The 67,378-nt window shown below is 35.1% G+C and overlaps 5 protein-coding genes across 9 annotated transcripts; 2 read left to right on the top strand and 3 right to left on the bottom strand.

Annotated features, from left to right (window-relative positions):
- The first annotated feature begins 7,842 nt into the window (after positions 1–7,842).
- Positions 7,843–16,246, top strand: LOC141643648 (pentatricopeptide repeat-containing protein At1g30610, chloroplastic). Of its 2 annotated transcripts, none has more exons than XM_074452889.1 (11): positions 7,843–8,199; positions 8,369–8,418; positions 9,081–9,889; positions 10,009–10,200; positions 11,763–11,844; positions 11,955–12,143; positions 12,373–12,486; positions 13,889–13,979; positions 14,071–14,228; positions 14,525–14,947; positions 15,822–16,246. In XM_074452889.1, exons 2-11 carry the CDS (start codon positions 8,380–8,382, stop codon positions 16,203–16,205), a joined length of 2,481 nt encoding a protein of 826 aa, XP_074308990.1. In that variant the 5' UTR covers positions 7,843–8,199; positions 8,369–8,379; the 3' UTR covers positions 16,206–16,246. The 2 variants fall into 2 exon arrangements, with proteins under 2 accessions (XP_074308990.1, XP_074308991.1); XM_074452890.1 differs by having other exon boundaries at positions 7,966–8,199; positions 8,366–8,418.
- A 313-nt stretch (positions 16,247–16,559) lies between these two features.
- Positions 16,560–19,982, bottom strand: LOC141643649 (jasmonate-induced oxygenase 1). The gene is made up of 3 exons (XM_074452891.1): positions 19,374–19,982; positions 17,422–17,743; positions 16,560–16,949 (listed from the first exon to the last, which is right to left on the bottom strand). Exons 1-3 carry the CDS (start codon positions 19,883–19,885, stop codon positions 16,710–16,712), a joined length of 1,074 nt encoding a protein of 357 aa, XP_074308992.1. The 5' UTR covers positions 19,886–19,982; the 3' UTR covers positions 16,560–16,709.
- A 9,680-nt stretch (positions 19,983–29,662) lies between these two features.
- On the bottom strand, positions 29,663–30,505 carry LOC141641759 (uncharacterized). The gene has a single exon (XM_074450408.1). The coding sequence runs from the start codon at positions 30,503–30,505 to the stop codon at positions 29,663–29,665; it is 843 nt and encodes a 280-aa protein (XP_074306509.1).
- A 4,246-nt stretch (positions 30,506–34,751) lies between these two features.
- Positions 34,752–42,380, top strand: LOC141643647 (uncharacterized). Of its 4 annotated transcripts, none has more exons than XM_074452886.1 (9): positions 34,752–34,953; positions 35,179–35,295; positions 35,841–35,927; positions 36,054–36,203; positions 37,328–37,401; positions 38,522–38,671; positions 38,956–39,241; positions 40,153–40,386; positions 41,634–42,380. In XM_074452886.1, exons 4-9 carry the CDS (start codon positions 36,057–36,059, stop codon positions 41,994–41,996), a joined length of 1,254 nt encoding a protein of 417 aa, XP_074308987.1. In that variant the 5' UTR covers positions 34,752–34,953; positions 35,179–35,295; positions 35,841–35,927; positions 36,054–36,056; the 3' UTR covers positions 41,997–42,380. The 4 variants fall into 4 exon arrangements, with proteins under 4 accessions (XP_074308987.1, XP_074308986.1, XP_074308988.1 ...); XM_074452885.1 differs by having other exon boundaries at positions 35,179–35,310; XM_074452887.1 differs by having other exon boundaries at positions 34,758–34,953; positions 35,841–35,913.
- Positions 42,381–52,674: 10,294 nt separating this feature from the next.
- LOC141641758 (UDP-glucose 4-epimerase GEPI48-like) lies at positions 52,675–55,425 on the bottom strand. Its single transcript, XM_074450407.1, has 2 exons — positions 55,301–55,425; positions 52,675–53,050 (listed from the first exon to the last, which is right to left on the bottom strand). Exons 1-2 carry the CDS (start codon positions 55,423–55,425, stop codon positions 52,675–52,677), a joined length of 501 nt encoding a protein of 166 aa, XP_074306508.1.
- Positions 55,426–67,378: the final 11,953 nt, after the last annotated feature.

Genomic DNA, 67,378 nt, shown 5'->3' with positions numbered 1-67,378 from the left:
TGTGAGGTCATGGTAGTAAATCGATGTTTGAGATTTTATCAAATACTAACTGACAATTTGACATGGCCTAATCTTTGTCGTTGCAAGAATAATTACGGTTGATAATGATTCAAAAAGCTGCCTCAATAATCTTCAAAACTTTTATAACTCAGTTTATATTGCAGTATTGAGGTCAATATCTTGAATCATGTATGGGATCACTCAATTTAAGTAAGTGGGACTCATCGTGGAGGACATGGCAAATAGCTTGTCTACGTCCACAAGCATCATTCTAGCTCTCGGCTTTCTGCAGGCTATAGGATTACAGCCTGATCCCACACATGCTAAAAAAAATGCTATTGTATTAAAGAAGATGTGGGACAACTAAAAGCAGTAGTACCTCAGGTTTAGTAGACCCAGTCATCCCAAAAGTTTCCATGAATTTAACAGTTTTATCCGCCGAACCTGGAGAAAGGTCCATATAATCAGGAGACAGATGGCTGAAAGTCATCAAAATAAAAGAAACAATGCAAAATCACTGCATCTTAAACCATACAGAGTAGATAAAGAATACCGGTCGAGGATAATCTTTGTACTACTAATAATATTTTCGAAAGAGACTTCTAAGAACTTGCCAAGTATCAAAAAGAGTAAAGACTATGGAGTTTGGAGTATGGACTCAAACTTAACGTAAGTTTCCACTTATCCAGCCGTTAGTATATTATACATATTAGTATATTGCAAATTTCTCTTGACTAATACTTGAGATACAACAATTTTAAACAGACTGTTTCTGAACATGAATGTACGTTCAAAACACCAAGTAAAAAAGAATGAATTTGTGTTGCAGGTAGTGCATATAATTTTCTAACATGTATGGATTAACATTTACTATATACTCGAATTACGAAGAGTCCAAGACTATAACACACAAAATGAATCGATCTCACTTTCATAGAACAGCCACTGGTTATCTTTTTTTCTTTATTTTCTAGAAAAAAAAATGATGAAATTTTGAAGAAAAAATTGGTTTTTTACGATGGGTTAAGGTTAGATCTTTGTGAGAAAATTAGATGGAAATTAATGAAAGATTGAATCTTTTTGAGGAATCTAGATGAGCAGCGCCAATGAGCCGTAATTAGATGCACTAAAGACAAACTTGAAATTTTCACAAATTTAGGAAAGTAAGCATGTATATATGGATATTCTTTATATCTTTTATCATCAATATTTGACATTTGATATGCAAACAATTTACTAATTTAGGCATTACTATCACATATAAAGAATGTAGATCAGTGAAAGGGGCTGTAATTGGAAGCACCAAAGACGAACTTGCAACTTCATAAATTTAGAAAATTATGACTTACAATCCACATAGAATTCTTTAAATCTTTATCATCAACATCTGAAGAAGAATGCAAGCTAGAAAAGGGCATGGCAGGAGTGGCAGGCACGCTTACGTTATCAGCAGATTGTTTTCCGTCTACTTCAAGCTTCAATTCTGGAGTGCTACAATCTTGAGGTGAGCGAGAAATGTCGGTCCCATACGGGGCAACACGCTATAACCAATAACTAAGTAAAATTTATTTGCTTGCTTACCTGCATGTTTTTGTGTGAGGTACCAAAAGCAGCAAAAGTAAATTCACATCGAGACATCAGCAACCCAAACTTCAATAGAAATACGGTTGTAAGAGCAACCAATTAGTTTCCCGTCATTAATTCAGAGACCACCCAATTGTCGACCATTACATATTGATTGCATCATGGCATATGACAGGCTCCCATGAATACACCTGAGAGAATGATATAAGGGTGTAAAGTGAGTGATCTACGATGAGTCTTGTATGAGGATTTCACATGTGAAACCAACCCAATTATTTTGTATGCGTCATTTTGTTATATAGTTAATGGGTTGGCCTCATATGTAAATCCGTCTTGACACAAGTTTTTTGTGAGCAATCCTTTACTTAAGAAGTCCCTTATAAAACTTCTTTTGAGCAATATTGAGACCTTCAGGTTATTGTCATATCCAGAGAAGAGGGTCCTCCCATCAGGATGAAAGGTCAATGCCCGCCTCCTATAGCCTACAAGACAGGTACTCCATTGCAGCAATGACAGAAAATCATCAAAGCAATATAAGCATGGAACATAGAAAATGGATGCAGGAAACCGCGAAAGGAGAATGTACTACTTCATTAGTTCATTGTCACAAATCCTCTTTTTCTTTTCATAACCCGCAGCATAGAGAATCTCAGGAAGTGGCGTATGAGATCATGGTAGTAAATCTCAGTTCGAGGCGATCAAATAGTTAATAGCCGTGGCCTAATATCTCTAGTTGAAAAATAAATAAGGTTGATAATGACTCAAAAAAACGGCCTCAATAACCTCCAGAATCTTTATAATTCAGTTGTGATGCAGTATCAAGGCCAATATCTCAAATTAATAAAGAAAATAAAGTATGACTCAATCCCCGGGACCTTGCTAATAGCTTATCATGCTTCCAGGAGAATCGTTCTAGCACTTGGTTTTCCGCAGGCTAAAGGATGACAGCCTAAATCCACACATGCTCGGAAAAAATGCTATTAAAGAAGATGTGGGTCAACTAAAAGCAGTAGTACCTCAGGTTTCGTAGACCAGGTCATCTTAAAAATTTCCAAATCCCAAAATTTGCTAGTTTTATCTGCTGGACCTGGAAAGAGGTTTGTATAATCATGAGATAAATAATTGAAAATAACGAAAAATATAAGTAAAAAGCAAAACAACAGCATCTTAAATCACAGATAAGAATACCGACGTAATCTTTGCATGGCTTATGAACGAAACTTCTAAGAACTTGCCAAATATTAATGACCATAAACTCAAAGTTAACAAGTTTTCACCTATCCGTCAAGTTATTATACATATTACAATACTCTTTGTACTAATAATTGAGATACACAAACATCAGCATGCCCTTTTGGACATATATGTATGGTTTCAATACACAACGTTAAAAATAATGAATCTGTCTTTCCGGTAGTGTATACAGTTTTCTATCTTGCAACATGTATGATATACTCGAACAACCAAGAGTCCAAGACTATGACACACAAAAAGAAATGATTGCAGACTTTCATAGAACAGTCGGTGGTCATCATTGAAAAAATGTATGAGAGACTATTTGAGACTCTTATTTCCACTGTATGGTTCTTCATTCTACCCGTAGCCATAAGACACTAAAGAGGGTGGAAATTGATGGATTAGATATGACCGTTGTGCAACTTGAGAACATACAACAACTTTACAGCTATCAAATCCCACATCTACGCAGAAACATGGGCACTTTTAGTTATCAAATCATAAGACTCTCCAAGCCACCTGAGCCAATTAGGAGTAAAGAACGGACACCTAGAAGCAATCATACCTTTGCAACATTATCAAATCCACCCGAAACATCATAACTTTACAGCTACTATGATCACAGTATCACACAAATTTGTTTCATATTGGTCATTCCATAGCGTCTCAATCTGCAAAGAATTAGGGTTAGAAACAACACCTCGACAACCGAGTTCATTACAACCAATCGAAACCCTAAATCAGACGTGAAAATAATACCAACAATTAATCCAACAACAGTGAACACCTTTTCCGCCACCAACAACATTAGAAGGAATGGTCATAATAAGAGCAAATTAAATTGAATAATGAACAGAGATTTGATGGAGTGGAGGAGTCATTTGAGAGGAGGGTATACATAATAACCCATCAACAATGCATGAATCGTCAACTAAGAACGCAAACAAATTAACAAAGAGCCTAAAAAACGAATTATAGATAGGAGATGATAGGTCTGAGGAAATAAAATTTGGTAAGGTCAATTGTGAAATAGGTGTGGCGAGTGCAAGAGAGAACAGGGATGAAACCAATTAAGATAGGAAGGGAAATTTTTGAATCACTTGAAATATCCAACAAAACAATGTGGCAAAACATTGAATAAATCAAAAGTATGAAATAAGCACCTGGAGAAACACGCAAACAAATCCAGAATCATCTCTTCGCAGCCAGCCTGCCCCCACTCCTGCAATTCAGGGTACAATTAGAGTTAAGACAATCTAATATCGAAAACAAACGCATGCAGTAATCTGAAAACAAACTTAAAGCTTAAGGGACAAGTCCAACTAAGATGGTCAACCAACAGCTTGAAGACAACATCAGGTAAGCCAACGTTTAGCCTCAAGATTCTACAAGTAAGCTCCTACTCATAAACAAATGAAGACAAACGCTGAGTAGGAGGGAAAACCTTAAAGTGCTGCCTAGATCAAAGTAACGCCCCTCCCTGGCTGCACCGATTCTCCACTATTTAGCACCTCCAAATTTAGGCTGATTAGTCGAAAATATCTACCTGTAAATAAAAAAGAGCTTAGGATATTGGCACATAATTCACACACCTAGACCCCTCGCCAACGGCAACCCCGTAATCTACAACCAGAAATACTTATAATACCGCCCCAGGAAAGGAAAATGTCAATTGAAATGTCACAGCCTGTCATCTCCCACTAAACTATCCAGTGTCAATTAGGCTAGTGAGCGAGACCAATACCTGTGCTTTGGCGCCGCGCCGCCAATCCGGCTGACATACATAAAGCACCGCAGGTAACAGCATAATGATCCTTTCTGCCACGGCAAAAATGCAATGCTTAGCATGTTAAAGATCGAACAGAGAAACTGAGTCCAAAACAGAATATAAAAGGGACGTCGAGGAGTGCAACACAGATTAACCAGAAACCAGCACCTAAATATGCTTTAGCAAAACCCTAAATAAGCAAGCTAAAACAGATGAACACCCTAAATAAGTCTGACAAATTAAGAACCAATAAAAGCACATGCTTAAAGACTAAACATAACACCATCACCAACTTTTAACAGTGTGAACTAACACCAAGATCACGAAAATTGATCATCGGCTAGACACCGAACGGTACCCCCTGAGATTCTAGATGCCAAAAAAAATGCAAGAGCTAAATTCCAGCCCCAAGGACTTCACCAATGGCACAGGAATATCTACAAGTAACCTAAGACCACCAACAGAAAGCAGTGATATAGGCAAATTAGAACAAACAAATTATGCTAAACTAATACAGATATTCAAACATTCATCGCATTATGTTCGGTGTTCTTATACAGATATACAAACATACAACTTTGCTTTTCCGGATTGTGGTAGGCCACCATTAGGTTCGGTGTTCTTATGTCTGGAATACTTGACAATACTTTAATTAAACACAAAACCCCATTTAATTCAAGAAAAAGAAAAGCTCAAACTATCAGTCAACAGAAGATTGCAAATCGCCAGACTTAAGATGCTACCCTAAAAATATCCAAGGATCACGTCAATCACAATAATCGTAATACACAATAAGCATCGTTAAAATATCAATTGAGCCGTTGCTTGAACTGCTGTTAACCTTTAAAAAGAGGTCAAATTAACTGGAACCTTAGTCTATGATCAAAAGCCCAATCTCAGGTAGTAGCAGCCTAAGAACTCAAAGCGCATAGAAAGAAATAATTAGAAAATGATTTCCGACCACGTAAACAAATTACCAAATGTACAAATCAACATGGGCAGTGAATTGAAACGAACAAATAAAGACACGATTCAGCAGGCAAAGCAGTATAATTAGAAGCTATACCTTCAAGGACAAGACTGCTCGTGAGCCTCCAACGAAAACAATCAAACGTAAGGCACCTCCAAGGAGAGGCGGCATGAGAACCACTAAACCAAAGCCGCGAGTCTGAAAGTAATCAACAATTACAACAATCACATAATTCAGAATTCACAATAAGCATCGTAAAAACATCAACAAAGCCGTAGTTGTCACCAATAATAAGCTCTCGGAGAAAGCCAACCCAACTGGGGCCGTAGGCTATGATCCAAATCCCAATCCCAGGAAGCAGCAGCCTCGGAACTATAAGTACATACCAAAATATAATTAGAAAATGATATCTGAATATCCGATCACGTAAACAGATAACCAAATGAACAAATCAACACGGGCAATGAATTGAAATGAACAAATAACGATGTAACTCAGTAGGCAAAGCAGTTCACAACATATTAGAAGACACAACTTCAAAGACAAGGCTGCTCGTAAGCCTTAAGCGAAAACAATCAAGCAGAAGGTACCCCCAAGGAGAAGCAGCATGAGAACCGCCAAACCCAGAACGTGAGCCTGAAAATATCCAACAATTACAACAGAGACATAATTCAGAATTCAAAGTAAGCATGGTAAACATATCAAAAAAGCCGTTATTGTCACTGCTAAGAACCTTTCGGAGAAAGACAAAACAACTGGAGTCTTGGGTTATGATCCAAATTCCAATTCCAGGTAGCAGCAGTCGGCGTTACTCTAAGCACATAAAAAAAAGTAACAAAATGATGCCCGACCACGTAATCAAGTAACCAAATGAACAACTCTACACGAGCAGTGGGATAAAATGGACAAATAAATACGCACCTCATAGTTCAAAGCAAACCAGAACATAATCAGTAGACAAACCTTCAGAGTCGAGGCTTTTCGTAAACCCTAAACGAAAACAATGAAATCGCCGAATTAGATTACGCCCAAAACTACAAGACCAAATCGTACACAGTACCAAAATAAACCATTTTCCAACAATAGCACTATTAACCTGCTAGGAGTATCAAAAGCAACTCCAGCCCAGGTCTACAGATACAACTCCAACCCCAGGAAGTAGGAAATCACAATGCTAGTAACCTTCGCCAGTCTTTTAGGGGAATTTGTATCTAGCTCTAACTGCGGGACCACGGCCATAATCCCTGCTTCAGGAAATAACAGCCACAGGAATGAGAAACCTGGACAAAAATAAACATTAATTGGTCAGAAAGCAGTTACGCTAAAACAATAAATCGGGAGGGCAATCGCAAAGCACCTTCAAGGAGAGGCAGCTTGAAAATCGGCCCACTAAAGTCGGGACCCCGAAAATTTCCAACGATTACAACAATTACATAAATTCGAAATCACATTAAGCATCATAAAAATATCAACAAAGCCGTAGCTGTAACCGCTAATAACCTTTCGGAGGAAGCCAAATCAACTGAAGCCGTGGTCTATGATCCAAATTCCAATCCTAGGTAGTTGCATCCTCAGAACTCCAAGCACATAAAAAGAACTAATTATAAAAAAAAATGTACAAATCAACACGGACAATGAAATGAAATGGACAAATAAACACCTAAATCATCGTTCAAAGCAAATCAAAACATAATTAGAAGACATACCTTCAAAGATAAGGCTGTTCGTATGCCTCAAACGAAAACAATGAAATCGGCAAATTAGGTAACCCCAAAAAATACGAAACCAAATCGCATACAGGACCAAAATAAACTATTTGCCAACAATCAAAACATTATGATACCCTAACAATGACGACAACAAATCGAAACAACAACAAAAAAGCAGCGCACATCTCATAATAAGAATAAGATTAGAAGAAGCAAATAACTTTGGGGAGATCATCGATGGGGGAGATCTCCTTGCTAGAGTTGTTACCATCAAGGGTTAGAGGCATCGATGAGTTATTGAGGAGTGAGTTTAGAGGCATCGATGAGTTATTGAGGAGTGAGTTTAGAGGCATCGATGAGTTATTGAGGAGTGAGGAGCAGTGAGCTGGGAAGGAATGGATGAGAGTGGTAGGTTGTAAAGGAGTGGTTAAGAAGTAAAAGAGGAATGAAGGGCTGTGATCAAAAGGGGCAAATCAACGGCTAAGGAGGGTGCTTGGTTGTCCCTATTCATCGCTACAGTGTTGCAAGTTCTCTCTTTTATAAGGGTTAGGGATTAAATCAGTCATAGCAAATCAAAATCAATAGATTTGAATAGCATACAAAGATTCAACCATCAACCCGACCCGTTCCAAATCCACTGAAACCCTAACAAACTCATTCATGAACCCGAAGTGACCTCATACGTATTCAACTAATCCGCATTTGATCACCTCTAGTCCTACTCTAGTGAGTAGTGACTAGTCCGTATGACCGTATCTATATCGTCACTAATTGTCTCATTTCGTCCAGCTTTTAAAGCTGTTATCTTCTTCACTCTCCATAACCAATTAACCAGTGTGTTCCCTCTTCAATTCCAAAAAAACCATTTAATTTGACTGTAATTTACACATAATATGTTACTACCCCCAAGATTTCTGCACCCATTTCATTTGGTAAGATTTCCCAATTTCTCATTATTATTATTTCATGAATTAATTTCTGCTATTACAATTATATTCACTGTTTGAATTTCTATGACATGGGTTGTAATTATTCTGACTTATTTTAATCTGGGTTTAATTTAATTATTGTTTTGTTCGTTTTGGTGTGACTATAAAGCAGGTGTAAATTCAATGGATTGCCTCTTTTTGCCAAAGTGTGTATTACTGCAGGTAATTTACCTTTTTCTGTTCAACTTCAATCCATTATTAGTTTATCTTGTTTCGGAAATTTGTGAAATCAGCGTCTTTGTGTTGCTAATGCAAGGGTAAGACTGCGTATAGTCGACACCCCCCGGGGTAATGTTGTTAGTTTTATAATGCTTCATGTAAGAAGTAGTGATTTAGTTATCCAATAGTTTCTCTACTATGTGGGAATTATCGGCACATTGAAGGCACTAATGAAGTAATGATACAAATAACCGGAAGGGATCTCGAGCCTGCAGCCTAATGTGTCATATGCCATCAAACAATTGGTGTTTGTTTATGTTGATAGTTGTGAAATTTGACATCTTTAATTGTGTACATTTAGCATAGTATATCAAATTCCATGTATATTTTCTTTCCTGGATCAAGTTTTGGTATAATCATCCTAGGGTAAGTTAAAGTAAGTCTTGGTGAGGATCAATATGTTCGAGGTTAGCTTTTAAAGGTCAAAGCTGAAAACTTTCCCAGATACCTTAAACAGCGCATCCTCACCGGGCCTTACCATAGTTTAAGGTAGAATGGTCTTACTGAAAACTTGCTTCTGTTTCTCTAATTTAGCTGTAAGCCTGTAATAATTTAGCTGTAATTATGTTAATTCAATGATTTTACTTTTCTGATTTGAATCCCAGTCGCCGGGTTTTGGAGTTGTTCTGAATGTGAGGAAAAAGAAGCAGCAGGCATGTATTTTAGAATCAAGAAGATCCGGTTACGTAATAAGTTCACTCTCAGTAACCCAGACAGGTAGCGACATACTTGTAAAGGAGAAAACGGAATTTAAGTCATCATTTGATGAGTATTTGAAGGCAATGGAGTCCATAAGGGCTGATAGGGATAAGACGAAAGATCAAAAAGAGGGTGGTGGAGACAGAAAGAAGCTTAAAGATGTTGCATTTACCAAAAATGCTCCAAAGAATCCGAGACAAGAGGAATCCAGAACGTGGAAGAGGTCTAAAGGTTCAGAATTTGACAAGAAAGATGAAATGTATGAACGGTCTAGTGCAGTTGCTGCCAAGCCACGACCCAGTGGTGTCTTTCACAAAAGAGTTGCTGTGAGTTCCCAAAAAGAGATTAACCATAAAAAATCAAAAGATTATTCAAGCGAAAATGTATCCATGGATATGACTGCTGTTAAAAGCAGTAAGCATATTTGGAAGAAAAGCATGCCAATGGATGAAATGTCTAATGACAATGAGTTAAAGATGAACCATAAAAGATCAAAGGATTACTCAAGCGAAAATGTACGCATGGGTATGACTGCGGTTAAAAGCAGTAAGCGTGTTTGGAAGAAAAGCATGCCAATTGATGAAATGTCTAATGACGATGACCTAGAGATGGAAAAATTTATCTTCGAGCCGTCAGAGTTAAATGGTGATGGTCTGGGCGGTCGACGAATTTCGCAAATGGAAATGGAGGAAAGGATACAGAAGCTTGCAATATGGTTGGTACTTGGCCTTTGCTTACCAGACGTACATTTGTGCTTTTGCACAGCAATTTGCAATTTGATTGTTCTTGATTTGCTCTTGCATGCAATATGAGCTTTTTTTTTTTCTCTCACAGTTTGAATGAAGCTAATGTTAAAATGCCGGAGTGGATGTTTTCTAAGACGATGAGAAGTGCGAGAGTCAAATTCTCTGACCATTCCATAATGAGAATTATTCAGATATTGGGTAAAATGGGCAACTGGAGAATGGTGCTGCAACTTGTCGAGTGGCTTCAAATGCAAGAGCGCTACATGTCTCGCAAAATAGGGTCAGTATTTCACTTTATTTCCACTCATTGAGGCATGTAATTTAAATCGAGCATTCAATCAATCAATCAATCAACATCAGAGCCTTAATCCCAAAATGATTTGGGGTCGGCTAAATCGAGCATTGACATGCAAAATTTATTTGCTATCAGATTCATTTCCTTTATCACCCAACTCTCACCCTTGTATTTTGTTGCCATGGTTCTGAGTTTTTTGAAGTTTGAAATCACCTCTGGCTAAAATAATGTAATCTATTTTCCAACATCAGGTTATCATTGGGATGCCTCTTTATTTGGTTATGTTGTTTGAGCCTTGCAGCCTAGGATGACTAATTGGCTAAAATTAGGACGTTACTCGATTCCTCCTCGTTGTAGTAAACAAGTGGCTGGTTTTGGTGATGATTTAGAGAGTGGGAGGGAGGAGACTGGAAGAGGTCAATACTTGACCCTAGGCCTTCTACACAACATATTGCCGCACATAACAACCAGCCAAAGTTATCTTCTATTAGAACAGAAGCAAACAATATACCCCCAACCATAGGAACCTATGACACCTAGTGGACACTGTGTCACTACAGTGCTACTGCAATCTGATTTCTTCTTCTTTCACTTGATTCTGGATGATTAATAGGCAGTAATACATTTATTGCAACGGAATTCGCAAGTTTTGATCTTATGTTCGCTTCCTGTCAGGATTAGGCTGCTTATTTGGTAATGTATCTGCTCTTATCGTGTTATCTTCACTTTGTCTGCTATATTTATTTTCCCTTTCTTGTGTTATTTAGTTTTTTACAAGGATAGTATATTTCGCGAGCAAATGTCCACATTCCCATCCGACAACAGCTCTGCAAATACATTGACAGCACTTTTAGTTAACACTTCTCTGTGGGGTGTGTACAAAAGCCTGTTGAGATAAAATGGGAGGGGGGGCTTCTTTATTTGGGCTGATAGAGGCTATTCTCTCAATGTGAGGGGGAAGAGGAATGGGCATAGGATCCTTCGCTTACTTTTGAGTTGCACTAGGCATCTTTTTTTTTTTTTTTTTTGCCACTGCTTGAATAGACAAATAATAAAAGGCAACAAACCAAGATAGTGTAATGAAAGAATTAAGTTCCAAGAGTGATTTTGCACACAGAAGTGAGGATCCGGAAAAGAAGGTTGAGCCTAAGTTAATTATAGAATCCTGAACTCCTGGTGCCTCGCTGCTACTTTAAAGGGGAAGATTATTTTGCCTGCAAAAGAAAATTAAACGCCAGTAACATTAACATTGACCCCGGCCCTGACTATTTGGACTCCCCTGCCGTTCCGGGAACGATGATTACAACTAACATTACTTGCTAATTTTGGGATTGGAGCGGTTGTCAGAAGTCAAAACAGATTAACGGAGTAAGCACAATATTTCATTTGGCTACAAAATCTTGTCTCTTTGTTCTAGTGCGATTCCACCTGCATCATATGCAGTAAACCATAAAACTACATCGTTAAAACTCGATCCATTGTTTGTCACATACTTATGATACTTGACAGTTCATTTTTTCTACTTCTAAATCATATTTTTAATCTAGATATGTCTACACAGCTGCACTTGGAGTGCTTGGAAAGGCAAGACGTCCCGTTGAAGCACTTAATTTGTTCTCTTCTATGCAGGTAATGCTTTGTTATATTTACTTGGTGTTTACTTTTCGGCTGCAAATTATGCCCATTCATTTCGCAATAAGTTCATATTTAATATGACTGACATTTACGTCCAACTCCAGCGACACAGGAGCTCCTATCCTGACATTGTCGCTTATCACTCGATTTCTGTTACTCTTGGACAAGCTGGCCATATGAAGGAACTATTTGATGTAATTGACAGCATGAGGTCAATTCCAGCGAACTTTAAGATCGAAGATTCAGAAGATTGGGATCCGCGACTTGAACCAGACCTTGTCATTTATAATGCTGTAAGACTTTTTCTCATCATTGTTTCACTGGAAGAACCTCGACAAATTAGAATTTTAGCGTACGTATATGAATCTAGGCCAAGATACTGAAAGATGTTTGCCTTTTGTTTTCTGAAAACTGGTGCGGATGGCCATATGGGTGGGAAGGGGAAGGTAAAAGCCTAAACTTGGAACGAAAAAACTTTTGAGGTAAAATTTTTACAATATTTTGTTTAAATTTGCTGTTCAGGTCTTAAATGCTTGTGTTACGAGGAAAGAATGGGAAGGGGCATTCTGGGTTTTGCAGAAATTGGCCGAAATTGATCAACAGCCATCAAACACAACATATGGACTTCTTATGGAGGTAAAGGCTTTTTAGTCTATGCCTTTTGAGTCTCTGATCACTTGTATGCATTTGAGTTCCTTAATGCGGAACAACCATTATGTTATTGTTGCAGTGCCTATTTATTGGGCATTCATGCTTTTACAGTTTCATCCTCTTAGTAGTGTCTTATTGATTAAGGTGGATTATAGGGTTGGACCTTAGATTATGTTTTATTTGATTCTATTTACTTTAGTTTTGTTTATTTTTCAAACCTCTTTCGTTTCATTTGAATGTCTTCTTTATTTTCTTTCCCGGGTTTATAAGCTTTTTCAGTTTCACCCTCAGGAGTGTCTTATTTGATTAAGGTGGATTATATGGTTTTACCTTAATTTATGTTTTATTTGATTCTTTTTTACTTCACTTTTGTTTATTTTTCAAGCTTTTTTCGTTTCATTTGTATGTCTTCTTTGTTTTGCTTCCCAGGTTTTAACCGGAGTTTTTTTCCTTCTTTATTTTTGCGCACACTTATCCCCCTCCTTCCCAATCAATCTTTTCCTAGCTCTCACTAAAAAGGTTTTTCCTTTTTTTTGCTTCTTCGATTCTTTATCCACGTAGTCTCATCCAGTAACGCCCCTTTACTTTTGATCACTAGTAGCTTTTTTGAAGGCGCACCTCTTTGCTATCAGTCTCATTGTGGAACAGTTAATAAAATATTCGGCTCTTGGCAGAATAGTGAACTGGTGTTTTTATTCTGGTTTGAAAACCGAGAATAGATTTTTAACCTACTCATAGCTTCAACGGGCTTCCTGTGTGCATATCTCGCATGAAACTTGCTGTGTTGTTCCACACAAAATCTCTATGATTTCAGTGACATGGCATCCACATTTGCTTACTGATGGTTGCTCTTATTTCTGTGGGTATAACGCTTATGTTCTGACTTCTGTAGCGGAGGTGGTAGTTGTTGATACCAAAGCCTTGCCGATTTTGCTCTAGTGAGCGGCGTGATGGTTGGAGAAGGGACCCCCAAACTCATCCAACCTATTATTTTGTCATTGAGGTGGGGCGGTGTTGGGAGAAGGGTCTTCCAAACCCATCCCACTTACTATTCTGTCTTCACTTCTTCTGAATCACTAAGGCAGTCCTACCCACTCCATTTGGGCCGGTTAGTAGGCCTTACCCAACATAGACTTGTTTAGCTCTGATAAATTGCTAAACAAGTTCTTATGAGATTTTGAAGTGACTCAACAAGAATTTGGAAAATAAAATATGAAGGGAGAAGCCATAGGGTGAGGCCGGTGTGGTCATAGTATCGAATTCACCTCTATCTCCGTTACCCATGATGGGTGTAACTTTCACAGGCCACCATGTCACCCTTCTGTATATCCACCTCACTTGTATGCTTTATAGTTGAACAGAACTGATTGGCTAACTGTTTCATCAGGTTATGTTGGCTTGCGGAAAGTACGACTTAGTCCATGAATTCTTTAGGCAAATGCAGGCATCCTTTGCTCCAAATGCTTTAACATATAGAGGTTTGTCGAAGGACTTATCTGATTTTCTATTCATGTGTTCATATGTTGTTCGATGTGTAGCTGATAATTTGCTTCATTCCACACTTTGTAGTCCTTGTTAATACTCTTTGGCGGGAAGGCAAACCAGAGGAGGCTATAACAGCTGTTCAAGAAATGGAAAGTCGGGGACTAGTTGGTTCAGCCAGTCTATATTATGACCTTGCTCGCTGTCTCTGCAGTGCTGGAAGGTGTGAAGAAGCGTTGATGCAAGTATGTAAAACCATGAATCATATTTCTCTTTATTTAGTTTTACTTCACCATACGGTTTTCCCTCCTCACACTGCTAAAACTCGGTGATTTACAATTTTACACTGAGGAACTCGGAGTGTTGTCACCTCATTGCTCTTTGACAGTCTTCAAGAAAAAGGGAAAAATTTGCTATGTTAACAACAAAGCCGTTATACCTGATTTACTTGTGGTCCGCCAACATGACAGATAGTCCGTTTGTAGCTGTACATTTTCTCAAATAGCGAAGTATGTGCCTTATGTTGATTCATCACACACAGGTTGATAAGATATGCAAGGTTGCCAGTAAACCCCTGGTGGTAACTTACACTGGTTTGATGCAAGCCTGCTTTGACTCTGGAAATGTGGAGGATGGAATATTCATCTTTAAGCATATGCAGAAGTATTGTTCTCCGAATCAAGTGACTTGTAACATGATGCTGAAAGCTTACCTTGGACATGGAATGTTTACCGAAGCAAAAGAACTGTTTCAAAAGATGCTACAAAGTGGACAGCAAGGGAGCAGGGCCAATTCCGGGATTACAGCGGATATTCATACATTCAGTCTGATGCTTGAATCTTGCGTAAAGGAGAATAGATGGGATGACTTTGACTATGCTTATAATCAGATGTTGCACCATGGGTATTCTTTCAATACAAAACGACATCTTTGGATGGTCGTGCAAGCTTCAAAGGCTGGCAAGGTACTATCTAATCTACTTTGCCACTTCAATTTAATATTTTCTGCAGTTGTATTGAGCATGGAATATCCACTGCCTTCGACAGAATCCACTATTTTGGAACTTAATTTGAAAGCCTTTTTTCTACCTGGATGTTTTCGACGTGCCTTTAATGTGGACCAATGAATAACGGTGGGCTTTTCCTTGTGTGCGATAAACCAAAATCACAAAATCTCATTATAGACGGCACATATCCGTCTATAACTAAAGACGGGCCAAATACAATACCACACTCCTAATAGGACAAGCAACAAGTGGGGTGGTGGGGGCCAAAAATGTCACCACTTTCAAGCTATTTGACCCGTATATCCGTTTATAGCAAGACTAGCTGAAAATCACAAAATTACTTGCTAAACTTATTGTGGTTCTTTTTATAGTGAAGCACTCCCTTTATTTATTCAATTAGCCCCATTTGCTCTTATGTATGAGGAAAAATTTGAATAAGGGGTCAATTGAGTATAATGTCACCACTTTCAAGCTATTTGACCCGTATATCCGTTTATAGCAAGACTAGCTGAAAATCACAAAATTACTTGCTAAACTTATTGTGGTTCTTTTTATAGTGAAGCACTCCCTTTATTTATTCAATTAGCCCCATTTGCTCATATATGAGGAAAAATTTGAATAAAGGGTCAATTGAGTATAATACAGGGAGCAACAATTATCAATGCAATTTTTCGACGCAATTTTTGTTGTGGCTCGTTCTAAAACAGCATCTTTTTATTGGGGTAATTTTGTGTACATTTGACCCTCTCTACATCGCCATGGGTGCGAGCACTAAGAGGCTAGTGAAATGTTGTTGTGATAATAAGAATTCGCTTTTGCTTGTTACATCTAGGATGAAGTGGTAGAAACAACATGGAGGCACTTGATGAAATCAAAGTTTGTTCCACCACCGGCACTTGTGAAAGAAAGGTTCCGACTGAAAATGGAAAATGACGACCTTGTGGCAGCAATGTCAAGTGTTGCATCTCATCCTTCAAGTGATCAAAAGTCGTTCTCCAAGAAGGCATGGTCAAAATTGTTGGAGGACAATGCACATCGCTTTAACAAAGAAGCTCTTATGCGCTTGATACGCGAGATCAACGTTTCTATGTCTAACTCTGAGTTGCCAAACCTCATATTTCAAAATCTCAGGGATTCTTGTGCTGAATTTGTAGGGCTTGAACCAATTACTGGTACAACACAACTAAATGAAACCCCTGTAGAAGTTTGTATATAGAGTTTCGGTTTATTATCTACAACTTTTGGCTTTTTTTTTTCCTTTTTGGGGGTTTAAAAGGAGCCAGCGGCTCACAACAGGCACAAGGTAGTTTGGCTGCTGACAAGCTTCGAAACTGAGTAAGTCGCAATACGTATGAATAAATAGCTGTCATCTGATAAAACAATTTCCACAATTCTCAGGAGTTTTGAGCTTTCCTCATCATTTTAAACCACTCAAAAACACAATGAACCCCACCGCCACGCAGCCAACCACCTTGTACTGTCCTTGTACTTTTCACCAATCAGCCTACTAACATTATACACGGTTCAGCTTTTTGTTTAGAATCAAAATAAACAGAACCAAGTGCAAGTAGAAAGAAACATCGGTAATTCAATATTTACTCGCCTTTCCGGAACAATGTGCACAATACATGCAATACAACTATAGAACTCTTTCCAAATTATGATGGTCGATTACAATTTTCAAGCTATCTAAAATTTCAGGAATGCAGTGACGACAAAGTTAGAGTAGAAGTGCATCCAGGTTACGCTTCCCATCAGGACCCTTAGTATACCATGATTTTACAAATTCTCCATATAGGACTTCCCGATACTTTGGCGCAGATTTTTCAACAAGTTCGGGAGCCGGGGCGATTTTCCGGGTTTTAGCAGGGTCGTGAAATGTGGCCACTGAAAGACGTGCTCGATTTGCATTGGTTATAGCTCGGTGGATCGCACTCTTGTATTCTCCATTTGTAATGACCTGCAAAGACCAATTATATCTAAGAAAAATTTGACACAAATCCAAATGTCTAAACCAAATCTTTAAACTAAGAATGTAAGACTTTTGGCTGGAAAAGACGTCATCGGCACCAGATCTATTTTAATTTCTTCATTTTTCTTTCTTGGCTAATTAAATTGAATTGCCTCATTTTTACATCAGACAAGCTTTTGTATCTCAAATGTCTCTCTTAGGGTCTTACCCAGACAATTGGCATTTTAGCAAATCTCCCTCCATTTTGTTATCACATGATGTTTCCGTTTTCAAGGCAAGCCTTTGATTTTCAATTTTACTCAAATATAAATTACATAATTCAATTTGTAGTGAAAGATGTTTTCAAAAGAGTATACATTTCATGATATTTTCGCAATTTTTGCTACCCGGTAATAAATTTTGAGAGAAATCAAAGAAAGTAGTACTGAGTTTTGAGGTATCAGAAAGAGATGGTACCTACCTCTGTTTGATCTGCCAAAATTACAACAATCGCATGAGATAAGGGCTGTACAGTCACCCACTCTTCACCTTTCAAAACTTCAAGCCCACCAACATCATCCTGGATAAGTAGGGTAATCGCACCAAAGTCAGAATGCGACTGCAAACCTAGAGTAAGCTCTGGCTGGGGACAAGTTGGATAATAACTGATAGTGATATTCTGGTAGAATTCTCCAACTGCATTTTCGATGCTTGAAGATTTCAGGCCTAGACTTTCAGAAATCAACGATAGCAGCTTTTGAGCAAGCGTTTTCATCTGCTCACTGTATTCCTCCACCACTTTCCTGGTTCAGAAAACTATTTGCACATCAATATCGCACACGATATGCCAAAAACATGATTTATTCTGAATTATAAATCATAGTACATATTACAAGCTGCAATTTTCAGTATTTTAACTCTAGGAGGGGCTAGGAGTGCTCGGATACCGTAGTGATTAAACTGAAAAATGTCAATCTTCACCAATCTGAACTGCCTTAGAAATGTACACTATAAAATTTAAACTTTGGAAAACATAAATGCAAAAACATCTGGCCTCTATGAATGCCATGAGGTCTTTCATACAACCTCATCCCATATATAAGAATCTCCAGATTATAGTCTCTTTCCTTAAACATCCCCGTGTATGAAAACTCAATGTTCTCTCTCCCTCTCAGTACAGCCGTATTTTCAGCATATACATCACAATGCACACCATCTTCTAGGTTGCAACCCCAATGCCACCCTTGACACCAACTTACTTATTCTTACCACTATGCACAAAATTTTTAATACATTCTCAATTTTCTCTCTTCTTTAGTTAATTTTTGGGATGGGAACGTCAACTTAGTGGCCGTCGTTGCACCTCCTCTCAGACTCCAACATTTAATTCTAGAATGATCGAACAAGTAAACCCAACAATCACCCAACAATCAGTATATTGTCACCTGACCCAAGGACACGATATCTGTCAAACAGGAGCTCGATCAGTTACATTTCCGATGACAAGGAACACACTATAGCTTATAGGATACACTTCAAATTGCCTTTCAAGCTTCTCATCAAAATTCTCATTCCTCCATAGATTTCCCATACTTCACAGTTGACAATTCAATCGAAAACGACCCACATTACATTGCTCCCTTATTTCAGACAAAAAATTATACTCCGTTGGAAAGGCCTTTTAATAACAGGAACACTCAAATTCAAACCCCCACCCCCACAAAGTAAGTTGAAATAGACAGAAGACAAGATGCCAACACAAGGCCTTTTATTAACACGATAAAACTCCGTCCCTGCAAATTTGACCGAACGCCATGAACTTTAAATACTTTTCTCTTCAACGCAATAACGCATTCATTTCCACTATTCAGTACTCATAAAAATGCAAATACCAGTACAAGTAAATAAAGCTATTGCATGAGATTTCTCTATATCCATGCAAAAATCACACTCATTTCACAAAATCCATGACGCCAAAACCATAAATTGCAAACTTAATTAACAACCCATACGATAATCAATGGCGAAACTAAGGGGGGCGAGCAGGAGCGCTCGCTGAAAAATTCGAAACTTTTGGTTAATTTTTGGCAAATTTAACAAAAATAACCCAACCTTTAATATGTCTTCCAGAAATAACCCAACCTTTTAACTTAAACAATAATAATCCAACCTTTGTATTTTTGTCACAAAAATATCCCAAAATCTCACCTAAACTAATTTCTACCTAATATTGAGAAATGATATTTTGTAAAATAGTTTCATAAATCTTAATTTTTTTAATTCATTGGAGTTCAATTATGACATTACTCGTTCCTGTCTCCTCTCCGAACTGCAAATCCTAGTTCCGCCACTGATTAAAATGCGCCATAAGGATGATCAAACGACAATATAAACAGTATAAAACGATTACTTCGTAAAACGGATTAAATTAACCTGTAATTAACCGGATAATGAGGCCAGCGGTTAGAATTACGGCGCGAAAGCGGAAAAGTATGATGATCAAAATAATCTCTCCAATCCAAAACGACGTCGTCGTTCTCACTAACAAGCATCCTACTACCATAACCTTCAGAAGCAGCGCCACTACCATCGCAACCATACTTCAACTTCTCGGAAACATCGAGATCGTTGAAGAAAGAAGATCCGACGGTCCTAATTTCATCGAGGAGCTGAATAGGAACGCCGTGGTTGACCACATGGAAGGCGCCCCAATCGCGGCATGCGGCGGCGATTTCGGCGGATGTGGCGGTGGAGGAGAGGGAGAGGTCAATAAGTGGGATTGCTGCGGTGGTTGGTGCGGCGGCAGCGGTGGTGGAAGGGGAAAGGGAAGGGCGGGTGTGAGGTGGTTGGATGTATTGAGGAGGGATGAGGTTGGAGTTTGCTAGGGTTTGTACTCGAATTGGTAGTGGTTGTGATGGTGGTGGTGTTTCTCCGGTGACCTCCATTGTTGGGGTTTGCAGTTTGGTAGAACTGTAGAAGGATAGTTGGTTGACTTGGTTCTAATGTCTACGCAACAACGATATCTTCATTCAGTAGTCTTAGCAAGTGACGGGTAATGGCGCTCACAAAACGGATAGGGGGAGTGGGAGACAAGGTGGGGTCCGTGCTTCCCTCTCTCCTCTATTTGGGTCATTTGTGAGAGGAAATAGTATATGTCACTCCAAAGTGACGGATACGTGTCGTCTTCAATGAGATGTTGTGATCTTCATTTTCTCAAAGACTTTGGAACCGGAGAATAATGGCATCGCACAATAACACGACACGAATTCAATACGAAATGAAGGGATTTGGTTCGAAGTTTGATGATCCATTTATGTAATGAGTTAAAATGATACGGTATTTAATTGGGTTGGATTTAGGTTAAAATGTTAATGATCTATTTACATGTGACACAAACACAAATTCGAGACAACTCGATTTGTTTGTCAAGTTTATGTACAACGATTATGTGCAAGGTAAAAATTAACAGTTAGTCTTGCTGAAACGAATAGGGGGGACACCCACCTTGTGCTTCCCTCTCTCCTCTATTTGGGTCATTTGTGAGAGGAAATGGTATCCGTCACTCCAAAGTGACGGATACGTGCCGTCTTCAATGAGATTTTGTGAAAAATTAAACCACCAATATGAAAACGGTTATACTTAATTTATCCACAATAAATCTCCTTTGAGATCGTTAAATGACGCAGGGTTCTAAAAGATAGCCGGGATTTAACACTTTTTTTTTTTTGCAGGAAGCCGGGATTTAACACTTAATTTTTAAGTTATCAAAAAAAAATATTATTAATATTTTTCTTATAAAATTTAATTGGTTTCTTATTATCGAGTTAGCCTTGGTCATAAAATAGTCTCATGCAACAATTTATGATCTACCTTTGCTTTGTTTTTCGCTCTCTTTTTTTAACCAGTAACTTTGTAAGAGACCGTTTCACTAATAAAAGGTGGGATAAGTCGTAAGGATGTGGTTGCGCGTTTCTTACTTTGTTACCATATACTCCCTTCTATTCAATATAAACTTCCCTATTTTCTTTTCCGTCTATTCACAATAACTTCCCTATTTTCTTTTTTTTGGTAAGTGTTTGTGTGGTCTAAATTTAATTGTATGGTAGGGTAGTTTATTTGTGTGGTCCAAATTTATTTATATGGTGGAGTAAATGTGCTTCCTTAATTTTTGTGTTAAAATGAAATGAAAAGTTTATTGTGAATAGGAGGGAGTAACTGTTAACTTAGTTGTTCGAACAAAAATAATTGTATGATGTGTACTAGTTTCAGATCCACAATAGCTTATAATGTTCATTTTGCACGTGAAAAACCTTATATTTTTTAGTTTCTACAAGGATGCGAGTGTTTTTTTTTTTTTTCTTTAGTGTTGATCAGAAGTATCCGCTACCGATAGTCGGGGCAATCTCCTCCGGGGTACTGAAGGCAATTTAATAGGTTGACCTCTCAAAAGTTTGGTTTTTTCATTCGCAAGAGTAAGCAATCGAACCCGTGACCACTTGTTTAAAAGATGAGAACCCTTACCACTCACACCAGCCAACTTTGGTACAGAATGTGAGTGTGATATGCATTAATCCCATGTACTGACTAGCATAGTATCTAGATCAGCTGTCACGAGATTAAAACCTCACTCCTTAGGAAAACTGAAGCAATTGGGTTGATTCCAAACATGCTCTTGGCCTAACTTATTGAAAATGAATTTTTGTTTTTTAAGCTTAGTGTGTGTTTGGCCTACTTTGTAAAAGTGTTTTTGGACTTAAAAGCATTTTTTGGCCAAACACAACATTTTTTAAAAGTTAAAAAAAAAATTACAAAAGCTAAAAATCCATATTTTTGCCCATGAAAATAGAAGCATCAATTTGATGCTTCTACTTTTGAAAAACACTTTTAGAAAATTAAGGAGGTGTTTGGCCAAGTTTTCTAAGTGCTTTTCTAATTGTAAAAGTAAAAGCTGGGTCAAACACTATAATTTAGGGAGATAAAAAACTACTTTTGAAAAGTCAGAAGTTAATAAAAAGCTATTAGAAACAGAAGCACCAAATTGATGTTTCTGCTTCTATTTCTTCCAAAAACTCTTAGGATTATGGAAACAAAACAAAAAAAAAACTAAAAAACAGTAGTAGGCCAAACACATCAATTTGTTAAGAAACTACTTTTTCAAAAAGTAGTTTATGAAAAAACTCATTCTAGAAAGTAAAAGTTATTTCAAAAGTAGGCCAAACAACACCTAAGGTTCAAAAATAAAAACTCATTTTTGAAAAGTGAGGCCAAACATGCTCATTTTCTAAAAGTGTTTTTCAAAAACAGTAGTAACGAATTGCCGCTTCTATTTTTATGGGCAAAAAGATGATTTTTTGGCTTTTGAGAAATTTTGCTTTAGCTTTTAAATAATGATGTGTTTGGTCAAAAACTATTTTTAAGGCCAAAAATACTTTTAAATGTCAGACCAAACACACACTTAAGGAGTCGTTTGGTTGCCTCGATAAAACGTAGGCATTCGGAAATCCCATGAATTGAAAAATCAAGACTTGTTTGGTTGACATATTTTTTGTAAAATGGAGGAATTCTAACTTCCTAGGAACTTCCAATGCCTACATAATGGGGGAATTGGCTTACCTAACCCCCCCCCCCCCTAGGTAATTGAAAGTTCCGGTGGAATTAGATTCCTACATTGATAACCAAACAAGTTTTCTCAAATCATATGAATTCAATGTAGGAACTTAATTCCTATGAATTAGCATTTCCTAGGAAAGTCTAATGCCTTCATGAACCAAACGACTCCTTAGTGTTTGACCTAGTTTGTAAAAGAGATTTTGGACTCAAAAGCACTTTTTGGCCAAACAAATCATTTTCTAAAAGTTAAATAAAAATTCTCAAAAGCTAAAAATCCATATTTTTGCCCATAGAAATAGAAGCAGCTATTTGTTGTTTCTGCGTTTGGAAAACACTTTTGGAAAATTTAGCTTGAAAAACAAAAACTCATTTTTTAGAATCGAAGCCAAACATGCTCTTAATCATTTTAATGCAAGTTTAGACTATTTATCAAAATAGAGTTCAGGAGTAATCATCTTTTATTGTTACGTTTGAAGTAAAGTCTCTCCTAAAGTCGTTTTTCCAACGAGTGGCTTTAGTGGAATAAAATTTTGACAATAAACACTGATGGGGCATATTCTGCACCCGCTGACCAAGTCAACATATTTACCAAGGTCAAAGCTAAAAGACAACAAGTCAAAAGAAAAACGGCCTAACCGACAAAGCCTGTCGGCCTGTCACTTGGGTCTCGGCTCGGCAACTAGCCGGCCGAGAGGCATATCCGTATACTCGCATCCAGTCCCCTCGGCATGGAGTCAACAAGGCCTGCAGGCCTGTCATGGGTCCCTCGGCCGAGGTTTAGACAGTCTTTCCACCTGTTACGCCACTTGGCCACTACGTGACAAAAGGTGAAAGTCTATAAATACTCCACATCTCTCATTGAGAAACCAACTGGAAAATCTGACATAAAACTCCTTTATCTCTCTACAATATACTTTGCCAAGTTAAACATACAACTTATCTCTCTAAGTTTACTGACTTGAGCGTCGGAGTGAGTACGCTCGGCCCCAAGCCGAGCCCTCAGTTTGTTCATCTTTACAGGAAAGAGTGAAAGGAAGAGACGAGCAACGACATCATTCTACAAGCTCAAGTGGTCACAATCCTGCTCCGGAATTACACCCGGAACAAACACGGAAAAAAAAACTGAATTCAGACACTATTTAGAAAATTAAACATTGTAAGCATGTTTGGCCTCGCTTTAGGAAAGAGAAAACCATTTTTGCTTTTAGAAATGAGTTTTTTAATAAGCTACTTCTTGATAAAACTTTTGGTGTTTGGCCTAATATTTTACGGAAAAATGACTTCTCAATAAGACTTTTTACATAAGCGGATGAAAAATGAACATTTTTGTTGAAAAGTATATCAAGATGGATCTCGATTTGTAGAGAATGAAAAAAATATGAATGAATAAGTATTAATTTTATTTTTTCTGACATGTTTACCGCATACAGTTTGTCATTTATGCATTAAAAATCTTTAAGATAAAAGTAAGGATTATTTCACAAGAATAATCCATCCTATTGGTGTCCAACTCATATTAATCCCTCCTTTATATTAACTCACTATAATACATACTATCACACAACTTTCTTAACTTGCACTTACCCACTTAAGTCACCTGCTAGTTCCGGTTCCTCCTTTTTAACCCTATATTTGGCTGGTTGCTTCTTCTTCATTTCAACTTCTTCTTTACTACTTTCCTTGTTATTTCTCCTCCATTACTGACAACTTCATCCTCCCTTTTAACCCTCTCAATAAAACCACCCTCTCCACTAAGCTAATCATCAAGAATCTTTTACCCAACAATATTTAGGTATTTTTCATTCTTAATATTTGCTTGTTTTAAAGATGGTGCTGCTCCAAAATCAAAATCAATAGAATGAAGGGTATTTTGCGAGAATAACAACCACTCTCCTTTAATGGCTCAACGCCACAGCTCACATGCCGCCACTCAACACCACCTAGCGAGTCCCCATTATCCTACACCGCCACCACCACCACCACCCCAACACGATTCCATCACGGTCACATCACTCATCACCCCTCAATCACTCCCTATCTACATTTCAGCAACTCCTCGACAACATCATTGACGCAACTTATTGTCCCCTTAATTTAACTCTCTCTCTTCCCTTACTTGTCCACCGTACAGATCCTGATGTCGGAGCAGCGTTGATGTTGAAGGGTTGCTAGAGTGAGGTGGAGGTGTGATGGTGTTTTTGGCAGCCACGAATTTGGAGGTTGTAGAGTGGTGGTGATGGAGCTATGTAGGGCCGTATGGTACAATAGATGGTGAGGTGGGAGTATAGCTTGCCATTGATGGTGAATTTTTGTGGGTTTCAATCAATTTCAAATTTCCCCAAATTCAACCGGAAAAAGTTAGAGTTTTTGGTGAAAACTGAAAAATTTATTAATGAAATGTTGGAGTGTGTATTGTATTATGTTAATGAATGATGAAAATGAAGAATATGTTAATGAAATGATGAAGATTTACATTAGAGAGAGGATGAAGATGAATGTTGTTTACAGCGGAGAGAGAAGTGATGAGGAGGAAGGTAAAAAAAATGAATTTTTATTTCATTTAATAAAGGGTTTACCTGTTGAACAGGTAGCCCTTCACCTAGGTGTAAAATGGGAAGGTTGTTGGATATTATGTATTATTGTGAGTTAATATGAGGGATGGATTAATATAAGTTGGACACCAATAGGATGGATTATTCCTGTGAAATAATCCTAAAAGTAAAAGCTAAAACACCAAATTGGTGCTTCTACTTCTGACTCTCAAAATTGGCTTTTGGGCTTAAAAGAAGTTATTTTAACTTCTTCAAAATTAATTGTTTGGCCTAACTCATGCTTGTTCAGTGAAAAAACACTTCTAAAAGTCGGGGCAAACAGCACCTAAATACGAAGTACACTCAACTCTCTATCAGTCCTTAAATTTTGTATAATTCATCACCCAAATCTACTAATAAGTGTTGATATTATGCTAAAAATGTCACAAAAACTCCATAATATGTCTCACATTAATTTTTTAAGGCCTGCTTTCAACATAATTATAAAAGCTGATCAATATTTGTTGAATTTCTTAATGTCCATTTTCAAGGGACGGTCTTATGTTGAACACAATGCAAATTGTATGTTGAATGTGTTAAAGATTACGATTGAGAGTGAAAATTGTGTGTTTTCTCATTCATCGAGTACGGTATTTATACAACGTAATACGGTGTGTATACATTAAATGCACCAAAGACATTTGCCATATTACTGTAGTAAATGTAGACTTATGGGAGGATGGTGGAGTAAATCCCGGAGGTGAGATTTTCACCTTGACTTTGTGTTTACAACACTCCCCCTTGGAAATTTCACCTTATAATTACTTGGATTGTACTATATGCTTTGAAGGGTACTACCTCATTAAAAACCTTGTCAGTAAAAACCCAATGGGATAAAACCTAACTAAGGGAAAAAGAGTGTAGTGCATATAGTACTCCCCCTGAATTCAACACATATCCTTGAGCCGTCTCATTCCGATCTTGCGAACTAGTTCTTGGAATTGCTTTGATGGTAGTGACTTTGTGAACAAGTCTGCAAGGTTCTCGCTTGACCTGACTTGTTGGATGTCAATTGTTCCTTGTTCTTGAAGATCATGTGTGAAAAAGAATTTTGGAGCTATATGCTTAGTTCTATCTCCTTTGATATATCCTTCCTTTACTTGAGCTATACACGCCGTATTATCCTCGTATATTATTGTCGGATGATCACTTGTCTTGATATCGCATTCCTTTTCAATGTACTGTATCATGGATCTCAACCATACACATTCTCTTGAAGCCTCGTACAATGCAATTAATTCTGCATGATTTGATGATGTGGCAGTCAAAGTTTGCTTTGTTGACTTCCAGGATATGGGTGTACCGCCATATGTAAATACATATCCTGTCTGAGATTTTGCCTTTTGTGGGTCTGACAAGTATCCAGCATCTGCATATCCAATCAACGTAGCATCTTTCTTTCTAGGATAAAATAATCCTAAATCTTGGGTTCCTTGAAGGTACCTTAACAAGTGTTTAACTCCATTCCAATGTCTTTTAGTTGGTGATTCACTAAACCTTGCTAGTAAGTTAACCGAAAATGCTATATCTGGTCGAGTATTATTTGCCAAATACATTAATGCACCTATTGCACTAAGATATGGTACTTCTGGTCCTAGAATATCTTCGTTGGCTTCTCTTGACCTAAATTCGTCCTTTTCAACACTAAGAGAGTGAACAACCATTGGAGAACTAAGTGGATGTGATCTAGCCATTCCAAATCTTTGTATGACTCTTTGGGTGTAATTTTCTTGGTGAATAAGAACTCCATTCTTAAGATGCTCGATTTGTAGTCCAAGGCAGAATTTTGTTCGTCCGAGATCTTTCATCTCGAATTCTTTCATTAGATATTTTGCCGTGACTTCAAGCTCGGCTGGAGTTCCAATGATGTTTAAATCATCGACATACACCGCAATGATTGTGAATCCATTACATGTTTTCCTAATAAAAACGCATGGACTAATGGGATCATTTTTGTAACCTTCTTTCACAAGATATTCTTTCAGACGATTATACCACATTCGCCCTGACTGCTTTAATCCATATAAAGACTTTTGCAGTTTGATACAAAACATCTCCCGAGGTAGTTTAGAGTTGTAATCGTTGGGCATTTTCACTCCATCTGGGATTTTCATGTATATATCAGTGTCAAGTGACCCATATAAATATGCAGTCACGACATCCATAAGGCGCATGTATAATCCCTTTGATACTGCAAGGCCAGTTATAAATCTTAGAGTTGTTGCATCAACTACAGGAGAATATGTCTCATCATAATCAACTCCTGGCATTTGCGAGAACCCTTGTGCAACAAGTCTTGCTTTATATCTTACAATTTCATTTTTCTCATTTCGTTTCCTGATGAAGACCCATTTATGCCCTACCGGTTTTACATTCTTTGGTGTTTGTATTATCGGGCCAAAAACTTCTCTTTTCTCAAAAGACTTCAATTCTGCTTTTATTGCTTCCTCCCATTTTGGCCAGTCGTGTATTTGACGACACTCGTTAACATTTTTTTGGCTCAATATCATTTTTGTCATCATGATTTCATTGCGATGGAGCATACAAATATTTCGTCGATATTGACTTCTACTCGGTTATATTCAATTCCCGTATGAACATAATTCATTGAGATTTCTTGGTTGTCATCATTTACATTTTCCAAAGTTTGATCTCTCGGTAACTCTAGTAGTGTTTCTTCTTCACTATCTTTATCACATGATATTTCCTTTTGTTTCTTCGATTTTCTAGGTTTGAGATCCTTTGAGCCCGGTGGTCTCCCACGTTTCCTACGTGCCATAGATTGTTCTGCTATTGACTTGTCAGAGTTTTCTATAGGAATGTCAATTCTGGCAGGCGCATTTGCTGTTGGAATATGAGACTTTGTGACCCCTTTTGAGTTTGTAAATGCATTAGGTAATTGATTAGCAACACTTTGCAAATGAATTATCTTTTGTACTTCTTGATTACAAGAACCATTTCTTGGATCAGGGTATAATAATGAATCTGCATTCCATGTAATTTCTCTTGGTTGTTGGTCCACTTTCCTTTCTCCCCCTAAGACTGGGAATGTATGTTCGTCAAAATGACAATCGGCAAATCGTGCCGTGAATAAATCTCCAGTCATAGGTTCAAGGTATTTAATAATACTTGGAGAAATGAATCCAACATATATACCCAGTCTTCGTTGTGGACTCATTTTAGTCCTTTGGGGTGGAGCAATTGGTACAAAAACAGAGCAACCAAATGTTCTTAAATGTGATATATTTGGTGGGTGTCCTGTTACCAGTTGTAAGGGGGAAAATTTATGATATGCAGTAGGCCTTAACCGGGTTAAGGTTTCTGCATGTAGAATAGCATGTCCCCATGCTGATGTTGGTAATTTTGATTTCATTAGTAGCGGCCTAGATGTTTGCTGCAATCTTTTTATCATTGCCTCGGCCAGTCCATTTTGTGTATGGACGTGTGCTACTGGGTGTTCAACATCTATGTCAATCGACATACAATACTCATTAAATGCTTGAGAAGTAAACTCCCCGCATTATCCAGGCAAATTTTCTTAATATTCGATCCGAAATTGCGTTAAATAGTCCGATTATCTGAGCAAGTAATTTCGCAAGAGCAAAATTCCTTGTGGAAAGAAGGGTTACATATGACCATCTCGTAGATGCGTCAATTAGTACCATAAAATATCGAAATGGTCCACATTGTGGGTTAATTGGGCCACATATATCACCTTGAATCCTTTCAAGGAATCCGGGTGATTCATTCTTAATTTTGCTTGTCGATGGTCTTGTAATAAATTTTCCCAGTGAACATGCACTGCAAGGAAAATCACTAGATTTTATTACCCTGACATTCTTTAAAGGGTGTCCCAGTGAACTTTCAATAATTTTTGTCATCATGCCAGGTCCTGGATGACCTAACCTATCATGCCACAAAGTGAATGCGGTCTTATCATTTATTTTTGTTGATGACATCATGCTAGTTATAATGGGATTTATATGTGTATAATATAAACCAAGAGAGTATTATGGCATTTTCTCGGATATGCATTTCTTGCCCAATTTTATTATTGTTAGGCGTATATTCTTTAGAATTTTCTGTCATGGTTTCAATATGATAACCATTTTGTCGCATATCTTTGAAACTGATCAGGTTTCGTTGCGACTTGCTCGAGTATAGCGCTTTATGTATTGTTATGCTTGTTCCCATTGGGAGTACGATGATAGCTTTTCCACAACCTTCAATTATTTCAGCGTTGCCGCATATAGTATTCACATATGCTTTAATTGGCATTAATTCTGAAATATTTTTGTCTTTGTTTCAAGATAGTGTGAGTTGTGCCGCTATCTATTAAGCATGCTTCTGCATCGGTTGTCATATCTAAAACATTAAAATAAAGACTATTAATATTGTTTAATAATTATGTTTAGGATGCAATGAAAATGGAAACTAGTATATTACATTATTTGAGGTAAGAAATAAAAGCATATTAAACATGGATGCATAGTAAGATTTAAAATATAGGTAACATATTTTCTACATAGTAGATGTCATATTGAATCCACTACTACCGGCGCCATCATCCAGAAAGTAGTTTGCCGTTTCGATCATGTCTGATTCAAGCATGTCAGTCTCAACCATGTTTGATTTAGGCATATTGGATGTTAATGGTATGGCATCAGTAATAAAATGTGCCTCAGGCCTTTTATTCTTTTGCCTGATGGATGCCTGGTAGAGGTCGACAAAGTGTTTTGGCGTGCCACACGCGCGAGCCCAGTGTCCTCCTAGACCACACTTATTACAAGTAGTTCTAGGTTTTTCAATATTTTCGGGATAAGCCTTCCGCTTTCCGTAATGTGGTTTTTTAAACGTATTTTGACCTCTACTTAGGCCAGAACCACGTCCTCTACCGCGTCCTCGCTTATTGATCCAGCGTCCACGCCCACTTCTAGCAACAAAATTTGCCTCAGGTATTGCAATAGATCCACTTGGCCTCAAATTATCGTTTTTTAACAAAACATTGTCATTTTGTTCAGCGACTAAAAGTATTGCAATAAGGTCAGTGAATTTTTCAATTTTGCTTTGCCTTATTTGTCTTTGAAAATCAATATTGCGTTTGCCCATAGTTGAGAATGTTTTCTCGATTTTAGTGAAGTCGCTAACTTCATGACCACAATACTCCAATTGTGAGGCAATGCGAAATAGGGCCGAATTATATTCGTTTACCGAAGTAAAATCTTGGAAACGTAAGTTTTCCCATTCATGGCGAAGTTTAGGGAGTAGGACATACTGTTGATGTACAAACCTTTCCTCAAGGCGAGCCCATAATTCAGAAGGGTCTCTTATTCGCAAATACTCATTTTTTAGCCCTTCATCCATATGATGTCGTATAAATATATGAGCCTATTGCTTTTCTTGGTAGGTACCAAAATTACCTACCTCAACAGTATGATCGAGGCCCTTGGCTCCCAAATGGGCTATGACATCGTCTTTCCATAGCAGAATTTACGCCCGGATAAATCAAGAATATCGAAGTCTCTTTTGGCAATGTGAGACATTTTTCTATGTAACGTAAAAAAAAATAAAAACTGTTAGAAAACAAGAATAGTTATGTTCAAGTTTTCTACCTTAATTAATTCAACATTATTACCTTATTGCGGTTAGTGGTCTTGTTATTCATTTATTATAATTCAAATTGGTCATAGATTAAGATTATATAAAGGAAGATAATTCAGCTTAATCAAAAGATTACAATAAAATTAATATAAAAGCATAAATAACAATATGTAACAAGAGCTAAATATGCATAAAACTTACTTATTATTCATAATATGAGCTAAAAACATAGCGAAAAGGGCAACTAATACAATTATTATTATCATTAACCAACTAAGCCGGGTTTCTAACTCACGAAGATTTTTCTTAATAGAGCGCATGAGCTCGTCTTCGGGTATTGTATCCTTATTATTATCCATTTTTTTTTTTTTTGTTTTTTTTTTGTTTTTCTCGTGATTTTGGATAAGGGAAGAAGACTTTGGATAAGAGAAGAAGTGAGTAAAATGATAGAGTTTATAAGGGTTTTATAGGGGTTAAAAATACTGTAGCGTCGGTGGTAATAGTGATAATATTAAAGGAAAAAAAAAATATTAAACTAAAAGAAAATGTTTACGATTATCAATGAGATATTCAAATAAAATTAGAAACAAGATGTAATACATATGGAAGGATATTAGGCTCTTAATGCATACTACATATGATATTAATACTATCTTAGACATGCAATTACAACTTCTATTTTCAAATTATTATACTTATATTATACTTATTATACCCAACAAACTTGACTTTTGCTACACCTAACTATGACTTTTGCTACACCTAACTATAACCTTTGCTACTATACAACCACTGACAATTTTTTTCTCTTCCTCATTTCTACATTTTTCCAAGTCTCTCGTTGTTCTTTGAGAGACAAAAAAAATGCTTCATTCCAAAAGCTCTATTAAATAACAACCTTCATAATATCATCAAAATAAAATAAAATATTTTACTACCATGGCTAACGATTTTAAAAAAAAACTTTCAGACGATAGACATGGTGGTCGTTATCTGACGTTTCTCGGCCGATGTTGCCGGCCTAGGTGGCCCTAAGAGGCCGTCGGCTGGGGTAGATGGTTCAGTAATAATATTAGTATTGGGGCGTTTTTCGCGGATGGAGTCGGTTGATTCGGTTGACTCTGAGGACACTTGTTCGTCTCTTGGTCTCTTCAAGCGAGACGTTCCCGCTATATTCTCGGGAAAAAATTGTCGGGTTTTGTGACACTTTTTGGTTTCTCTGTCTACTTGACTATTGAGGTTGGTTCGAATCGGTTTTGATAAGTGTTGATTAAGTGGGGCAACAACCGATGGTTCACTCGGTTGTGGTTGTGGTTGCGGTTGCGGGCAAGCAACAGGGATATTTATAGGTAAGTCATTAGTAGGTTCGGTGATCAAATATATGTTAGAATTTGAGATATAACTTAAAATAGTGGTGATCCCATGACATTGTTGATCCATGTTAAAAATATTATTTAGTAATATAATTGTTTGAAAAAAAAAATTTCTAAGAGCTAAATTATTACGAGTATTTTGAAAATGATACCTTGCGAATTCGGAGCAAGCTCGTGCTGATAACGTGTTAAAGATTACGATTGAGAGTGAAAATTGTGTGTTTTCTCATTCATCGAGTACGGTATTTATACAACGTAATACGGTGTGTATACATTAAATGCACCAAAGACATTTGCCATATTACTGTAGTAAATGTAGACTTATGGGAGGATGGTGGAGTAAATCCCGGACGTGAGATTTTCACCTTGACTTTGTGTTTACAACAGAATGGATATATATTCCAAGTCACCAACAATGGACCGTGGACGGCCTTTATATTACTCCTTCCGTACCAGATCAAAGGTAACACTTACTATAAACGGACGTACCACACCAAAGGTAACATTCCTTATTTGGCCCACAACATTACCAAGTTATCCTTATAACCATTTGATATTTACACAAAATGCCATTACATACCCCACTTACCAACCCACAATTAAACCCACAATTACATACCCCACCTATTTTTTCCCTCTTTACCCTTACTTTTTCCACTTTTTCTTAAATACTCCAATTTTCCTTACGTTACCTTTGGTGTGGTACGGAGGGAGTATATCACAAATTCTCATTATAGACGGACACTATCCGTCTATACGTATAGACGGATACCATTTTCCCTCACAAAATACCCATTTACCATAAAGTGAAAAACACATGGGGGTGCCCCACCTTGTCTCCCCTACCCATTTTATTAGAGGTTTTTACCCGTCTGTTCGCCCCACCCGTCTATACCAAGACCTATTGATATTATATTCATGACTCATGAGTCATGATGGAAGGGGACAATGGGCAATGAGAATGGGTAAGAGAAGTACTCATCATTGGTTTTTATAATATTTAGCTAAAATCTTTCCATTTTTAAAACCCTTAAGACCATCCCCAAGTAGAAGGTCGCCTTAATCGGGTCATCACAAATTTTCCTCTTAATCGCACCTTATTAATCTTGACCCACTTTCACCCTCCCAAGCAGAAGGTCACGACCTGGGTCACCAACCCAATCATTTTTCCACTTTCCAACATTTTCAATCATTTACCACATTCACTACCCCACCAAAACATCTCTCTTACTTTTACAATTATTATTTAATAACATACTACAATTAAGTTATTCTTTTCATTTTTAAAATAAATTCTACTCAAATATGTTAAGTAAATTAATTTGACAGTGTACATAAAAAAAAAAATTATTGGCAATAAATAAAATTTATTGAAAGCATGAGTCAACATATAAAAGTGGGAATTGGAGTACTTTGATTTAAATCGTCAATTTTGAGAGTCTTGATATGTTGAATAATCGTCAATAGCATAACTTGAAAAATCAAACTCGTTTAAATCCATAATATATTTGAAAATTGAGAATTATATAAGTGTTTGAGTTATATATTTTTTATGTTTGTAATTTATTTTAGGTAGGAGATTAAAAATATTACTGATTTGCATTTTTTACTTCTAGTTTTATACTGTTTTTTACATTTATTTTTACTACACAATTAATATTTATGGTTGTATGGTAGGAGTTGAGAAGATTATGGATGAAAAATTAAAGAGACTTGGGGAAATGGAAGGAAATTGGCGAAAAGAAAAGAAGGAAGAAAAATGGGGCAGCCTGGATGCAACAGAACAGCAGAGAAGAAAGCAGAGGAGCTGCACTTTTTTTTGTACTTTTTTTATTTTTTTGATTTTTTAATGTTGTAAACCAATAGAAATACGCCACGTGTAAGGTCACCAACTTTTAACAATTTCTCTACTCAGGGTCATGGGTTGCCCCTGAGTTATTCAAGGTCACCAAAATCATGTTGTTAATCCTAGTTTAAAGAGTCATTAGCGTGACCCGACAAGGTCACGACCTAGTCGGTGACCTTGCTTGGGGATGGTCTAATAAAAGGGCTAAAATATTTAGCATATTAGTAGTTTACTTTGTGTTTAAGTGAAATATAAATTTAATTCTCCAGTATAAAAAATTCGTTATCAATTGTATAATCACTTACTTAACACTTTATCCAACCCTTTTATGTGTGGATAATGACCGTTTATTCGTTGAACCATCGATAATAAATAGGGTAATATCACAAATAACGGATATGCTGAATAAAGCTTTTAAAATGGTGGATAAATACTCATAGCTAACCTAATCCAACACTCTAACAATTGGTTTCCCTTACCACGATTATAAATAACGACGGAAGAAAAACAATCATTCTATAACAAAATGTCTATAATTTCATTTCATTTTTTAATAAAAATGATCACCTCTTTATCACCAAAAAAAAGTATTACGTAACATCATCTCATCGTAACTTACAACTTACTACCGTCGCAATGGAAAATTGACTGACACATTGGTCGAGTATAACCCAAATTCGACTGGATTTAATATAAGGGTAATGATAAATATAACCCAAATTCTCATTTGTGACGGTAATATCCGTCAGAAGCTTATGATAATATAAACCCGATGGTTAATACGGAGTGCAATTTCTTTCATCTTTCATTTCTAAAAAAGAATTCAAATTTGGACCTCATTATCTTAGATGTCAATGTCGTAAACGCTACTCGAAACCCCCAAATTCTCCATTTCTTCTCCCTCTTTTTCCCACCAAATCTTCGTAATTACTGTAGCAGCCGCCATTTTTGTGCTCATCCTTCTCACTCCTTTATCCAGATCTACTTTCCAGGTTTTTCCTTTGTTTTTCTTTTCAATTATTGCTAATTTCCAGTTTTTTGGTTTCCGAATTAAAATTCGCGATTATTTCTATTTGCAGTATTATTTCTTCTAAATTTCGATTGTATTGCGTAGTTTATCTTCATTTAGCAGTAATTATACTTGTAGTTGGACTTTAGTGATTGATTTTGATGCTTGGAGCATTACGAGTAGTAATAATTGAATTATAATGTTGCAGGGTGTATATTAGGGTTAGGGTTAGGGTTTCTGAATCGTTCGTGTTCCAGTCGTTGCTCGATTTATAGCTCCCACATTGTATCGCGAGCAGATCAAATTACTTGAGCGGAATTATTCAGTAGGACTTCTTGAGGTTTCTCTTTGTATTCTCTTCTTTGGTTATCAGTTAGTCCTCCCATCTTAATCATTTGTTTACTTTTTTGTTCTTTGTAAGACGTACTTCCTCTGTCCCGATCATTTGTTGTCCTATTCCATTTCGGTGTGTCTCAATCAATTGTTGCCCTGTCTATTTTAAGAATGAACTTAATGAGCATTTTGATCATTCACACTCAATTTGTTCCATTTGTCAGTTAGTAATTGGCCCCCTCCCTTTCCCTGATTTTTGTGCGAAAACCAAAGGACAACAATTGACCGTGACGGAGGGAGTATTAATCAAAGTTAAACAACAATTGGGATGAAAGGAGTAATTTGTTGTTTCTTGAGTTAGATCAGTTTCAAAGTTAATATAGGTCATACGACATTTACAAAGGATATCAAATCAATCAAATTGACATTTATAGAAATTAAACAAAGGTTAGGCTCTTAACAAAAAGGTGACCAACATTAAAAATCGACGATTCAATATACCATCTGTGATTGAACTGTAAATGTGTAATGTTGCAGGATGTCACTCTAGAGTAAGGGACTCTAGTTGTTCGGGTTTCCAGACAGTTGTTCGATTTATTGCTCACACGTGGTATTAATAAGAGAGTAAGCTGCATGATGAAAATCATGAAATTATCTATTTGAACTTTTCCAGGCTTTTGTATGTATTTTTTCACTTGTTATTGGTTAATTCCGTTAGTTGATGAGTTGTTTTTTTGGGGGGTGAATTAGAATATGGTGCCAATTTACTACATCATCATCGCGTTGCCATGCACTGTTGGAGCAATTGCTTTGGCGATTTTCCACATATACCGTCATCTTATGAATTACACAGAGCCTACTTATCAGAGATATATCGTGCGTATTATCTTTATGGTTCCGGTAAGTGCTGCCTTTCTTCATTTGAGAACCTCTTCTTCAGCTCTGCCATTTATGCCGTGTCACCTTCTGGTTTATATGATAGTGATGGTTGAATCTTTTCGCTGTTGTGATATCCGTCCAAAATGTGGCCATTGTGTTTGGTTGTCGTAAACTTATAGACCTTTCTAATAATTATTGGTGACAACGGACAATTCTGACATGGAAGTACAATGTGTTTGAAAACTAGAAGTCAACTAAATAGATTTAATAGAAATTGAGAGAGTTTCAGGTGCGTTTTGGCACCGGTGGCAAGCTGGTGAAGATCCCCAAAACATTTACCCTAAAGAGATGGATTGATGCCATTTTTTGTATGAATATATTTCAAAAAAATGCTGCGAAACAATTTCAAATTAATAGGTATGTATTAAGTTATATGAAAGAATTAAGCATGAGTCCTTTTATAAGTGGTAACTGTAGATCTGAAGAGGTGAAGCTAAACGGGGAGCCAGCTTGTCGAGAAGATAATTCTTTCATAGTTTCATAGAACTTACTACTTACCTATTAATTTGAAATTGTCATAGATGACTATCACAATGTTGATTAGTATAGGTCATAGAATCTACTGGTCAGTGTTCCTCATATTCCCGTGACCTTATGGCAATGCTGTTATGTCAATTTGATCCATTAGCATTTTATTTCTTCCCTTCTATCTGTGTATCTGTTTGTGAGACACGTTTGCTGGGAACATCGTATTTACTGTTTGGATATGCCCTTTTTTCTCTTTCATTTCAGAAATTAACCCTTTGTTTGGGTACAAAATATGGAGGGAAAGGATGGGGTGCGAGAAAGAGGGATGGGAAAGGGAAGGAAGGGAAGTGGAGATGGAAAGGAGTTTTTTCTCCAAATTTTTTCTTTTTTCGGAGGGGAAATAATTTGCCTTGGAGGAGGGAAATGGAGGGATCCATTTTCCCTCCCTTCCAAATCCCTCTACCACCATTTTGCTATCCAAACAAAGGAATTTGTTTTCCTCCAAATCCCTCCCCCCCTTTTCCCTTCTAATTCCTCAATCTAAACACATCGTAAGTTTATAAGTGAATATATATGGCATGGCAGTCTAAAATATGTATGAAACGTGCTGTTTACAGGTTTATGCGCTTATGTCATTCTTGTCGCTGGTTAAGCCTGACAGTGGCATCTACTTTGATTCTGTAAGAGAAATGTAAGTGTCAAGGATAAAATGTTATATTTGTTGCAAGTTCTACTCTACATTTATGATAGTTACTGTGGACATACTTCGGTTTTGTTCGCTTGATTCAATTGACATATGATGCTTGAATCGAGTAACGTATTATGCAGATATTCAAATACTCCCTCAGCATCTATTCGTTCCTCCCATATTGTTTAGGCACAGTTTTTAATAAAAGAGTAATTAAGTATCAGATTAATCAAACCCACCGTGTATTAGCATTAAACTAGGCGAGATACTCCAACCAAACTACCACCACTCATATAACCCATCACCAGAACCCCACAAAGTTACCACCACTACGGCACTACCACCGTCGCCAGACCATTTTCCACCACTCTCCCACTGCGTCACCACCAGAAACTTACTGTACCACCCACCCAGAAACACTGACATCAAGATGCCACCGCATCACCACCGCCACCATACACAACCCCCATAATAAGAGAATAAACAACCTTTGTCGGGATCGTATGAGGCTGGACAACACACCTACGGGTGGCCGTTTTTGAAATTTACTTGTGCATCAATTCTGTGTCGGGTTTAGTGGAGGATTAATGTTGAACAAGGGTAAGGTAGATTATGATAGCTTTGGAAGTGGCAGTACGACAGCGAAGGAGTGTCAGTCGTCGTGGGAGGAGAGGTTGGCCGGCAAAGAGAAGTCATCCGCAGCCGATCATGGTGGCCAACTACAGGAAACCTATGTCGCGGACCAGGTGCGTTGAGATAGGGAGGTAAATCATCGCCTGGTGGTTGAAGCAGGTTGATGTGGGGAAGACCGGTGGTCCAGGTGTTGGTGAGGAGTGTGGTGGACGTTGTTTGGGGTTGGGAATAGAGGGTGTTTTAATAAATAGTTTGAATGTTTAATTATAAATGGGTAGGGGATTAGTGATTCTTTAATGGGTCATTATACCTAAAAACTTGCCCAAATAGGAAATGGTAGGAACAAAAAGAAGTGTCCCAGCATGGAATATGGGAGGAACAAAATGAGTTGGAGGGAGTATTTGTTAACGAATTAAATATTCAATGCGAAGTTGAGACTGAGTATTTTAGAATGGATGAAATTTTGTTAATTTTATCATTGCTATTGCAGATATGAAGCTTGGGTAATCTATAATTTTTTGTCCCTGTGTTTGGCATGGGTTGGGGGCCCCGGAGCTGTTGTGCTAAGTTTGAGTGGGCGAGTCATGAAGTCCTCAGTGTGCCTGATGACTTGTTGCTTTCCTCCTCTGCCACTGGATGGGTAAGTAATTATCAGTAGAAATTAACTTAGCTAAGCTTGTAATTACTTTTCTGTTCTGAACTGCTTTTTAGCTGTGGTCCTGTGGAATAAGGGATATGAAAGGTTGATCATAAAGTCATTAATAAAAGCATTTACAGTCTTCCGTTATCACTACTATTCAGAACTTTGACTCTCTTGATTGATGTTGCTTCTCAGAGACGATAGTTATGCATGTCTTATAACTGCAAAGTCTTGGTTAGTTTGCAACTGGAAGCTGATGTACGTCGTATTTAATGCTGTTACAGGCGTTTCATTCGAAGATGTAAGCAAGGGTGTCTGCAGTTTGTCATTTTGAAACCCATTTTGGTGACTATGACATTTATACTTTATTCAAAGGGAAAGTATGAAGATGGAGACTTCAGTGCAAAGCAATCCTACCTTTATATCACTATAATCTATACAATTTCATATACTGTTGCTCTCTATGCACTGGTCTTGTTTTATATGGCGTGCCGAGATCTACTTCAGCCTTTCAATCCTGTTCCTAAATTTGTCTTGATAAAATCAGTTGTTTTCTTAACATACTGGCAGGTAATAAACATTTTATTTTTAAATGCTCTGTGTTTGCTGAATGTTGGTAATTTATTTATTGAGGGCCATTAAGCAAAGTAACTCTGATGAAAGGAAAGATCATGGAATGAGTTTTGAAAGGAGGTGGGTGGGGCAATAGAGGTGGATGTTTACCTTTAGTTTGACTTTGGATACATGTTAAGGAGGGAATTAGGGAAGAGGGGAAGAAAAAGAGAGAAAAGGGCGGAGGAGAAAATCCTCCTTCCGTATTTTCTTACTTTGGAAACACATTAATTAGCCTTGTAAGAGGGAAAATACTCTGTTTCCCTCCCATCCAACCTAAAAGTTAAACAAGGGAAATTGGCTCCCTGCCTCCCTCCCTTTCCGCCCCCTCTTATCCCTCCAAATCCCCTCATCCAAGTAGAGTCTTAATGCAAAAAGTATTCTAGTTCATTTTTTCTTTTCTGTCTTTAGGGTGTCCATTTGGGTTACGACAAAAAACTTACAGGAAGCACTTGTATGCATATAACCATTCCATTTAATGTTGTATTCCTCCTTTAATGATAGGGTTAAATGCCTATTGTGTGCATACAATTGCCATACACAAGAGACTTGCTGGCCTATCATATTCATACTGCACAAAAAATGAAAGTAAAGGATATGATAGATACTGTCAAGTTGTTTGCAGGCTATTTCAAGATTTGACTTGCTTGTACGGCCATGATAGTAATTTTCCTAAAGGGGTGTGGTGGAGCAACTCTTTATGGTTTATTTTATAGAAAATATAATGGTACTATTGAAAGTAGGTGATTATAAAAAAATGAGCTCTATTATTACATCTGGTGTAGATGTATATGCCAACTCAGAGTAATTTAGTACTTAATACACTAGACTCATTACACTGATAATTCATATGATTTACGTTTTTCTAGGGTGTGCTGGTATTCTTAGCTGCCAAGTCCGGGTTCATACAAGATGCACAAGACGCCGCAAGTTTCCAAAATTTTATAGTTTGTATTGAGATGCTCATGGCAGCAGCTGGCCACTTTTATGCTTTTCCCTACAAGGAATATGCTGGTGCAAACATTGGTATATCTCCTGGTCTCACTGGAAGCCTTGCACATTCGTTGAAATTGAACGACTTCTATCATGACACAGTTCACCAGGTGAGTCTCCTGCTTTTTTAACAACCTTGAAATTCCTGATTGTCTATTTGTCACCGAACTACAGAAAAAGTTCAGATTGTCATGAAATTATGTTTGCATGCGAGACTTTAATTAATCATAATGTTGGATTATCTCCGAAGATATTGTTGTTTTATCTTTGTTTTTTCAGTAATTATTCTGACATGTCTGATAATATTACAAGGAGCCACAAGGGTAGTTGTTGATGGTTTTTGAACCCAGGTCATGACTCATGAGTACCATCACTCAACTTACATACTAATACCGGCTTCTTTGCTAGATATTCCTAAATAATACTCCTTTATACGAAATTTATTGTCCACATTGTTCTGGTAGTCTACTAGTGTCAACTTTGACCATTTATATTTCTCCAAATATATGAAAAGAGAAAATGTGAAATTTTCATATCATCACTTTTAGAAGATAAATTTAACAAAAAGTAATCAATGTCTGCAATTTCTATTAAATAATCTGATCTTTCACCTTCAATAAAAATACTACCACCTTTACGTTTGTCTCACAAAATGATCCGACCCTCACCAGAGCGAGAATATCTAGCCAAAACAATTGGCGTGACAATATTTGCAAGAATATCTCTCTCATATATTGGAATTTATTACTATAAACGTCGTCGTAGAAATCCAGCTGCTATCTGAACACATATAAGCCGTTGTCTTCCTTCCTTAGAGTTCTCTTTACAATCCTTCTGCAAAACAAGAAAATCAGAGTCATTTGGCACAAAACTACCATCTTTTATCTATATATTGGGAACAAGAAGGCATTGACATGGCGACATTCCGTAGATGAAGCAATTTTATCTGGTATAATTCATCACTGATTGCCAAATGCTGGCCATGTTCAGTCCTCTTTTCAGTAGTTACGGTTAACCTTTGGGAAAATTTTAGGAAAATGGAATGTGATTATGAATATTTCTTACAGTGGACAATTGGACATCATTTGACTGCTGAAGTCGAATGGATTAATTAATTTTGGAATGCAGTGAGTAGATAGTATCACTCTGGTTAGGCTTAGACTGCCAATATCAATTGGAACCTTCCTTAAAACTTAATTAGGCATTGTTCAAACCCCAAAAGTGATGTTACATGTTTGACAACTTGCTAAAATCGACATCAGGCTCAATTTGCCATTTATGTAATGTAATTTTTCTTATTATACTATGTTCTTTGATTTACAAATATGGCTGATAGTCTGCACAATACACAATGCAGTTTGCACCGACTTATCACGATTATGTGCTTTACAACCACGGTGAGGGTGAAGAAGGACCAAGGAAATACAGGTCACGAACATTTGTACCCACTGGACAGGAGATGGATGCAGTGAGAAGAAATAAGCACTTGCACGGAAACAAGCTCGATAATGTTCAACTCTCTAGCCAGTCATCCTCTTCCACAAGCACCCCCATTAATCCTCTCGATGGACAAGAGTTAACGTCAGAAGATATAAAATCATCTCTTCTTGTGGATACCTCAAATTCTCTTGCAGTCCCATATGATATGACTCTTGTTGACCTCGACCTTTCCAGTTTTCCCTCTAATGTTCCTGCTGCCAACGACGGGTCCAAAAGATGACGAGTCCCGAACTTACCTGATTGGTACCCAGGTATTGTTTCGTATTGTACACACTTGTTTTGAGACCAACTACTCGCACCATTGATGAAATTCGAAAACAGTGAAAGTTCTTAAAGTCTGTCCTTTGTTCCAAGGTATGACTTATGAGTCTATCCCTTCAGCATTCGGTCGTGCCTAACCTCTGTATATATGTGATGGACCTAATTTCCCGTCTTAGTACACTCGGTAGAATTCCCAACATTGCTAAGCATTCTTGTTCATTTTTTTCGATCTTTTTGGGTTGATATAAATATTGATATACTCTGTAATTTCTACAATCTCGAGTGGAACGAACATGAGATATTGCGGGGAATTACTTATAAAGTACAAGTATCCATTTTGAAATGTGCTTTCATCTGAGTCTGTTATTCGGAGCATGGTTACCGAATTCGCTCGGTGCCTTACGAATCGCGAATTGTTAAAAGCGAATTCTATCATGTTGCTTACTGAAAATACATACAGTATAACACACATTCTATAAGAGCGAATCATGAATTGGTAAGGACGTATCCATAGCGAATTCGGTAACCATGATTCGGAGTTGGTCTCGGTGGTGGAGTTTGGTTGTCTTTGTTGATTCAACAGGAGCAATGTGTTTTCGTTATGTTGAATTCAGTTCTCATTTTGATTCAGCAAGAACGATGTCCTTTGTTTCGAGTCTGTTATCCAGGATTAGTCTGTTACTTGAGTTTGGTAGTTTTGGTTCTGGTTCAAATAGGAAAATTTAAGATTTGACCTAATTTTACCTTGGTGCTTTGGTTTTGTTTATTTCCGATATGAGGTGGTGATATTCTCAACAATTAGGTGCCTAAACGCATCAACTTTGTAAATTACCTCACTAATTTTTAAGGGTGCTAATTTTTGCAATACATTTTTATTCAATACGATACACCTTTTTCCATTTTACCCTCTTATTTTACCGTTTCATATCTTCTTCCCCTCATCTCCCAATTGGCTACATGTACATCAAAGAAAAAAGGGAAATTCTCACTTGTACGGTTGTGACCAATTTCCTGTTCTTCTCCTCCCCGTACCATTGAGGTGGAAAGAGTCGGATCAAAGGTTTTTTTTTTTTCAAAGAATCATTATTGGCCAGATAATTAAATATAAATAATCAAGATATAAACTAATGTTCTGCCTGAATAAAGTAGGAGGCAAATGTAATTACACTACATGACCTCACCAAAAATTATCCAAATCCTTCCTCTTTTTCGTCTACAATCCACCTCTACTAGAGTTGCAAGCAAATTACAACTTCAGCACAGGCTGTTGTAAATTGAAAACAGAGATTCCTCCGAGCATTTAAGCTTCGAGGTCAGTCATTTGCTTTGCTTTTTTGGCAGTGTAATGATCAAGCATTCAAGCGTAGTATGTTCCAACAGACAAGGAAAAAGCACAAAATCATTGATCCTCTGAATATAACAACCTTTTAACATTAAAACTAGTTTTGTGGCCCGTGAATTTCACGGGATATTTTATTTTTAGTGTGATGTTTTTAGTGTTTCTAGTAATTAAGACTTAATAAAATATCAAATCACATAGTAAGATTACCTTATGAATAATTCATGATAGATCGTGTACTAAAAATACGGGCATTGACATGTTAACATAAAGATCAAAGTAGATAAATTAAAGAGTGCTATTTTTTCAAAGGTAAAATGATGAAAAAAAAATCAACAAATACCAAAATAAAAAATACAGTTGAAAAAAAAAACTAAAAAACTATTACTCATTCCCGCCGATGTCGTCAATCTTACACTTAGTTTTTAATATATAGTTATTTAAGCAATCCTAATATTTTACTTCTTCATATAGTCTTATTTCTCCAATGAATCGTCCCTATAAAAAAGTAACTCAGTAATTAGTGCGAATTAACCAACAAAACAGTGTAATTTGTATCGTTATTAACTTAATCTTCCTCTTAAATAGAGAAAGAAAGAGGGAATATGAATGAAGTGATGTAAGTATGTTAACCTTTGAATAAGTCAACACCACAAATCTTGGTAGACTCTAAATATTTGATCAAAACTTCATACCAATGGAACTCGCACTAAAAAAGAAATAAATCAATCAATCAATACATATATATAAAGCAGAAACTTTTCGAGCGATATTGAGAGTCCAACTTTTTTAAAATTCCTAACAAGAGTAGATTTCGAAAAAAATTAATAAAATCAATACATCTATCTATCTATCTATCTATCTATCTATCTATCTATCTATCTATCTATCTATCTATCTATATATCTATATTATTAAAGGTAAGCTTTTTTTCGAGCGATTATAGAGTATCCAACATTAGTAAAATACGTCATATTTAATAAATAATGCTAAATAAGTTAAACTAGATAAAAATAATTGAATAAAAAAAATAACCGTACAACACTTCTATAAACTGCACAACTCTATATGAATTAGAGTACTCAATTGACTATAATATTAAATACTTGCACAAATCCTAAACCAAAACAATTGCTACCTCTTCCAAATTACGTATAAATAGTCTTTCTAAACTCCTCCCTCACACCCATAAATTTAGATACACGTTTTAGTTTTGATCTTTTAGCTAGAACTAGTATATTTTGTGTTTTATATTAGTTGTTTATTGTTTATTTAGGTATTTAGGTATTTGTTTAAGTGGATTATTATGCATGCATGTCAATCATACTGATTAATTTCTCCTTGTGGACAGGTTGTTGTGCGGGCTGCAACAAATGAGACGCCACGCCATGCAACTGTACGTAAGACATAAGAGGTGCAAACGTATTGCCGCAAACACTTATCTCCCCTACCTCACATACAAAGAAGCCTCAACTGAGGTATCATGGTTATGTCACTGTGTGTATAGTATAATGGCTTTTCCTGATAATGAGTATATTTTAGAGGACTACTAATACCACATCATCTTTGAGACAACCTATGGATTGATTGGATTTCAGTGATTCAGTCGATCCTCAGAGCTGAACACAGTTTAATGTACGTTCAACTGCATGTATATTATATATCCTATAACCATTATATTAGACCCGTGTCACTAAAAGAGAGACGTTATAACATAATGCTTACCTTCAATTTGCTTCTTGATAACAAATAAAGAAAAGTACAGCATCACCTTGAGTCACCACTCACAGTATTCCTGATGGGTAAAGAGAAAAGGTTAAGATCCAGACTTATAATTCCATACATCCATGAAACAGGTTCTTTGAAATAAGACTGTCGTGTCAACGAAGTGCTGCAGAGTTGTCAGGGATAGTGCATCCACGGGACAATATAGAAAGACAGTGATAAAGGAGTATTACAGTTAGAAGGCATCAGAAGTAGATAAATGTGTTAATAAACAGCCAGCTAACTAATGACAAAATATTAGATTGTGTTAATAAGCAACGACGAGCTCAGTGGTTTACCCTATTATTACTATTAAATTCATGCCAAATTTATGCTAACACAAATTCTAGAAACTAAGTTATCTACACATTTGTTGCCCTTAGCTTTCAATGACGGTAGTTAATCAAGATAGTTTCTTGCAAAAACAAGCTCCGAGACTTACTACGTTTTTGACACCTCTAAGTCAGTGGATATTCCTTGCCAAAAAAAAAAATTGGTGAGTATTTAAGTCAGTAGTATAAAACTACAAAAGCGTACGCGATAATCAAAAAGTTCGTTTCCTTAAGTCTGTATCATCATCACCAATGACCAAACTAATACGATGTCAAACATAATCGGGGATCAATCTTGGAGAACAGAGACCAATTCTTTGAATATAAGTGCTTTAATAAAAAGGATAACAACTCATTCTAAAAATAATGACTCATCTATATGAATTCGAGTATGTGAAATTATGAGATAATAGTTGCAAAAAATATGCTTCTTTCTCAAATTCTTAAACTTTGTAGTTGATTAGAACTCTCTGATCACAATATAGGATGAACTTGATAATGATCCCGAGACAAAAAGAATTTTAGTTAAACTAACTTTATTAGCCAACTCGAGAAGGGCAAATTAAAGAATAAAGTTATTAGACGGATTAACACTTACCAAATGCCAAATCTGTTTAGAAACGGAACAGGACTGAAGAAGATGCTCAACTGTTTCCTCTGCATCGTAACACCTAGCGCACATCGGGTCTTCACCCAAATTCCTCCTAACCCGATTGACATTAACCATTCATAAAAATATCAAAAACAATATTGATATTTCTTCCGTCTCATTCGTTTGTTTAACTTTTTTTCTTAATATTGTGAGAGGTATGTAGTTGTTTTCTACGGAGTACGTAACATGGAAAAAAATAAGAAGTAAGAAATAAAACATAACTATATTTCCTCCAATTCACCATTTTCTTCCTTATTCCCTTAAACGGATTATTCGGATTTTCTTCCATATTTCCTTTCGGAAAAATTTGTGTGGTCCAAATTCATTTGCATGTGGAGTAGTGTGTTTTGTGTGGTCCAAATTCATTTCCTTATTTCTTGTGCAAAAAAAAAGTGGAAAGAATGGAGTAAATAAGAGGAAATATCATTAAAATGACAAAATGTAGGAAATTTCAATTAGTATTGTAACGCCCCGTAAATTTTGGACCGTTAATATATTTCGGAAGTAATTTATTAATCAAGTAAAATTTGATATTAATGTATTTAAAGTAAAAATAATTCAAAGAAATATAATTTTATTATATTTTGAAGAAAAGTATTTATTTTGGTAGTTTCGAAATGTTTAAAAATAGTTTAAACCGTGTAAAAACTTTTTATTTCGAAATAAGGGCATATCGGGGGGAAAATGACAATTCTTTTGAACATTGGGTAAACGATTTTGGAAATGGGTCGTATGAGTATTCAATTTTCTTGTAATCTCGTGTTTAAGAACTTTGGTCTTGTCGGAATTTGCATTTGACCAACGGTTTTAATTATTATCGAAACGAGCCAAAACCGACTCGTAAAAATCCCGACTAAAAACCCGCTCCTTCCTTTCCTTTCCCTTTCACGCGGCACCCCCTTCCATTTCAGCTTTCTTTTCTGATTTTTTTTCTTATGTTCATCTTCCTCAACATTCTAAACATAAAACAAACACCATTTTCAACAATTTCAAGCTAATTTGGCCATAACTTCCTCATTTCTTATAGGTTTTTCGCATAATTTATATTTCCGGAATCCTCTCGTCGAGATCTACAACCTGGTATAATTTAATTTCAGTTTTCTTGAAGTTGTTTTAAGACGAATTTTGGCACAAATTCGGTATTTATACTTATAATTGTGTTTTTATTGTTTATTTAGGTGAAGAATTGGAAGACGAGTTTGGGGACTCGTATATTGTCGAAGATAGGGGATAGTTGCTTGTTAGGGTTTGGTTTTTAAGGTGCTAATTGCTCATTTTCTAGCTTAAGGTAACATATTTCGAGTTACTCGACGATTAATCGTCACATTCCTTGTTGTTTTTGTATGTTTTGTGATTTTTGTTGAGTAGTAAATTTTCACATGTTTAAAATGGTTGCATGCATGTCATTTTTTAGATTAAATTCTCATAATAGTATGGAAATGATATGGGAACGATTAGATAATGCTTAAAACGAGTTAAAATGAAGAAAAACGGAAAAAAAAAAGAGGAGTAGGGGTGGCGGCGAGCAGTGAGCCGTGAGTGCCCACTACTGCCCATCATGGCCCGGTCACCCGTTGCTTGTTTCGCGGTTTTCCATGCATTGTTCGTCATTTTAGGTTCATTAATGATATAATTAGAATAAGTAACATATGGTTAAACCTTTGAAATGAATAATGTTAGTAGTAAAGATAATAAGGTTGGTAAAAATTATGCTTATATTGATAGTTATCACATGTTAGGATAGTTTATAAATTGAAATTGTAATTAATAGGCTCAAAATGAATTTTATAGTGATAAGTGTAATGTTTTGATGATTGTGCCGAAAACTGAGCCTTAGTCCCTTTGACTGATTCGATGTCAGTTAATTGAGTGATTGGTCAGCAGCAATTTAACCCGTACCTGTCGCAGGGCTGGGGTTGCGGGTAAAAATTCGGTTGGATGAAATTTTGAATGAATTAGATAATTGGCCGTTTTCTTGTTTTAGGCCATTTATTATATTTTTATTTCACATATGTAATTAGTTGGTTTAAGTAGCTTCTTATATTGTAGAAACGGCCCTAGATTCCCTGAAGCCTTAAATATGGTTAATATTGTTAGAATTGGAAATTGGTATTGAATACTTATTGAGGATATTGTTGGATTGTCTGCTGAATAGACATTTATATAGCCTTTCACATGATAGAATGTTAGCATTTATGTTGGTAAGCTGGACTCTTTGCCCTCTTATGGTTAAGTGGGTGTCTTACTTGTCTTGTGTGGTGTGGGCTAAAGTATTCAAGCTGGGACTAGCTGGGACTAGGTCCTAGGTGAGTATTTCGGCCTTCATCATAGATAGGTCATTATAGTCTTTGACGAGTATATGTTCACTGCTTGATAGCCTTTGTGTTCCTGACTAGTGGATTTATATCCAAGTTGGGGCATGACCTCGTTACTTATTTTGATAGAAAGTGGTCAGCTTAAGTACTAGCCAACCCTTTGGTGGACTCCTTAGGGTACTCACTTTGTTTTAGAAAAATTGTGGGTCTTGGGTGCGGTGGTGTGTATCCGCATGTCTAGGTCTCCTTGTGATTTTAGGCTAGGGTTGTGTTGTGTCTTGGCCATGTTTTATTAATATTAACCGCCGAGCCAAGATACCGGTTCGATTACCTTCCCTACCTCGTGGTATAGACTCGAGTTCTGAGTGACTATTGACGGTGCTAAAAACTTATGCCTGTCTTTGATATATTGCCCTTTCTTGTATGGTGACTTTATGAATCGTAATAGGTGAGATGTAAGCGATTCTGATTGATAAAGTTTGGATTACTATTTGTTATATGATTCACATGATAGTTTAGTTTGGTCAGTTTAGGGGTCATAGGTTGGATTACATGATAATTACATTGTTTATCATATTGTTTACATGTTATACTACATGTTACATTAAATATGACGTTTCGTGGCTGGGAGGACTCGAAGTTACTCCCCACTGAATTGTGGCTTTCGTGTTTGTATAAAATGCGATTGACAGGTACTTGATGCTTAGATGGGGTCACAGACGAGCTAGTGAGCATAAGGATCCTTGGACCTAGTTTTGGCTATTTTTGTAGAAACCTTTAACTTTTGGTTTTGTATATATTTTGAAGGGACATATGTCTCCCTCTTCTATTTTGGTTTGTATCACTATATTCCCGCGTCTTTAGTTATGTATGTAAATTAGTTCGTTAGAAATTGCAGGTTATGGCACTCTCCTTCTGGAAATGTTTGTGAATGGTTTAGGAAATTTTTTGAAATTACAGGTTTTATCTAGTTGAACCAATTACAAACATATCCTGTCAGTTTTTCCGTAGAATTTATGCCTTAATTTATCGCTAAATTTAAGGGTGTCACAAGTATCATCATTTACTTTGAATACACACATGGTGAACGTCTCACTATTTTTCCTCTAATTTTAAGTGATAGTTGGTTAATGGTTTGGTTCTTTTCGACTTAATTTTAGCACTTATTCAACGTAATTTAGTTAACTTCAGTTCAGTTTAGCTTTGCTTATTTTAGCGTTACTTATCTCAGTAAGGCCATGTTCTTTACGACTAATAAGAGTTGACTTAATGGAGCTAAACTGAGATTTGTGAAAAGATGAGTTGAATTGAATAAAACTGAACCGAACAGAACGGAATAAAGCTGAGCTGAAGTGAAATGAGCTGAAATTAAGCTAGAAAACCAGAGCCTAAACTTAAATTCAGTTCAGTTCAGCTCATTTCAGTTTCATTCTGTTTAGTTCATATCCATTCAGTCCAAAAAAACAGGGTCTCACTTATGTATATATATATCAAACATACTCTACCAAGAGGCCCGTGCATCGCACGGGCATTAAATCTAGTTAGTTAATAATCTAAAACCTTAATACATTTACCTTAATTGGAATAGAATCATAGAAAGATTCGTGACACATTTAGTTCTACGAACAATAGGGATGAGAAAATTTTGGTTTATAAATTTTGTCTTCCAACAAAAATATATAAACAATTGAGGAATGAGGATGCATTTATGACTTTTGAGCATCATTTTTTCATTATTATCAAATTTAATATAAGTATAAATACGAATCAAGGTTCATGACTTTTGAGCATCATTTTTTCATTATTATGAAATTTAATATAAACATAAATAAGGAGTAAGGAGAAATGGAATGTATAAGGTTTGCTTGATTACTAATAATTATAATTTTTTTTTTTTTACAAAATCTACTTTATACAAGAGTGGTTTAAGATATTATCGTATGTAATTAAATATGACATATAGATTATGGTAGATAGTTTGGATTGCCTTTTAATTAGATTTATAGATTATAGATTTTTTATTTAGATTATAGAGTTATAGATTTTTCTCAGTATTATGAAGTCTAATATAGACATAAATATGGTGTAAGGAGAAATGGAATGTGAAAGGTTTGCTTTATTATTATTGTTATTATTATTATTATTTTTTACACAATCTACTTTGCATGAGAATGGTTTAGAAATTATATTCCGAAATTAAAATATGACATGCAGAATAATAATGGTAGATAGTATCGCTTGCTTTTTAATTATCTTATGGAATTAAAGTTAAATAAATAGGTATATTAATAACCAAATTTATGAGAGTAAAATAAAGAGTTTATATTAGTTTTTTAGTGATTGCAACTACAATTTTTTTTTTTTTTTTTTTTTTGGTATTTATAAGCATGTGACAATTTTAGAGATAATTAACTTTTTAATACATAGTTTTGCCTTTTTATAATATTGTATAAAAATAAATAATTAAGTAATTAATATAGATGAATTAGTATTAACCTCTATAAAAATGCCATGTGAATTAAAATTAAATGTTTTAAGTAGTCTTTTAATTATATTGTATAAATAGATTTTACCTCAGTTACGTGCCTTTTGTATTTCTTCCCTCTTCAGATTATCCACGTGATGCTTTGTCTTATTTGCATTCACATACATTTCATGATGCTTTAAAATTCATATAAAAAATATATTCACCAAAAGGTAAAACATCAACATGGCAAAAACTTCACAAACGAATCAATATTGTCACATGTAAATCATTGAAATTAAACCAAATGGAAAACACGAATTTAAATATAAATCAAAGGATTTATAAAACCAATAACATAACAAATTAAAGTATACTTTATTGGACATAACAACAACAATACTCAATAATAATACTCAATATACTCTCTATAATCAAATAAATAAAATAAACCATAAAATATAATCCATAACATAGAAACTCATGGGCAAATGAGTAATAAATTTTAAATAAATATTGTGAATAGAAACTATCATAGATATTATAAGTTTTATAGCCATCACACAACCATAGACTCCCATATTTTAATTTTATTTTTAATTTATTTTGTGGTATTATTAAATTACATAATTGATTGTTGAGCAACTCAAGAGGTGAATTAAATAGGAAAAAATGTTAATGAAAATTATGGGTATTAAGTAATATAAAGAAATCTAATCAATTTATTAACATATTATATTACAAAAATTAATTAGATAGGAAGAAATTTTAATTAATTTGGTGGGTGTTAAGTATTATGAAGAGTTTTAATCAACTTATTATAATGTTTAATTAAAAAAATGACATAAATTGGAAAAAGTGTTAATAAAAATGGTGGGTGCATGTTAAGTAATATGAAAAGTTTTAATTTATTAACATGTTTTAATACCAAAATTTCAATTAAAATCTCAATTTTAATTATAAATTATGACATTTATTAACATGTTTTTATTACAAAAGTTCAATTAAAATGTCAATAATTTCTATAAGTTATGAAATTTTGATGTAAATTTGTAAGAGTTACATAAATTAAATTAATTTATAGAAAAATGAATTAAATATATAAAATAAGACAATTACGTGGCATGAGTTTTGATGCTCACATTTACGTGGTATTTTTTGATCCTACGTAGCTTTGTCTACGTGGCGTTTATTAGTCATTTTAGGGTAGCCTTTTAATTATATTTTATAGATGTTTTATTACCAAAATTTCAATTAAAATCTCAATTTTAAGTATAAATTATGACATTTATTAACATGTTTTTATTACAAAAGTTCAATTAAAATGTCAATATTGATTATAAGTTATGAAATTTTGATGTAAATTTGTAAGAGTTACATAAATTAAACTAATTTATAGAAAAATGAATTAAATCTATAAAATAAGACAATTACGTGGCAATGAGTTTTGATGCTCATATTTACATGGCATTACGTGGCATTTTTAGATCATACGTGGCTTTATCTACGTGACGTTTATTAGTCATTTTAGGGTAGCCTTTTAATTATATTTTATAGAAATAAATGACTTGTATGTTTAAGAATAAGATACAAAAATTCGTCCTAAGGTCATTTACTTTAAAGATTGTATGCTTAACTAAAGACCAAGGAGCTTCGCATTCCTCCGCATTATTTCAACCTAGATTCCTAACTATTAGGCTGCTTCCGAAGTGGTAAGATGGTGTGGCAGGACGTGCTTCCGAAGTGGTAAGATGGTGTGGCAGGACGTTGATTATTCTTTATCATCTGCTGGGTTGTAACCATATGGATTCTTGCTAGCCCAATTCCATTGATCACGACACATTTCCTCAATTCCATATTTGGCCTTCCAGTTTAGTTCCCGCTCTGCTTTCTCTGTTGAGGCATATACAACCTCCACGTCCCCAGAACGTCGTCCAGCCATTACAAGCGGGATTTTCTTCCCAGATGTTTTCTCAAATGCAGTAACCATCTCAAGGACGATTGTACCTTTACCAGTTCCCAAATTGTAGACTTCACATCCGATATCAGTATCAAATAGCTTCTTCAAAGCTGCTATATGTCCATCCGCTAAATCAACCACATGGATGTAGTCTCTAACTCCAGTGCCATCTTTAGTGTTATAATCACTTCCATACACCGTTAAGTGAGATCCTCATACACCACCAATAATAACGCGCCACTTGTCCAACTAAAAGAATCTTATTTAATCTAATTAATCCCTTGATTCTTTCATTAATTACCCCCCCTAATTAATGTTCTCGGTTTTGCCACATATTTTATTAATTAAAAAAAACTTCTCTCCTAATTTATATTTAACTCTTATTTATTACTAATACCTTTTATTATATTTAGTATTTATGTATACCTTTAATATTTCGTATATTTATATATACCTCTAATATACGTACACAATCCTGTATACGCTACGGTTTAATATATGTACTGTATTAATTTCTTTATACGGTATGATTATTCCTTATATGTATGTTTATGTATTTACGAAAATACATTATTTGCGTTATTTTTTTTTTAATTATTTTTTCAATTAATATTTCTTCATATAATACATTTTCTTTTGTCTTATATTATTTTTAATTATATCTAAACTTCGTTGTAATTTTTTTTTTGCGTAATGTTTTGTTTTATACACACTGTTTTTAATATTTAATTTCTTTAAATTTTTTTTTTTTTTTAAATTTATTTTATGATTAATTTTCATTGTACTTTTTTTTTTGCTTATGTGGGTATGAGTAAGTTATGTCTTTTTTTATACACATTATTTTAAAATTTTAATTAAATTGATAAATATTTTATTTTTTTTAAGTTATAAGAAGTATTTGCTAATATCCATGACTGGAAGTTAAAAGGACCTTATATATATATATATATATATATATATATATATATATATATATATATATATATATATATATATATATATATATATATATATATATATATATATATATATATATATATATATATATATATATATATATATATATATATATACAAATGAGATCCGGTGAGTCCAGAGTTTTAAATGAGTCCGTCCTACCTCTTAGAACCATAGGATCTAATCTAATCAACGGTCGCGATCTAGGTTAAAAATTAGAACCAAACTCGTTGTATCCTTTTACCACTCACGAAAATCTCTCACTCTCTTTCTCTTCTCCCTTGAATTTTTCTCGTTCGTCAGAGATATTCTTCTTCTCATTAATAAAATAATCCCCAAATTCATAAATACTAAAGAAAAGTGAACCAAAATTCCAGAAAAGTACCACAAGAAGGAACAATAATCGATCAAGGATACGAATTAATGTTAGATTGTGATTTTGTGAACATCTGAACCATCAATTGACGGGATTACTCACCCAAACCAGGTAAAATAGGTATGAATATCCATTTAGTTAGTCGATTTGAGAATAAAATTCAGAGGATTTAACATTATGATTAGAAATTGATGTCCATGAGACAGTTTGAATTCAAGCCTTGTTGCATTAATTTATTCCAAGTATGAATTCAGTTTGTTTATGATATTGATCGATAATATGTAAGCTTTTGAAATTTGTTACCTTCTTGTGTGAAATGAATTTGCAGGAGTATGTAGAACTTAAATTGACCCTTTGTGACATAATATGGCTAGATTTTATTTAGTCTTGTTGAAACACTAATTGAATTTGCCTTCAATAATGCAAAGTTTGAAAAAGTTCAATAATGGAAATCTGAATTAAATCACTTTCTCAAATTTTGATTTCTTGTGATGTTGAGATCATTTTAAACTCCATTATTGTGGTCATTTTTTCAAAATAATCATCATTTAGTTAGTACATTTTACCGTCATTGTAACAAATGCGAGTTATTAGTGTAACATGTATTTTACCATCATTGTAGCACATTCGAATTATTAGTGTAACATATATTTAATGTCACTGTAACATATTCAAGTTATTAGTGTAACATGTATTTACCGACAATGGAACACATTCGGGTATTAGTATAACATCTGTTTACCGTCACTGTAACACATTTGAGTTATTAGTGTAACATATATTTATTGTCATTGTAACACATTCGAGTTATTAGTGTAACACATATTTACCGTCATTGTAACACATTCGAGTTATTAGTGTAACATATATTTTACCGTCATTGTAACACATTCAAAGTATATTGTCAACAAAGTGTGTTAGTCTGATTGTGTTATAGTGTTAATTACTCCAAGTTTAACTTGGTTATTGTGATAGTTTAAGTGTGTTATCTGATGACCACATGTAGTGGAGTATCTGCCTGGTTATCAAGATCGTCATCCATTTACCCTTCAAACTGGATTTGTAGGAGCAGGAGATTCAGTAGAGGTGCAGTTGTTCTATTACTTTGTGGAATCAGAGAGAGATGTTTCAACTGACCCGCTTATGCTTTGGCTCACTGGTGGCCTTGGTTGCTTGGCTTTTAGATGCTTCGTCTTCGAAATTGGTCTTCTCTTCTCTCTCTTTTCCATTTCATATTGTTGCACTACTTGCATTAACTTACTCTGGTTTCACATTGCATTATTTAACAGTATACTTCAATTCTGTCATTAGTTACATTCGCATTCGTTCAAGCCCCAACTAATTCAGGATCAGGCATATCATTGCTTCTTCCGAATCCTTATTCGTGGACCAAGGTGCGCATACTTTAAGTTTCTACAAAACAATGGTCATCTTTGTTTTTTTTTATTTGGCATTATCAAAAGAACTATTGTCACTTTCATTGCTTGGAAAACTAGTTATTTATCCTACGAAATTTAGTGACACACTTGAATTGGGTTCATCATGTACCTAGCATTATATTTTTAGATTCTCTGTCGGAAATGATTTCTCCTATGCCACCAATTTTGACGGATACCATAGTGACAAAAAAGTCAGTGTAATACATTGGTGAGTTATGAACTTACAATATGACAACTTTATCAATTCTAGTGTGTTGCTGGATTATCAAATTTCTAGTAAACTAAACTAGCTCATTAGCTCAATTGGTAGAGCATTTGTGCAATTGCGCAAAGGATGTAGGTTCAATTCCTACATGGGCTTACTATTATTGATATAATATGTTTTAACAAGTACTACTTTATATATTCAGTGTTACTACATAGAAAAATTAGTATTATTACATAGAGTAACAAGTACTAGTATTACTTTGTATATATTCGTCTATGTGGGGCTCGAACCCACATCATGTGCACTAGCACATTGCTCTACCTTTTGAGCTAATAGACGAGACAGTGTCGAAATCGAATTTCATAGTAGATAAGAATCAGCATATATCCATAGTACACAATTTTTTAACCAGTTCAGTGTTGACCTTTTCAGCTCAACTAGAGAAATTTTAGTCAAGTCAGGTTAGTCCTTGTCTCCATTTTGTTTTCCAATATGTACAGGTACTCCAAGTATTGAAAGCATGTCTAAGAAAATCAAATCTCAAATCTCAAAAAGAATTTAACTCTCCCAAACATCACCATTCACATTTATATTGACATGGAACTAATACTGATAGCCCCACTTGTTAACCTAGGTCTCCTCTAAACCAAGTGACACCCATTAAAAGAATGACATTCCTAAACAACCTGAACATCATAAATAACATGAAGCAATGACCAATACGAAACATTTATTATACTCAAAGTGAAAAGAACAACCATATACTATAGTAGATTAAGCAAAATTGCCAAACTTAGCTTGCTTATTAACAATATACATCCGAAGAAGACAATGTTAACTATTATATCACAAAAAATAGGAGGTGTTAAAAATAAAGCATTTCAAAAGCTAATTACATCCTAGATTGCTAATCTCATACACCTGATAGCACAACCCCTTGACCCAACTATCCTTATCCATCCATTTGAGAGTCTCCACAATAACAACAGTATAAAAACTTCGACTTTTTCTTGGGAATGCCAATTGTGCAATCTAGGTAGAATGTACAAAAATAGCTTTCTGTCTCGAAACGAAAGCTACTTGACTCCTGGTGACCAGATGAATCAACACACCCATCCATACAAAAACACGCTACATAATTCAAAGCTTTGAACTATGAATGTCAAGAATCGATATCTAAACAAAATTCGTAGTTAAAAGATAAGCTAAAAGTATACGATCGTAGAGTTTACTATCCACATACTACGAATATACAATGATGGTATCATAAAGTAACATACTACTATTATATTTAATGTTAGAAAAATAGAAAATCATTCATATACTTTGATTGGCATATTGTTGATTGAAGAGCAATTTAAAAAGTAACACTGCTATATAATTACTGTAACACCGTTATACAATTAAAGTAACATGAATATACAGAACTTCTAACTAAAACGGAAATTATTGAAATGCATTTAATATAGCAAACGTTAAGCTGTTAGTAGCTTAAATTTAACGAATCCATACAATACATTAGGAAACTATAATAAAAAACAGTAAGAAAGTAGACATCAGCAGCATCTTTTGCGAGCGATTTAAAAAGTAACACTGCTATATAATTACTGTAACACCGTTATACAATTAGTGTAATATAAATATATGGAACTTCTAACTAAAACAGAAAGTAAGGAAATGCATTTAATATATCAAACGCTAAGTAGTTAAATTACCGCTTAAATTTAACAAATTCGTAGAATACATCTGGAAAATATAATAAAAAAAACATTAAGAAAGTAAAGATATTACATTAGAAGATTTTTTTTTGCGAGCGAACACATAACTTCGTTCACAACATCGTTGACATTCCACTAACAGATCTTAGCCGATTAGTGTAACACATATACATCAAAACTGTAACACAAATTAACTAGTGTCAATTATGTCATACCATAAGCTCACCATTATCGAACCATAGGTATACTGTTACTATAACATTGTTAATTACACCAGTATCTCAACATCCTCGCATCATTACGGAAACACAATTAGACAAATTATTTGAACCATTATTATCACATATGTATAGAATATGAATATACACTAACAGAAAATCACATTATTCACTTAGAAAATCACAATCCTAACCTAATTCCATAAAAGAGATCACTCATCTTACTGCAATAAGTACAAAATCATCAAATCAATAGAACAGAATAGCGAACAACTTAATCAAATCAACAATATGTCAATCAAAGAATACGAATGATCTAAATACGACTCAAATTTCTCTATTCAACCTATCAATCAAACTCCTTACATATTCGAAGATTTACTTCCATAACATATTTACTCAGATAAAAGACAGCCACTTAGAATCGCAAAATCAACAAACGACCTAAATAATGTAATATTAGGTCGCAAATTTCTCAAATACAGCAGACAATTATGAAATACACAAAAACAAAGCCATCACCATCTCAAATATGACCAAAATTCATAATCTAGGTTTAAACAATTGTTCATCAAAGATAGAGTGACGAACCTTACGAACAACAACAACAATTTGATCTGGTGTCAGCGTCAATTAAATTCCAAGATTCGCATGCCTTAGAAATCGTCGTTCGAATCTTCTTTCACACATTTGTTTTGACAGGAGGAAAGTCGTGGGTTTGATAGAATTAGGAAAATGTAGATAGAGAAAGTTTAGATTTGGGAATGAATGACTCTGACATCAGATAAAAAGGGGCTTTTATAAGGTATTAGTAAATTACAAAAATACCCTTTGTAACGCGCGTCAAATCTGAAGTCAAATCTGAACCATTGATGAAGTTTGATCGGACGTCTCAGATTGGTAGGACGGACTCACCCTAAGAGGCTAGACTCTCAAGATCCTTATTCTATATATATATATATATATATATATATATATATATATATATATATATATATATATATATATATTTATATTATGTATATTTTATATATAACCAATTTCATATTTTTGAAAGTTTACAATACTCATTTGTGATTAATAATAATTAATATTAATATAGCTAATTTCATATGTGAACACATAATATAGATTTTAAAAATAATCTGTTTCTTTTTATTTATCGTTTTATAATTAACTAAATTTAAATAATAAATCCGTGCATTTTTTTGCACGGGTATAAAACTAGTTAATCTTATTTTCTTTTCTTAATTTTTGTGTAACACCCCCGTACTCCAAGTGGCTTACCAGGACCACTCAGGTATAGAAACGTTACCATCTCGGTTACCCGAGGCAATGATTATCATAGACAATAACGAAACATACTTTAAAGGTAAATATAATTTAAATGGTTACATGTTCAAAGCCAAACTGATAAACCAAATACAAGATCCAAAACCAAATGTCTACTAGCCAAACTGGAAACTAAAGACATCGTCTGACACAGTGGAAGACTCTTCTAATCCATGTGATAACTCATCCCAGCTAGCCCAAAAGCGTCATATCAAACCTGCTCAATAAATGCTCACCATCCTCGAATGGATCACCACAGTTTTACAAAACATTAAACGGAGTCAGTACTAATTACACGATATAAACTAAACATGAAACAACTGTCAAACAATTCAATCAACACAACAATCCCCAATCTCTATCATCAATCTCCACACAACTGACTACACACTAAAGTGTGTAGTCCTGGCAGAGTATCAATCGCAACAGACACTCCACACCGCCAGTGGGGGACCGCAGCCGTTCCCACCTAAGCCCCGCTTATCTCATCGAGCGATAAACCCAGGTTCCTTAATGTGCACATCCCTTCTGTGGCGGGTTCCACAGAAGGCAAATCAAGGGCGTGAAGCCACTCCCGCAAGTGACCCCACTCAGCCAGGGACGCACACCGAAGAACACAGACAGATAAACAGTAATCACAATACAACCTCAACAACCGTCTGAAACAATCAACAATTACTAACTACAGCACAATCACCACAATCATGTAATTAATATCGAGTAGGGAAACCCTACCTGGAATGCAATCACAACTCAGACAATCTAGCAGCTGTCTCAAAACCTTTCTTCTACGAACCCTTCTCCTATACACATATTCATACAATCGCTACCACAACAATATAACCATAAAACCCCCAATTCCCAAATTAGGGTTTACCAAAACTACCCAAACGCTATAAAAATGGTACGTAAGACTTACCCTTGACGTAGGGCTCACAATGATATCAAGAACGAAAGAAACCGACTCCTCTAGCTCCGGGATTTGTCAATAAAGTGGAAGAACAAAGCAACGTAGAATGAAATCTCTCTTTATCAGTAGATTAGGTTTGCAAAAGTGTTTAAGGAAGATGACGAAAAGTATTTTATATTAATCCGCCTTATTAACAAAACCCGTCAAATATCACCCAAAGACCGACTTACTCGATCGAGTGCCAAGGCTACTCGATCGAGTACCCGACAGGCAGACTACTGTTTCGTTACTCAAACATACTTACTCGACAGAGTAAGCCCCACTCGATAGAGTACCCAAAGACTCGTAAAACCGTAGTATTACGAGTCTTCCCTCCTTAAAAAGAACTTCATCCCCGAAGTTCAAACCTCAACAAAATAAAACACACTAACACTCTCCCCACACAACAACAAAAACAAAATGCAACATAAATTCTGAAAACATACGCACCAAACCAAACTCATGTTGGGAAATGTGTCCTCAACAATAGTGCGATCACATGATTTAAATATCATTATTAAATCTCATACCAAGAATACGAAAGGGATGATACATTACATATATATAGTCAACTGGTCCACACATATTGGTAATGATTGGTTGGCTAGAGTTTGACATTACTGTCGTGCGACGGTGGTGATCAGTTGATCCCTTGAGGTCACACCTAAAGGACGATTCCCTTAATTGAAAAGGTTAATTAATTGTATACCGATACAGATTAATTAATTCCTTAAAATTGAACAAATTATTATAAGAGAGAGAATAATGACATCTTATTATAATGTGATTAAATGAGATTTCATTTAGTAATTTAAGAAGTTATATTACTAAAATTAATCGGTGTTTGCGAAACACGCGAGATGAGAATGATGAGTGAGTTATAATTACAAGATATTGTGAATTATACTAACTAGTAATTAAATGACCATTTTATGAGAAAGTAATTTTATATTACTAGTCAATTTGTTAAATATGATTTATTTAATTTATAAATGATATTTAATTTGTTAAATATGCATTTTAAATTAAAACAAGACATAAGACATGTCACATGTCACATGACATACAATTGTACAATTGACAAAAATAAAATGGACTCAATATTACAAGGAAAACCGTTTTCATATGTAGTGAGTGGGTGTTGATGGTTTTTGTTATTTAAATAATAAAATAAACATCATGATGACACCTACTACTAGCTAGCTTTTCTTGTGAAGAACAAAAGCAAATTGGGAAGAAAAATTTGTCTAACCTATGTCCTCCCAACCGGTTTTCCATATAGAAAATTAGAGATAATTCTTTCTTATAAATTTTCATTCTTACTTTTTATGAAAAATCTCCCTTCTCTCTCTTGTTCTTCACAAAATTCATTTTTGTGAATCTAATTTGTTTAAATCAAACACTAATAATACTAAAAGTAGTATATGAGTATTAGTAATAGATTTTAAGGTAAACTACACTACAAACATCTAGTACATGTTAGTTTGTGGGATTAAGGGATAGTTTTGGGTGCTACTAATTGGAGGGCTTCTAATTTGAAGTCAAGTATGTTCATCCATTAATGGAAAGCTCAAGAACTAACAAGAAGGAGATCGTGTTGGTGCCCAATATGACCGAATTTCATATGGTGAGAAAATGTTTTATTATCTTCTTTTATTTTAGTTTGCATGCATAAAATCCATATTTAATTTTATGACAAATTAATTTTAACATATATGAGTATGTTAGTATGTATAAAGATCTACATTTCTTTCAATCGGTATCAGAGCCACGATTGTTTGCATGCAAATCGGTTAAAAGTTTTTCCGAGTTATAAGAATAACAAATAAAACTTGTAAAATTTGTGTTATTATGATATATCACGAAATTAATTCATGCATGTTAATATTTCTGGTCCTAAAATGTTTTAGGATATTTTGGTTAATTTTATGGATTTTTATTGTTCATAATTTACAATAATGGCATTTAAATATGATTTTATGAGTAAAAATGTCATTTTTGGTCTAAAATTAGATATACTTTGAATTTTCAGTTGATTTTTGGATATGTTGTCACATATATTATTTTGAGATAACCTGTAAATTTTCATAATTTTTGGACTTGTTATGCTCGAAAAATGAATTTTTCATTATTAAATTCGGATTTAGGTGAAAAATAGGTTAATATGAGTTAAATTTTGAATCTGGTCATAGACAATTAATATGTTGTCACATGCAATTTTACAAGATGTGTGTAAAATAATTGGTTATAAAGAAGTCTTTTTGCATGATTTATGGATTTTTGAAGAAAAATAGCATAAATAGTGACATTATTAGTGGAAAATTAATAAAACATAATCTATGACTTAGGAAAAACGTCTAATGTTGCATTTTATCATCTTTTTCAGATCTAAAATTGAAAAGTTTATGAATATAATTTTTCCATGTTTTTATGATTATTTTATTAAAAATCGATAAACCGCAACATTGTTTTTCCGGAAAAAGTTTCGAAATTTTTAACCTAAGATTTTGAACATTATGAGTGTCATGGTATTTTTCCAGAATGTTCATGAGTTTAAATTTCAAATTGTGAATTTATTTGAAATTTTGTGATTTATTTGAAGTTTATAGCTTATTTTTATAATTTTTGGTCCATTTATGAACAATTTTATAAAATATGGGTTAATTATGATCAAATTATTAGTGAAGACTAAATTTTGAGTCCTAAGAGGTTAGGGTAATTAACTTCTGCATAAATATGAATTTATGTATTTTTGTGATTGTAAAATGTTGAAATCACGCAAATCCGTAAAAACCGAGTAATATACGATATTGGATAATTAAAGGCGATTTAGCATAAAATTGAGCATGTTCATACATATTATAATGCTGCATTTTTCTTTATGATTGTCATAATTTTAATTTATGAAATTTTGAATTATGTAATTTTACTTAGTATGGCCTTAGATTTTAATTGGTATTTCCCGAAATGTATGGGAATATCGATTCGGTTGTAATTTTATTGTGATCTCGTATCACCGTTTTGTAATTTAATAGATTTATTTTTATTTTAGTTACAAATGTATAATAGGAAATTATGTAATTTATTATGTAATTTTATTCATTCCGGAGTTCCCAAAGACGGATTTCTTCAAGAATGGCGATACATAAAGACGGTGTTACCTCGAGATGCGTGCCACAACCGAAGTTCAAGGGACCAATGGAGTTGGTTTCCGAATATGTAATAGTTAAATAGTTTTTCTATTTTAGGAAAGGCCATACTAGGATTTATTTATCTTTATGCTTGCATTTTATTTTTATGTCACATGCATCGCTAAATCGCCATAACTAAAACATGCATCCTTATTTTATTGAGTTTATCGACCGTGTCAATTAGAATTATCGTAGTTCACCGCTTTAGTTCACTTAAAACGTGATAGATAATAAATTGACATGACCTCTCGCTAAAACAAAACAATTGAGACATAGCCTTACCAAATAGTAGAAACCATGAAAACCTATTTCGCGAGGGAGTGCACTCGGCCCTACCGGGGTACAAACCTTGTTACATAGGGGAAGTGGGTGATGAGTGTTAATCCACCGAGTTCATGTTAATGAGGGTTTCATCGGCCATACCGTGCCCAAGTTGATGTGGATTTGGATCATGGACACATTTATTCGAAATTTGGATTGAGCTCAACGGAAGTATTCGCGACCGTAGTTGCATGTGTTCCGGGCTATAGATAAATATTAGAGTAATTTTATCGACCAAGAGTTCTAAAAGTAGAATCGATTAAAGCGTTGATCCACCGAGTTATATTGATAAGGGTTTCATCGGCCATACCGTGCCCAAGTTAATATGAATTTGGGTCTTGGAATCATTTATCATAGTTGGGTAGAGGTCACTATGTAAATGCTTTACTTGTTATTTACAAGTATTAATAAAACGATAAATGTCAAAGTTTTCCATTATTCCGTTATCATATTGTTCTATTTCTTTACCACAATTCATATACGATATCATTTCGATTCAAAACTCCATTAAAACATCGTATCTAAAGACAAAATTTGAATTTTTCTTCTAAAGACCTCGAATGAACCATTGCTAAGGATCTCTTGTAAAGAGTATAGATTAAAGTTATTCATTATCAAACAGGTTTTTGATTCTTGACTAACACTTCTACTTACAATGGATTATGTTTCATATACTTAATTGAATTAAGTACCTTGAAGCGATAAATTGTTTTGGTGATTAGATTTTCAGAATTCGTAATTGACCAAAATAACGCAACCACTTCAATGAAAGTTTTAAGACTAAAACGAACAAATGAAGAGTAATCTTCATGAATTCAATTTTGCTTCTCAAAGCAAAGACTCATTAAAATGAGTGGGAGCATTCTCTTAAACCGTTAAGATGAGGACGAGGTTCAAGAAGTTAAGATAATAATGGAATTGATACAAGGTAATGTTAAAAGTAAAGTCATTAAGAAATGACGATACTAAACCTATCAATCCCGACCAATAAAGTTTCCATTGTCTTAAATGTTAGACACGAGAAAGGAAACTACCCCAAATTATTGAAGAATCAACAAGTTAGTTGTGGGACATCTAATGGGACCTTCTTCGTTAAATGTTTATTTGATTAAACATAAATTTTGCTAGTATTACTTCGTCAATATTAGAAACCGGTGGTGGTTTTCATCATTATGTTTGATACATAGGATGATTAGAATATGACGACTAGCAACAATGAAGTCAAGAGATAGAGTCATTGTGTACTAAATCTAGTTTTCGGGTTTGGAGTTGTACTTAATTGTGACTATTAAGTACATAAACTCTAAATAAGAATACAATTTGTTAAAGATACAAAAGAGGTTTCACTTTTGTGACCCTATACACCATGATTTGATGTATGGCTAGCCCATCATCAAGGTGATTATATTCTAAACCAAACTAGAATAATATATATCATGAAGATGATGCAAGACTCAAATTGGTAACCCAAGATTAAACCTTAAAATTTTGGAATGATGAACGCAAAGAGTTAACGAGTACTCTTGAAACCATTAGATTGTTAATGGTATATGCGTATCTTGTATTCAAAGCAAGATGTCTCGTGCCTTTTGGTTGAAAAGGAGATCGAGGTTATAAATCATTGATCCATAATAGGTTGATCATTCTCTTTTACCAACGATTTAAGTTGACGCTAATGTGTTAACTTAATAAGGTAAATAGAAAAATCTTTAAAGAAGTTTAAAGAGTTAAAGAAATCACGATTTAGTCGTGATGGGATTATCAAAGTGAAGACTTTGATATAAGCCAATGGAAATGTGATCTAATATCACAAGTTAATCTCTCCTAGCACGCATTATGAAATAATGTGTGATTGGATAAGAAATCAAACGCTACTCGATATGGTTTGGAGTTCAATCAAGTTACTTTGAGTTACTTGATCCTTTTGGGGATTTTATCATTTTTGTCTAAATTATTTTTCCACTAAATCGAATCATATGAGATATGAAATGGTAAGGGTACCATGTTTGTGAGTTTTCACAAGAAACAAATGCTCATTTTTCCCTTTTCAATTATCACGAGTACGACGGGTTTGTGGCTCGTGAAGCTGTCTTTCTAAAATACAAGTTTATTTCTAGAAGACAGAGTGGGAGAAATTATTCAAAAGCCACAAAGAATGTTATGTCGCAAGAAACTGGTCTTTCTTGGCTACATGAGAACAAAAGCCACAAAGAATGTTATGTCGCAAGAAACTGGTCTTTCTTGGCTACATGAGACGTTTTGTGTAAGACATTGTTTCTTCAAAACCTAGGAGGTTAAATTCGTCACTTGTTAAAGATGATGAATTCATGCTACTTTTAAGAAAGTAAAGAGCTTATAACTTACAAAAGAAATTGTTTGATTCAAGTTGATTACTTCTAGAAAGTAATGAACATATGACTTACATAAGAGTGTTTAAGTCACAACTCAATACAAGGCTTAGAGCTATGAAAATCCGAAATAAAAGGCTTGATTAGTTACAAAGGGTTTTGCACTAATAAAGAGATATTTCAAAACAAGATTGGTTGCAAAGGGTTTTGCACCAGTTGAAATGCTTAAGTCTATTTGGATCTTCTTAGGGATTGTGTTTCATTATTATGAAATACATAGCGAGTGAATCTAAAACTCACTTCTTCAATTAGAAGGAATGTATTCAATACATGTCTCGAGTTTAGTAGATTCTTGCAATCCTAAGATAATGTGAAACTTAAGAGAGAATCTTAAGTAGGACATCAATGAGTTGGAATCAATGTTTTGATCATGTTATAAAACTTTTCTCGATAAGTCGAGAAGTTATGTTTATACATGGAGTTTAGTGGGAGTTACGGAAATTTTGTTAGTCTTATATGTGGATGACATATTGATCATTATGAATGATTTAAGACTTTTGGAGTATTATGATACATCTTTAATATACGGATTTATGAAGATAAATCCACATGATATTAGCGTCAATAAGAAGTCTTATGTTGATAAGATTCATGACTAGTTCAATTAATTTGAACATATTTGATTGATTCCATTTGCTTCCGCTGCCGGATCAATTAAATGAGTAATGATGTATAACACTTCATATACTTTGAGTATGATGAATTGTTTTCAAAATCGAATTTAAGTAATCTTTGCCAAGTAAGCCATAAAGATTACCCTTAAGTGCATGCAGAGGCATTAAGGAAGTAAAGCAAAGTGTTTATGATGCAATTTTGTGTAAGGGTGTTACACAAGTGACAATTGACAATTGAGGTTGCGCATGGTTTCCGACAAAACCATAATCAAAACACATTAGGATGGTTAAGATACCATTGTGGCAATGTTAATTAAGAAGTAGATTTTCTAGAATCGTTCTAGGCAATAAAGAACAATGAGAGATATTTATAACGGAAATTGAGTACACTTGCAATCATGAGATGTGCAAGAAGGATGAGTCCCGCACACTGTGAAAACAGTGAGAGCTATTCTTAGGCTAGAGGGCCTATGTCTTGATTGGATCTCGACACGTACTCAGAAAGTTTTGTAATGCAAATGTATACATTACAAAGGAAAACGAGTATGTAGTGAGGTTGAGTAAGGTACAAGAAATTGATAAAACCTACTAACCAAAGCCTTCTCAAAGGCTAAACATGATGAGTCATGTCATTTCAATTGAATTGAAATGAACAACTACGTACAAGATCAAATTAGATTATAGAACATGAAATAGTAATCAGGCATTTACTATTCATATGTGATAATCGCATTTGTCGTTCGAGTTTTACTTTAAAACTCTTTTATTATACTTTGTTACATCC

This window comes from Silene latifolia, chromosome 2 (assembly GCF_048544455.1).
Source record: "Silene latifolia isolate original U9 population chromosome 2, ASM4854445v1, whole genome shotgun sequence".
In the NCBI taxonomy this organism is placed as follows: domain Eukaryota; kingdom Viridiplantae; phylum Streptophyta; class Magnoliopsida; order Caryophyllales; family Caryophyllaceae; genus Silene; species Silene latifolia.
Note: the sequence above shows the minus strand (reverse complement) of the source record. Positions and strands in the feature narration are given on the sequence as shown.

Coding starts and splice junctions, on each gene's coding strand:
- LOC141643648 (XM_074452889.1), top strand. CDS start 8,380: ATGGATTGCCTCTTTTTGCCAAAGTGTGTATTACTGCAG. Junction 8,419..9,080: donor CAAAGTGTGTATTACTGCAG/GTAATTTACCTT, acceptor TTTGAATCCCAG/TCGCCGGGTTTTGGAGTTGT. Junction 12,487..13,888: donor CATATGGACTTCTTATGGAG/GTAAAGGCTTTT, acceptor CTGTTTCATCAG/GTTATGTTGGCTTGCGGAAA.
- LOC141643649 (XM_074452891.1), bottom strand. CDS start 19,885: ATGGAGGTCACCGGAGAAACACCACCACCATCACAACCACTACCAATT. Junction 17,744..19,373: donor CATTATCCGGTTAATTACAG/GTTAATTTAATC, acceptor TTTCTGAACCAG/GAAAGTGGTGGAGGAATACA. Junction 16,950..17,421: donor TTTTGGCAGATCAAACAGAG/GTAGGTACCATC, acceptor TGGTCTTTGCAG/GTCATTACAAATGGAGAATA.
- LOC141643647 (XM_074452886.1), top strand. CDS start 36,057: ATGGTGCCAATTTACTACATCATCATCGCGTTGCCATGCACTGTTGGA. Junction 36,204..37,327: donor GTATTATCTTTATGGTTCCG/GTAAGTGCTGCC, acceptor TGCTGTTTACAG/GTTTATGCGCTTATGTCATT. Junction 38,672..38,955: donor CCTCCTCTGCCACTGGATGG/GTAAGTAATTAT, acceptor ATGCTGTTACAG/GCGTTTCATTCGAAGATGTA.
- LOC141641759 (XM_074450408.1), bottom strand. CDS start 30,505: ATGGATGAAGGGCTAAAAAATGAGTATTTGCGAATAAGAGACCCTTCT.
- LOC141641758 (XM_074450407.1), bottom strand. CDS start 55,425: ATGGAAAAGAGAGAGAAGAGAAGACCAATTTCGAAGACGAAGCATCTA. Junction 53,051..55,300: donor TCTCTCTCTGATTCCACAAA/GTAATAGAACAA, acceptor GGTGTATGGAAG/TGATTATAACACTAAAGATG.